Source organism: Lolium perenne, chromosome 4 (genome assembly GCF_019359855.2).
Source record: "Lolium perenne isolate Kyuss_39 chromosome 4, Kyuss_2.0, whole genome shotgun sequence".
Taxonomy (NCBI): domain Eukaryota; kingdom Viridiplantae; phylum Streptophyta; class Magnoliopsida; order Poales; family Poaceae; genus Lolium; species Lolium perenne.
In genome coordinates, this window is record NC_067247.2 from 87681394 (window position 1) to 87753482 (window position 72089).

The window sequence follows — 72089 nt, forward strand, 5'->3', positions numbered from 1 at the left end:
ACTATCTTCTGGTGCCATTGCTCTCATATTGCTATTACTGCTGCTGTGTTAATGTTACTACTGCTCTCATATTATTGCTACTTTCACATCACCCCTGTTGCTAGTGCTTTTCCAGGTGCAGCTGAATTGACAACTCAGTTGTTAAGGCTTATAAGTATTCTTTACCTCCCCTTGTGTCGAATCAATAAATTTGGGTTTTACTTCCCTCGAAGACTATCGCGATCCCCCATACTTGTGGGTCATCAATTACTTCACTAAATGGGTGGAGGCCATCCCTATGAAGAAGGTAAAATCAGAAGATGTTATCAAATTTGTGAAAGAACATGTCATTCATAGGTTCGGGATTCCTCAAACCATCACGACCGATGGAGGGTCGGTCTTCATCTCTAAAGAATTCAGAAAGTTCTGCGATGACATGGGAATTAAGCTGATCCGATCATCTCCATACTATGCTCAAGCCAACGGGCAAGCTGAAGTGTCCAATCAGAGCCTGATCAAGCTGATTAAGAGGAAGATTGATGAGAACCCTAGGGTTTGGCATGAAACATTGTCAGAAGCTTTGTGGGCCTATCGCATGTCATGCCATGGAGCTATAAAAACTTCGCCATACCAGCTCGTCTATGGGCAGGAAGCCGTATTGCCTTGGGAAATTACGGCTGGATCGAGACGTGTCACGTTTCAGAATGATCTAACAGCTGAAGAATATGCAGCCCTGATGAGTGATACTATTGAGGATGCAACGGAACTTAGACTTTGGTCCTTGGAGAAGATTAAAGAGAACAAAGCCAGGGTGGCTCGCGCATACAATAAGAAGGTGAGACCAAAGGAGTTTCAAGTTGGTGATCTAGTATGGGAAGCCGTGTTGCCATTAGGAACCAAGGATAAAGCATATGGCAAATAGTCTCCTAATTGGCACGGTCCGTACAAAGTCGATCAGGTATTGAAGGGCAATGCATACATGCTCGAGCAGCTAGACGGTGTTAAATTCCCAGTAGCCGTCAATGGTCAACACCTCAAGAAATATTTCCCAAGCATGTGGGACGATGGACAGTGAAACATGGGGGCCGATGTATAAAATCGGCCAGTAAAAAAAATTTATATGCAAATCACAGCCGATGCACAGACATCGACTTTAGGAACATGGATACAAGTACAGCCGATGCTCGGACATCGACTTTAGATTAATGAAAAGCCGATGCATGTTCATCAACTCTAGAGGAACAAGCTTAGTTGAGCAGGTTAACAGATCAGTTCAGGCCAGAATCCATGGCATTTGAGATAATTCTCCCATTGGATTTGCTGAGGAGTTGAATCTGCGCGTTTGAGATTGGAGGATGGCGTGGACACGGATTGGATCTGTTTGACCGTGTGAATAGGCAACTGGTTTGGCCCTAAAGCGTGTTTACGGTACAAGCCGATGCTTTGCCATCGGCTCTTTGTGCATTAACTTCGTTCGACAATCGGCAAAATTGACGGGAAAGCAAAATTAATAGAGGGATATTTTCTTCATTAATAAAGGAGATTTCTTACAAAGAAAGAGCCGATTGCTCAAGGGAGGAAGAACAAAAGAAGGGTCTATTGACCAATCTGCTACTACTACTACTAGACCTATACTAGTAGATCCTACTCTACGGGCCGTCGCTGCCCTCGTCGTCGCCATCGGAGCTCTCGTCGGCGCTGCTGCCGGCGGGCTCCTCGTCGCTGCTCCAGTGGCCCTCATTAGGGGCCTCCTCATCTTCATCATCATCGTCGTCGTCGTCTGACCCGGCGCGGAAGCGCTTCGCCGGCGGGTAATCCTCGAGGGAGTCGTCGTTGTCTTCTTCTTCCTCTTCCTCGGAGGAAGTGTAGTCGTCCCAGGAGAACGAGTCGTCCTCGCTCTCCGATTCCAGTTCCTCATCGGCGAGGAACTGGAGGTCTTCATCTCCGCTGGTCAAGGACTTGTCGTCCTCGGACCAGACGGAGGAGGCATGGTCCTCCTGGTCCCACTCCTCTGGGGCACGCTCGTCGTGCGCCGCCATCGGATCCCACTCCGGCGTGGGCTCGCGGGAGGAGGAGGAGGAGGAGGAGAAGGATTTGGAGGAGAGATCCGACGAGGCGGAGGAGGAAGAGGAGGAAGACATTGCTGCTGAGATTGGGGTTTCTTGGTGCGAACTGTTCGACGCGGTTAAATAAAAGGGAGATATAGTGGAGATTCAATACCACAGCAGTTTCCGAGGAAGTGGTGCCCAAAAGAAAAAAACAACGGTCAAATCACGCGGAGAAGTTGAGAAGGCAAGGCATCATGATGAAGGATACTGCGGCGGTTTTGCTCTGCCACGACATGACCCGACGAAGAAAAAGCAGAGTGGTTTTGGAATTATCATTTCCAAAACCAGGGGGGCATGTGTTATCACCAGAATTTGACCAGATCAGAGGTGGGCCGTGATTAAGATGGGCTTGAAGAATATACACGGAAGATATACATGAATCGGCCTTGTACACGAAGTTTGGGCTAGTTTGCCCGTGTATCTGTAAATATAGTAGGATACGTGTCGGTTAGATAGAATTTGGCTCGTGCACGGTTGGGATTATTCCCACGTTAGAAAGTCTACGGACTATAAATATGTATCTAGGGTTATTGAGAAAAACAACAACCACGTTCACAACAAACCAATCTAGGCGCATCGCCAACCCCTTGTTTCGAGGGTTTCTTCCGGGTAAGCATCATGCTGCCTAGATCGCATCTTGCGATCTAGGCAGTATACGTTTATTCGTTGTTCATGCGTTGCTCGTGCTGAAGCCTTGTTGATGGCGAGCAACATAGTTATCGTAGATGTGTTAGGGTTAGCATTGTTTTACCTTTATACATGCTTTGATCCATGCTATCCCTAGACGTCTAGCCGCCTTTACACCTATCTTAGGTGTAAGGGCGGCGCCTTGCTTGATCCGTGTTTAGTAGATCCGATCCGTTATGATTGCTCCTTGTTCTTCAAGGATTAGTTTAATATCTGCATAGTTAGGCCTTGCAAACGGGTTGAAGGATCCAGTAGCACGTAGGGTGTAGTTTGCTAGCCCTAGATAAGATGTTCCGGGAATCAACTCCATGTTGGTTTTTAGGCCTTATCTAGGGCTGGTTTATTATCATCTTGCGTGGCTGCCAGGCTCAATCACGTGTAGGATGTTCCGATTATGTGGTGAAAACCCTAAACCGTCGTAGGTCGTTTTAGCTTTATATTGATCAAGCAGGACCACCATGTGATCGTAGACCTCATACGAATCATGGGTGGATCGGCTCCTTGAGCCGGTTCACAGGACAACCTGAGAGCCGATCGAGGCTCGTATTTAATGTTTACATGTATGCCATGCAGAAAACTAAGCGAAGCAAATCCATCACCTTCCTGACCAGGTATAGGTCAGGTGGCACGCCCTTGCACCAGCATCGGGACGTGCGTGCCGGAGCTTTGCGGGCCGTCGCTCGAGGGACCAGGGCCAGCCGCAGTTCTGGGAGCCTCCCGGCTCTACGTGTTGCCCGTCGCTACTCGCCGGTGGGTTTCGGACGCCAACATAACCTCGAGTATTATACTAGTATTTTTTGTGTGCTCAGTTTTCCCCTTGAGTGCTAATACTGGCTAGTGCAATATGCTCAGTTTTACCCTCAAGTGGCTGGTCAACAGACAGTCAACAAATGGGATTAACTAGTTAAATGAGTCATTTAATGTGCAAAAATTCCGAAAAATAGTGGCACATACTCATGGAGTCTTTACCACAAATTGTCAGTTCTCAAAACATAGATAAGTCATAGATAAATCAAGTTTACCACAAATTGCCACTTCTCAAAGGCCTTCTCAAATCACCTAGTAGCTATGAAGGTGCATGGTTTTCCACAATAAGCCCTTCCCAAAACAGCTTTCCCCAAAACATACTTTGTCTAAATGATGCCACAATTCTCACACTCATGTATATTTGTATTGCAAATAGTTTGAGATAGGCCAAGATGGGTTTCATTGTACAAAACACGCATTTTCCATTTTTAAATCTCATATTTGAATCCCTTAGTCTGTTTATTACATAGGTGACCTTGGTTTCTTGATACTACTCAGTTTTTCCCTCTCCCTCCACAAATTCTCTCACATGTGCAACATTGCCCTGATTGGTCTAGCCCATGTCACGCGGATCGTGCCCACCGACCGTTGATCGTATGATCTAACGGGCAGGATAACCCCTCTCTCTCTGTCGGCGGTTACCTTCCACTCTCTAAGTATGCTAAAGGGCGGTTTTCTGAATTCATTTTCACGCGCTAAAAATTATAAACTCTTTTAGGCATTACTTTTCATGCAAAAAATGATAAACCATCACCGATTTGTTGTAGCCATTAATTTTCACGCAAAAAATGATAAACCATCACCGATTTGTTGTAGCCATTAATTTTCACGAAAAAATGATAAACCATCACCGATTTGTTGTATCTATTACTTTTCACGCCAAAAATGATAAACCATCACCGATTTCTTGTAGCCATTACTATTCACGGTAAAAATGATAAACGAACCAATCTATCTATCTCTGTATTTGAAGTTTGGAAGGGTTCACCATCTACTTATGTTAACTTTCGAGGTTTTGACCTGAAAACAAATGGGTATTATAAAGGAAAATAAAAGTTCAAAAAAAATGTAAAAACGAAACAATCTACCTATCTTTGTATAGAATATCGTCTGTATGATTTTTGAGGTCATTTAGAGAATGTAGAAAAAATCCCTTTTGAGAAGGTCGAAAAAACCTAACTTGTTACAAAAGCTGGTTTTAGTGAGACCTAACCAAATTTGGCATACAGTATGCCATATCTATAACAACACGGAATATCTAAAAAGGAAAGTTTCACAAAATTTGAAATTTAGGGCGAAAATGATGCCATACATGATGCTGTTTTTCGAGATTTTGACCTGAAAATCAATTGGGTATTATAAAGGGAAATAAAAAGTTCGAAAAATGTAAAAACGAAACTATCTATCTATCTATGTATAGAAGATCAGCTGTATGAAATTTGAGGTAATTTAGAGAAGGTAGAATAAATCACCTTGTTAGAAAAACTGGTTTCAGTGAGACAAAACGGCATGCGTTTAAGCAAAGTGATTTTTTTCGAATCCAAATGACCCCAAATTTTCCATACATGATGTCATACGTGTAACAACAAGGAACCCTATCTAAAAAGTGTCAGAAAAGTTTGCCCAACCGTACAGCTCTATCAAAAAGAACCTCACCATGGCGCTAGTATAATTTTGGGCTTAGTTACAAACTTTCGTTACCTAACCTTCAACACGAAACTTGTTTCAAATCACTTTTGGCGTACAAGAAACAAATCCCACCTTGATTCGAGCACCACAGCCTCCAAACGATGCCGATGCCGATATCGGCATGGTCAGAACGGCTATGCTCGCCGCCACTGCTAGGTCACCGTCGGGATGCACCCTCAATCCCGTCCCCTCATTCGATCACTGACACACCAGAGATACCGCTGAGGCCAATGCCGAACGTACATGCTAATACCAATGCCGAACATGCATGCACGCCGCTGTGGGCACGGCCACGCCGCCCCGCTATGCTGGACGCCACAGACCACCGCGAGATCTTTCCCTTCGCCACCACACTCTTCTAGTACCCATCTATACACGCCAGAAAGGAGAGATACTAGTTTTCTCTACATTGCTCGCGTTCGTGTCGGACACGGTCAGTCAAAGTTTTGAGGTAGTCGTCGATGTCGTCGACCATTTCTTCTCTTCTTTGCATGGTTAAACGCGTCTAGTTCATATCTATCTAATGCGTCTGGTCTCGCCTCATGCAGTTCTTTGTGGATGCCGATCTTATCTCGGCACCCCGCAGGCCACCTCCTCCGTGCCATCGCTGTAGAGCTCCGTTTAAAAATCTATTCCTACCCGTGTATTGCCCCTTGTATCAGCGCCATGGCCCACTTGTCATTCGATATACCGAAGCCCCACTCGTGCGCATTTTGGTCAGGGATACAGCGATGCTTACGGTCAAACAAAGATTGATGGTCTGACGTGTCTTTGCGGGCTCTACGTGGCCCCACTAGTCAGAAGATAACGGTCAACCGTCGGGCAACCGGCCGTTACAGCATCTGTGATGGTTTCAGACAAGGTCTTGGGGAAAACTGAGGAAAAACTAAGGAGCTGGGGAAAACTGAGCACAACTAAGAAACCGAGGGCACGAAAATAGAAATCCCTTTCTTCTATCCTTTTGATTTTATGGATGACAATTATGAGATAACAAATATAATCGAACTTGGGCCAAAATTTTGGTCTATGATCCCTGATAGCCATCTCAATTGATGTCCAACCTGCAAATTTTGTATATGGGCCTCTTTTATTGGCATGACTAGCAAAAGTGCCGTACGTTGCACCGGGTAACCAAATATCTAAACGCTCTAGCAAACATACCCATGTGTTGCGACGGGACTAAAAAATACCGTGTCACGGAAGGCATCCAAACAAATCGGCGCAATGCATATCTTATTATTTTTTTGCCTCATTTAATTATCCTTCTCGGAGGTTGCATTTCTAAGAATTTATCTTTTCTATTTATAACCTTCTATCCAATTTCCTCCAAGGATATACAATTTAAAATATTTACAATCACAGATCATTGACTCGTTATTTGATTTACACTGGTGGAAAAAAGGGCTTTGGTCGCGGTTGGCAACTGCCATTAGTCGCGGTGGCGCAACCGCGACCAAAGCTGCGCGACTAAAGGCCCCCCCCTTTAGTCGCGGGTCCTTACGAACCGCGACTAAAGGCCCGTCCACGTGGGCCGCAGGCGAGCGCCACGGCGGGGGACCTTTAGTGGCGGTTGTTATTGCCAGCCGCGACTAAAGGCCTCCAGAGGTTTAGGGTTTTAGCCCCCTCCCCTAAATCTGGTTTCTTTTTAATTTGTATTATTTTATTTCTTTTGGGTTTTAATTCTGAAGGAGTTTCACATATTTAGGCCAACCGCGACTAAAGGCCTCCGCAGGTTTAGGGTTTTAGCCCCCTCCCTAAATCTGGTTTCTTTTTAATTTGTATTATTTTATTTCTTTTGGGTTTTAATTTTGAAGGAGTTTCACATATTCTACGGTACTGTATACATACATGCATATGAATGTACAATTTCAAACAAATTTGAAATTAGAACCAAAAAGAATTCAAGAGGAATATACAATATATATTCAATATCGGATCACCATATACAATATATATTCAATATCGGATGACCATATACAATTTTGAACAAGTTAGTTACAAATTCTGGTGCATATAAAGTTCTACGTCATCGTAATAGTGTTCTCCTCTAGGATCGATGACTTCCCTCGCCAACCATCCAGCTAGTTCCTCTTGAAGTGGTCGGAGCGAGCTTACGGACTAAGCGTCTTCCGGAGGTTATTCCTCGGGATGTTGTTCTCACACGTCTGGTCCCGCTCATTGCGGTATCTCCGGATCCTCTCACAAACATAGTATCCACATAGATTGGTCCCCGGTGGCTGAGTATCCCCAGTCGTCCGCACTGCCATTTTAAAAGATAGCTCTTTTTTGAATTCACCGACCTTGGTATCTACGAACCGTCTCCAAACCCTACGAGGCAAAGAAAATTAAATAAACAAGAGAGTTATTAATTAGTTACTTGATATTAGGAAATGATGAACGAAATAGGCCGATCGATATAGAGCGCAAATGAATGAAAATAATTACTTTTGCAACATTTTTCTCATGTCGCCCCAAAGCGCCGGATCCATATTCAGAGAGTCGTGGACGAGAACCGAGGAGGTCTGAACTTTAATTACCATAAGAATCCGGTGGAACCTGCGGACACGATACATGCACGATCATGCATAACTCATCGATTAGCCACATACCATGCATGGAGTAAACAAAAGAGAATGTGCTCAAGACAGAAACACTCACCCAAAATGGTAAGGAAATAGAATATCACTTTTCTGTTGCTGTTTTCTAATAAACCGCCACAGGTCATCCTCCACGTCGGCGGGGTGGTGTTCTAACACATGTGAATTAACGATGTGTGGGTCAATGAACCCAACATCATGGATGTTCCTTATTCGCATTTCCCGCTTCTTCATTACGCATAATAGCGTACACAACAAGATAGTTAGGACGGTGCGAGGCAATGAACGAGATGGGGTAGAAATTAATAAATCACTTACGTAACGTAGCAACCGATGATAGATTTGTCGAGGTCGCGCAGATTGAACAGCTGGAACAATTCACTCAGAGGAATTTGTACCCGGTAATGTTTGAAGTGATGCTCATATCTAACTTCCGCATAGATATAGTCTTTGGCGTTTTTATGTTTTATGTAACCCTTGTACCAATTTAGCGAGACCTAGCATTTGTCGAGGTAGATCCCCTTCTGCGCGAGGCTCGACGAGAGGGCCATTCTTCACATATGTAAATACTACGTCCTTCATTGGCGCCTCATCAAGGCCTAGCGATTGCACGAAGAGTGATACCTAACTCGGCCGCTTGTTCTACGGCACTCGTTACGGTCAATCCATGTCTGCCGCAGCTGCTACGATATCGGGGGCATCCGGATCGGCGGCTTGCACTATGAGCGGGGCGATCGATTGTTTACTTTGTTCCCCGAGCTGGGCAACTTCTTTCCCCCTTTCTAATTTTGACTCGGCCTCGTCCTTCACGGCTTTCTTCTCCGCCAACTCTTTCCTGTTCTTGAACGCGAGTGCTTGCCTACGAAGTTCACGTAAATAGTCGTCGAGCAGATTCTTCGCGGCTTGGGACGGTGTGTTCAAAAATGACTTAGCCCACTGCTTTTCCTTGTCGAATATGCGGCTTGGGCTCGCCCTCTATTTTCCTCTTGACGCTCGCCTTCCATTTCTCTAAATCAGCAGCCGCGCCGCCTCGACTTCCTCGGCACTACTTTCCCAAGGCCTCGTGGGGAGAGGCTTCGTGATACCTCCGGTACCTTTGTTTTCTTAGGTACGTAAGGGTCCGGGTTAATAACCCAGGACTGTCGCTTCTTCGCCGGAGGTGGATTGGGGCGGTACGGTGTCCGATCACCCGCCGGACGAGGCGGGGGCGGCGGCGTGGGCTGACGTGAATGAGGTGTATTAGGTGAAGCACCACCGCCACCGTCACCGCCACCGCCACCGTCACCGCCACCGCCACCGCCACCGTCACCGCCACCGCCACCACCACCACCGTACGGGGGTGGACTTGTTGGCGCCTCGCCCGGAAACTTGATAAATTTCTTCGCCATAGAATGAATCGGCGCTTGACATCTCCAAGTCTTTTCACCCCTTCGGGTGTAGCAATGTCAATGTCCAGGTTCTCAAACCCTTGGACTATCTCCTCCACCGTCACACGAGCATAGCCATCTTGAATGGGGTTGTTGTGGTGGAGTGCTCCAGTGGTAAAGCAACTGCCGATGGCTACCTTCATGGACATGTTCCCGATAGGATAATACAGATGACATGCTTTCATCTCCTTTATATCGTCCACGGGGTAGCGAGGAGGCTCCGGTGCAGTAATTTCGACCACCGGAGGCTCCGGTGCGGTAATTTCTATCGTCGGTGCACCGGCCGGTGAGGCCTCCGTGGAAGCCACGCTGCTTCTTCTCTCGCTGGCTTCCGAGATCCATTGGATGATCTTGACATGCTGCGCCCGAGCTGCATCTCTTTCGGCGACTAGTACACTCACGGTTTTCTTCATCACATCCATTTCCGTTACCAACTTCGCCACAACATCTGCATCCCGATCCATCTTTCTCTTACGGCTTACCGTAACCGTACGGGTCATCGTTCCGGAGAACCCTATTTTCCACGGAATGGGCCCCATGCCTCGTATACGTCCTCCGTGTTCGGGATTCCCGAGGGCTTTTGTCGGGCGTCGTTCTCTCTGTTGAACCTGATCCTCCCTCTTGAGCCTCCCTCATTGCCTCAATAAGCTTTTGGGTGGGTGTAATTATTTTGCCACGATAAACACACTCCCTGTCTCCGGGTTCAGCGATCCCCCATGCCCGTACCACCAGCTTTTGGCCCTTGGGTCCCATCCCTCCGTACTGGACGGATTCCTCGCGCCCTCAGCTCGTTCTCCATCTTCTCCCACTTAGGCTGCCAAAAGCGATACCCTCCTGGCCCCATTTTATGATTGTACTCCTTCTTGGCCGCATTTTCCTTATTTTTTTCGATAGTTCAAGGAACTGCTCCGATTTCTTTTGCTTCACAAATTCTGGCCAATCATGTTGCGGTTTCTCATATTGTCCTTTGAAATCCGGAGTCTTGCCCTGGTTGACAAAGTCATGGGCTAGATTTTGCTTGTATTTCCGAATGCGTTGGCCATCCTAGAAAGAGCGAACTGTTTGACTAGCTTGCGCCTCTTCTTGTTTTCCGCAATCTTGTTACCCTCCTCATCGTATTTGCGGTATTCCGGAGGTAGAACGAAATGTTCCATAAGCTTGTTGAAGCAATCTTTTTTTCTCTCTTATCGACAAAAGTGAAACCAACACGTGCCTTCTTTGGCTCATTCCACTCTGGCGGGTGATCGAGACGTTGTCTCTAACAACGGCTCCGCATTGGCCGACAAACTTGGTGGCGTTCTTGCTGGGCTCCGGCGGCCTGCCGGTTTCTTCGTCGACAACATCGATGGTGCATGTTTCTCCTGCTTTCATCGTCTTGGTTGCGCCACGCTTTGACGACGTACTCGATTTTTCGACGATCCGTGAGGGCTAAAATAAGAAAGAGAGTCGCGCGCGTTAGTACACACACATTTATTCAAATCAGTTAGTTGTATCACCGGACGCTCAATATGTATATATATATATATACCTCGGCGCCGGAGGTGGTTGCTACTTCCAATTGAAGATCGTCGTTTATCGACGTTTCTTCGGCATCATCTGCTTCTTTGACGGCGCCCTTCATCTTCACACTCAAGGTTCAGATAAGAAGAGATATCATCTTCTTCTTCTCCGGTCGGCACATATGGAATATCGCCTTTTATGATGCCGAACATATGGTCTTCGACGTCCGGATCATAGTTGTCGAGAATCGGGTCAGCTCTATCGTCCGCCATATGTCGATCCTGAAAACATGTAGTCAAAACAAATTAATTAAGTGAAGAAGGGGTGGTGGCGGTGGCAAAAGGGCGGTGGCAAAAGGAGGGGGCCGGCGAGCTGGAAGGGGTTGGGAGAGGGTGTCGCGGAAGAGCGCGAGACGGGGCGGTAGACGACGGCGTCACGGAGAGGGAGGCGTATGCGGAGGGGCGACGAGGGCTCGCTCCCCCTCGGTATACGCGCGGTGGCGGTGGTGAAAGGGCGGTGGCGAAAGGGCGGTGGCGGTGCCGAGGACACATAACCCTCGCGCGGTGGTTAAGTTATGTGTCCTCGGCGCCCTAGTGCGTGTGTGTGGCACGCCGTCCTAATGCGTGTGTGTGGCGCGCGCCCCGGCCGGCCTTCGGGCCTCCGTCTCCCCCTAGATCTAGTACGTTTTATTAAGTCAAGATTTTAAGTCAAAATTATTAAGTCAAAAAAAGTCAAAATTTTAAGTCTCAAATTACAAGTCTTCTTTTAGTTTTTTAAGTCTCAAAATTTTAACTCTCAATTATTTAGTTAATTTTAAGTCTCAAATTTTAAGTCTAAAATTTTAAGTCTCAAATTTTTAAGTCTCAAATTTTATGTCTTCTTGTAGTTTTTTAAGTCTCAAATTATAAGTCTCAATTTTTAGTTAATTTTAATTTCGAAATTAACAAAAACTAAAACTAAAAAAAGAAAAAAAAAATTGGCCGGGCCGGCCGGTATGCGCGCGCGTGCGCCCCCTCTTGTGGCCGGCGCGCGCTCTCTGGCCGGCGGCGCGCCTCTCTGGCGGTGGCGCGCGCGGGGGCCCGCGCCTCTCTCTCGCGGCGCGCGGGGGTACGTGCGCGGCGGCGGCTGCGGCGACAGCGCGGCGCAGCGGCGAGCGGCGGCGGGCGGTTTGGATCCTTACGGGGCTACGGCGAGCTGGTGGCGGCGGTCGATGGCGCGCGGTGGCGGCGGTCGATGGTGCGCGGCGGGTGGCGGCGGTCGATGGCGCGCGCGGCGTCTGCGTCGAGGAGCGTCGGCGGCGGCGTCGTCGAGGCGCGCGGCGAGAGATCGTCTCGATACACGAACGGGCGGAGGAAGAAGAAGCTGAGCGCGGCCGTTCGGCGCGCGATATTTATAGCGGATGACCTTTAGTCGCGGTTGGGGTCACCAACCGCGACTAAAGTTACCCTTTAGTCGCGGTTGGTTACCCCAAACGCGACTAAAGCCTTTTTTAGCCCCATTTTAGGTTGCCGCGGAAAATGACCATTAGTCGCGGTTGGCACGGCCAACCGCGACTAAAGGCTTTTTTCGAAATTATTTCATTTCAGAAATGTTTAGAATACATATAATATATCAAAAAATTCATAAAAATAAAACTAATTCAATTCAAAATTTTAAAAATACAAATAATACATCAATAAATTCAGAAAAATAAAACTAATTCAATTCAAAATATTAAAAATACAAATTATATATCAATAAATTCAGAAAAATAAAACTAATTCATTTCAAAATATTAAAAATACATATAATATATCAAAAAATTCATAAAAATAAAACTAATTCAATTCAAAATTTTAAAAATACATATAATATATCAAAAAATTCATAAAAATAAAACTAATTCAATTCAAAATTTTAAAAATACATATAATATATCAATAAATTCAGAAAAATAAAACTAATTCAATTCAAAATGTTAAAAATACAAATAATATATCAATAAATTCAGAAAAAAAAAACTAATTCAAATAAAACTAATTCATTTCAATATGTTAAAAATACAAATAATATATCAAAAAACTAAGAAAAATAAAACTAATTCAATTCAAAATGTTTAAAATACATATAATATATCAAAAAATTCATAAAAATAAAACTAATTCAATTCAAAATCTTAAAAATACAAATAATATATCAAAAAATTCATAAAAATAAAACTAATTCAATTCAAAATCTTAAAATACAAATAATATATCAAAAAATTCAGAAAAATAAAACTAATTCAATTCAAAATTTTAAAACCCCCTCTTCCCGCCTCTTTCCGCCGACCCCCTCTTCCCTCCTCGTCTTCCCGCCATTTCTTCCCTGTCTTCCCGCCTCTTTCTTCCCGCCAATTGTTTCCCGCCAATTTCTTTCGGCCTCTTTCTTCCCGCCAATTTTTTCCCGCCAATTTCTTCCCGCCACTTTCTCCCCGCCTCTTTCTTCCCGCGTCTGTCTTCCCGCTCCCATTTTTCCCGCCATTTGTCGGTACATATAGGTAGCCCGCCTTGGCCGACATCACATCTCTACAATCTCTCATCACTCTCTCATGGCTTCCACCGCACCCACTCTAACCTACCGGCGGGTGGAGGAGCTTTGCGCCTCGAACTACCCTTGCCCTCGGGGCTACCGCGTCCCCGCCGGCTGGAGCCTAGCGCCGGCGGCGTGCCGGTCCCTCCCGTCCCTCGAGTGCGCGCGGCGGCGGCCATTACGAACCACTACTACCACCTCGACCTCACGCCGGAGCGGCGGATGAATCCCGCCGGCATCCCGATAACCAGCATATTTGGGACGCCTTCTTCATCAATCGGCGTGAGAGGGCGCTCGCCGAGTATGAGGAGGACGGTCCGCCTCACGGAAACTTCCACGAGGCCGGCCGTCGGCTATGGTGGTACGGCCGGACTCTGCGAGCGTCATGGACTACATCACGGCCGGCGATATCCCCCGCTGCGCTACCCTCGATTTGAGCCACGAGCGCCGGCAGCCGACGACGACGGCGACGGCAACGATGCCGGCAACTTAGAAGGCGACGACTACCGGTACAACGGCGGCGGCTATGAAGACTACGAGTATGCATATTATACGCCTAGGCAGGAGTATGACTAAATCACTCCAAATTTCATGTATGCGGGAGTATGACTTAGTCACTCCAAATTTCTGTATGAAGGAGTATGACTTAGTCACTCCAAATTTCATGTATGCATGCGGGAGTATGACTTAGTCACTCCAAATTTCATGTATCATCGGTGCTATCTCGAGTCAATTGAATCATTCGAAAATGGACACCAAACACATCACGGGTAATATAATTCACATGATTCATTCAACAAAGTTTGGTACAATAAATTATTACACATCATTTCTTCCCTTGTGTCCCTGCTTGCTTACGATTGTGCCGTATCCATGGAGCATCCTCATCATTTAACTTAATGCTTGGGTCGGTGTTCACTTTGAAGGGCGGAATTTCAGCAAACATATTATAATCTTCGACATGTCTGTCTTGTCCTCCACTCCCACGATGTTTCTTTTCCCTGAAAGAACAATGTGGCGCTTTGAATCATCGCATGATGTCTTGATCGTTTTCTTATCTTTCCGTTTCCTCGATTTGCTACTCATGTCCTTCACATAGAAAACCTGAGCGACATCTTTCGCTAGGACGAATGGTTCGTCAAGATAACCAAGATTGTTGAAATCCACCATTGTCATTCCGTATTGCTTTGGTCCACCTTTACCCCACCTCCTGTTAGCTTGAACCATTTGCACCGGAACAAAGGGACCCTAAAGGAGGGTCCATAGTCAAGTTCCCATATCTCCTCTATGTAACCATAATATGTGACCTTTTGCCCATTCTCGGTTGCTGCATCAAAGCGGACACCACTGTTTTGGTTGGTGCTCTTTTTATCTTGGGCGATCGTGTAAAATGTATTCCCATTTATCTCGTACCCTTGGAAAGTCGTTATAGTCGAAGATGGTGTCTTGGCCAACATGTACAGCTGATCTACAACCTTATTGTCACTCATTAAATGTTTTCTCAACCAAGCCGAAAGTCTCCATGTGGGCCTTCCTAATCCAGGATTCGGGCTTCCCGGGGTTGTCCGAGCGTAAAATATTCTTGTGTTTCTCAAAGTACGGAGCAACCAAGCTGGAATTGGTCAGAGCTGTGTGGTGTGCTTCAGTCGAGAGAATGGCCGTCCATACATATCATTGATTTCCTTCCGATCGTGCCTTTTCCACTTAGTCTCCCCTCGTGCCGCGATTGAGGAAGACCAATCGGCTTAAGGTCGGGAACAAAGTCAACACAAAACTCAATTACCTCCTCATTTCCATAGCCCTTGGCGATGCTTCCTTCTGGCCTAGCACGGTTACGAACATATTTCTTTAATACTCCCACGAACCTCTCGAAGGGGAACATATTGTGTAGAAATACGGACCGAGAATGGAAATCTCATCGACTAGGTGAACCAGGAGGTGCGTCATAATATTGAAGAAGGATGGCGGGAACACCAACTCGAAAGCGACAAGACATTGGATCACATCGTTACGTAATCGTGGTAGAACTTACGGATTGATTACCTTACGAGAGATTGCATTGAGGAATGCACATAGCTTCACAATGGGCGATCGAACATTTTCAGCAGAGCCCCCTCAAAGCAATCGGAAGCAATTGCGTCATAATCACGTGGCGGTCGTGAGACTTCAGGTTTTGGAACTTTTTCTCCGCCATGTTTATTATTCCCTTTATATTGGACGAGAATCTGACGGGACCTTCATACTGCTCAGGGCATTCAAAAAGATGACCTTCTCTTCTTTGGTCGGAGCGTAGTGGCACGACCTTGAAACCGTTCCGGATGCCGGTCATCGGGGTCTTTCAAACTTTCTTTGGTCTGCCGTGCTTCCTTTGTATCATTTGACTTCCCATACACGCCCAAGAAGCTTAGGATGTTCACGCAAATATTCTTCGTAACGTGCATCACGTCGATTGCAGAGCGGACTTCTAGGACTTTCCAATATTCTAGCTCCCGAATATAGATTTCTTCTTCCACATGGCTACGTGCCCGTCGGCTCCCTTCGGAACCGATTGTCCGCCAGGACCCTTTCCAAAGATGACTTTCAAACCCTTGACCATATCAAATACCTCGGCACCGGTGTGTTCCGCAGCTTCGGCCGGTGATCTGCCTTGCCGTTGTAATGCTTGCCTTTCTTTCTTCTTGGATGACCTTTCGGAAGAAATCGACGATGCCCAAGGTACACGTTCTTCTTACAATTTGGCAAATGTACACTTTCAGTCTCATGTAAGCGGTGCGTGCATGCATTGTATCCCTTATTTGACGGTCCGAAAGGTTACTAAGAGCAGGCCAATCGTTGATGGTTACGAAAAGCAACGCTCGTAGGTCAAATTCCTCTTCTTTGTGCTCATCCCACACACGGACACCAGGTCTGCCCCACAGCTGTAAAAGTTCATCAACTAATGGCCTTAGGTACACATCGATGTCGTTGCCGGGTTGCTTCGGACCTTGGATGAGCACCGGCATCATAATGAACTTCCGCTTCATGCACAACCAAGGAGGAAGGTTGTAGATGCATAGAGTCACGGGCCGGTACTATGGCTGGAGCTCGCTCGCCAAAAGGATTCATGCCATCCGTACTTAGACCAAATCTTATGTTCCTTGCGTCACTGCAAAATCTTTGAACTCTCTGTCGATCTTTCTCCATTGCGTTCCATCTGCGGGGTGTCTCAACTCCCCGTCCGACTTACGGTCCTCTTTGTGCCATCGCAACAACTTGGCATGCTCTTTGTTCTGAGCAGACGTTTCAACCGTGGTATTATAGGAGCATACCACATCACCTTGGCGGGAACCCTCTTCCTGGGTTTCGGCCCTCAACATCGTCACCGGGGTCATCGCCTCGATCTTATAACGCAATGCGATTGCATCTTGGGCATTCATTCAAATTCTCGTATTCACCGCGGTAGAGGATGCGATCGTTGATGCATGCATGTATCTTCGAACCTCTAAACCTAGAGGGCAGACAACCTTCTTTGCTTCGTACGTAGTGGCGGGCAACTCGTTATTCTTTGGAAACATATTCTTCAACATTTTCAGCAAGTTTTCAAATGCCGAGTCAGCTACACCTGCCTGTGCCTTCCATCTCAGCAAATCCAGTGTGCAGCCCAGCTTTTTCAGACCATCATCGCATCCGGGGTACAGCGCCTTCTGTGATCCTCTAACATGCGATCCAAATTCTCCCTCTCTTTTTCAGTTTCGCAGCGTCTCCGTGCATCAGCAATGGTCCGACCAAGATCATCAACGGGATCATCACGTGCCTCTTCTTCACCTTCCCCTTCACCTTCCCCTTCACCTTCAGCATCCTCCATGAAAGTATCACCGAAATGAGCAAGATAGCTTTCATCGATGAAATCATCCCCTTCTTCATCTTCTTCCATTATAACCCCTCTTTCTCCATGCTTGGTCCAACAATTATAGCTTGGCATGAAACCGTGCCGAAGCAGGTGCATGTGAACATCTCTTGAGGAAGAGTAACCCTTCTGATTCTTACATTTAACACATGGACAGATAACAAAACCCTCCTGCTTGTTCGCATTAGCCACTACGAGGAAATCTTTCAAACCCGCACTGAACTCGCCGGAGAGTCGGTTACCGTACATCCATTGTCGATTCATCTGCATTATTATAATATAAAATATATAATTAACCATCATGCATTTGTTAAACTAACTAGCTACAAACAATATAAATTAAACAATGAACTACACACACATGCACATTTTATCAACGACACATCAAAGGTTCAAGTTGCTAACCGCGATCGAGGAGGAAAAAATAAATGAGAAAGCTCAAGTGTGGCTCCAACACTTCATATCATGTTTGTTTCATGCTCTTGGGGCATTTCATCAAACACCTTATGTGCATAAGAGGAACCAAAAGCAAACCTAACACCCACTTGTGAGCTTGTGAAGAGAATGGCACCAAATGGCTAAGTGTTGGCTGCTGGATGGGTATATATAGGGGAGCGGCTTTAGTCCCGGTTGGCCTGGCCAACCGCGACTAAAGGCCTTCGGGCACCTTTAGTCGCGGTTGGCCTGGCCAACCGCGACTAAAGACCCCCCACGTGCACCGGCTGGCCACCGAGCGCCCTGGGCCCAGGCCTTTGGTCGCGGTTCTCCTCCCGAACCGCGACTAAAGGTACCATTTGTCGCGGATCCTGCAGCATCGCGACTTATGGGGCTCACCCGAAGCCTGTTTTTCCACCAGTGTTAGTGGTCGCTACCGGTTGGGTGCCCTACATAATTCCAAATTTATGAGATGTTCTTGGATGTGCTAATATATATATATCTGGATTTGGGTTTCAGTTCCGCAAACAGTTTGTGCAACCAAAATGGTCCTGTTATGCATGTGAAATGGATTGTCAAAATTGCTGCATAGTCCATCATCTCGTGTTTAATCCCCTAAGTTGTAAGCAACACGGTGATGTGTAGTGCATGCCAAAAGTAATAGCACCTCTGAATTAATCCTAATGAGCTTTGTGCACATAAGTACTGATGCATGCATGTATGGCCTGTGCCAAGATCTTGTTATACATCCATCATCTTGCTCCACAACTTTGACGCCCTGGGCATGCAATGCACCATGACCACATTGCAGCAAGTCTGACTAATAGTTTTTTTTTTTTTGAACTGGACTAATAGTTTTCCGGTCTACTGGCTTTGTCATCTGAAGCTCGATCCTCCCGCCCAACACGTAGACGTAGCTGCTACAGGTCATCAGCAACCTCCACCAGGGGATCGCACGCGGCCCTCTTCTGCATGCCAGGACATGCCAGACCTCTCATGCCGCCGTCGTCACCATGGACCTGAAACGTAAGGTGTTCCTCGTCGTCACCATGTTCATCGAGACCGCACTGAGATCACCAAGACCCACGGCTCCTCAGCTTAGCCATCGGCCGTGGAGCCACAATGTGCGGGTCGTGGTGGCTGGCAGCCGATGCTGCCCGAGTGCCCACCGCAGCCTTCGCCACCCGTCCGGCGCCGGCCGGGCTTCTCCTGTCGTCCGTGGGCCTGCTGGTGTTGTATATTGCCATAGAGATCGGTGGATTGCCCATATGGCGTTGTTCGAGAGGGTCGGTGGCAGCATTGAGAACAAGCAAGTGCGTGCACCCTACCGAGCCTCTGGGGCTATCCACGATGGGCACTTGGTGCTGAAGGGCTAGTCGGTGGCGTTCGTTTGTTTCCATCTGCTAGCCCAGGTGTCACGATGTAGTTGGTTTGGCCTTTGTCGTATCATTGAGGTAGAAAATAAGAGACCGCAAAATAAAAATGGAGTCGCTAGGAGAAGCAGCCTAGCGGTAAAGAACCCTACCCCATTCCCATCGCCGCCGCCTCTCACCGTCTCCTCCCCTCGCGCTCCCCCTTCCCTTGATGCACCTCGCCGTCAGTCTCCTCCTCGAGCAGGGCGGCCACCACTCTAGGTGGTGGCTCAAGTTCTTCGCAGAAGCCGGCGGCTCTCGTTGTCGAGCACAACAACAGTGCAGGAGCGGTTGACAAGATGGTGAGGAAGTGGAGGAGGAGGTCCGATCTCCCTGCCGCTCTACCCATCCTTGCCGGGCTAGCCACCCCTCCCAACATCCACCGGCCTTTCTCCTCTCTCGGTTCTGCCTTCATTGAGACGTCATGCGCTCCCTGATCTGCTCTGAGCTCGCTGATCCACGACCCTGGGGCGACCTGATGAACTATGCAGACATGGTGTTCGACGGAATATCTATATGGTCGTCGAGCAGGTAATGTAGATATCCTTATTTCTATTCTTTGCAGATTAGTTTTTCAAGGATGATTATTCTTTCCTTTTTTTGTGTCTCCTTATCAATGTTCTGCTTTATTGTAGCTTGTAGGTGGTGGAGAATACATGAGGTCCAGCTTCTAAATCATGTGAGGTTCCCCTAAGCCTTTCAAGTGTTTTATTCACTTTTGTGCTATGGTCTAACTTATTTTAGTGATGTGAAGTTGTTGCTTCTCCCCTCTACATATTAGCGTTCGTGCCTATTATTCATCTATGGAGCCTTGGTCCATTCGTGTATTATATCTGTGCGATCTTTCTTTATTCGCTGTAGCACTTGTATGCTCCTAATATTTTGGAGAGCTGCTGCCGAAAGAGACGACAAGTCGACAAGGAGCATAGATAGACCAGAAGAAGCCGACAAGGACGTTCAGATCCGTCGCCTGCGCCCCCAACGATGCTATCGTCCGTGTCCCTGGTGCATCCACGGTCCATGTCCCTGGTACTTTCACCGTCATCCTCGTGTCGGGGCAGCACGAATGCTCGATTGATAATCTCGGGTTCCTATCACTCGTTGCAGGTTCAGGTACACACTACCAAGGTTCCCACTGGTTTCTTGATGGGGCTGGAACATGAGGACGTTGGAGACAATCGAGGAAAAAGGCTGGTGCGAGGGCGGCTCAAACTGGCCGTGGCAATGGTGTGATACGTCTCCAACGTATCTATAATTTCTGATGTTCCATGCTTGTTTTATGACAATACCTACATGTTTTGCTCACACTTTATAATGTTTTTATGCGTTTTCCGGAACTAACCTATTAACAGGAAGTCGAAGTCGCCAGAAACCCTCCAGAACACCGCCACATCACGAAACTCTGTCTCGGGACCAGAAACTCCGTTCTGGCACTCCGCCGGGATGGGGAATTGGAGGAGATCATCGCCATCATCATCACCGACGCCTCTCCATCGACCAGCAATGTTTCCCCCATCCATGTGTGAGTAATTCCCCCGCTGTAGGCTGAAGGGGATGGTAGGGATTGGATGAGATTGGTCATGTAATAGCATAAGATTGTTAGGGCATAGTGTCTAGTGTCCGTAATTGGTACTTTGATGATATTGTTGCAACTTGTTATGCTTAATGCTTGTCACTAGGGCCCGAGTGCCATGATCTCAGATCTGAACATGTTATTGTTTCATGATGATATGCATTGTTTTATGATCTTACATGCAAGTTGTATACACATGTCGCTGTCCGGAACCCGAGGCCCCAAAGTGACAGAAATTGGGACAACCGGAGGGGAATGCAGTGATGTGAGGATCACATGTGTTCACGGAGTGTTAATGCTTTGCTCCGGTACTCTATTAAAAGTAGTACCTTAATATCCAGTAGATTCCCTAGAGGCCCGGCTGCCACCGGCTGGTATAACAAAAGATGTTGTGCAAATTTCTCATTGCGAGCACGTACGACTATATATGGAATACATGCCTATGGATTGCTTAGTACTTGGACACCGTTTTATTATTATCTGCAAATGCTCTGCTTTGATTGTTACATGAGTTTCTCTCATCCATGCAACGCCCGTCATCCATCCCTGTGCCTACAGTATTTTAATCCTGCTGTTTACTATAATCACTACTGCTGTCTTTGTTACACTGCTGCTGTTATTTCACTACTGCTACTGCTATAAACTGTTACTACTGATAAACTCTTGCGAGCAAGTCTGTTTCCAGGTGCAGCTGAATTGACAACTCCACCGTTAAGGCTTTCAAGTATTCTTTATCTCCCCTTGTGTCGAATCAATAAATTGGGTTTTACTTCCCGCGAAGACTGTTACGATCCCCTATACTTGTGGGTCATCATGGTGCAGCTCTCTTCGCACTCACAAGCTAATTTCTAGAGCAGATATATTTTGTTTTGGTTGTGCATATGACTTTGCCCACAGTGTTTTTGTTCAGGTGTAGTCTGAAGCAAGAAGATGACGTTCTACAAAAGATTAGGCACAAACCTTGCTATTCAAGCATGTAATGGTTGGACGTTTTTAGGATTTGAAGCATAGTGTAAGTTTGGGATTTGTATTGTGTTCATAGAAAATTGCTCTTGCAACTATATCCTCCCATACTTTCTTTTCATGCATTGCAGATTCACTATGTATTAGAAAAAAACATTTGTGATGCAAATTTTAGCATCTGATCAATCTGCTTGAAGGTCTTGAAATAGATTTCATCTATCTCATCTGCAAGGTAATGGTTTAAATGTCAAATGTCTATGCTTGCTTTTTTCAGTGTTTGTGTTTTCTTGCATAGTATTGAGTTTCAGATCTAGAGAGATTGCAATTCTATCGTCAGCTCCTTTGCAGCATGTTTATTATTTTTATGGCATCTTAGTTTAGATATGTGGTGCTCTGAAAAATACAATTGTCAAGAAATATTAATTATCAAATTATGACTTTATGTTGCTTATATTGAAAAAGAGAATTCAAAGTTAAAGGTGATCCTTTTCTTTTGATTTTACGTCATTTGGCTTTTTTACAATTTAACCCAAAGTTACGGCATTTAAAGAAGTTACGGGCAAATATGCTCTAAGCCTATACAAATACTCAATGACGGTAAAAATACATTAGCTCTTCTCTTCAATGGATGTCACTTTTGAAAGCTCTGGCTTCCAAAATAAAATTTCTTCAATGTTTCTCTAGCTGTTCTGCGAAAATAAGTTGCCTTATATGGAAATAAGCTATCTGTAATAACTTTTTGATGTAACTATATATTTCATTAGACAGTCTGTTTACAGAGATTACACATATGGTCACTACATAAGACAAACATTTGTGTCAAGCAACTTTGCACAAAGAAACCCACAAGAAGTAAAACTACAAGTTCACCCTTGGAGAAACCTGTGCCTCGCCGAAACATCGTCCATCTTCCTCCACTGCCACTATGGTAGCACCGGAAAAAGAGTCGAATAACCGCCACACCTAGATCTGGGAGAGCACCATCGCATTCAAAGATGCTTCTTGAGCCGATGAACCGGGCTATCGCAAGCGGTGAACCCGAGACTTTGTGGCACGTCAGCCGGGGATCTTCCCCGTGGTCACCAAATCCCAACGACGTCATCTTCACTTGACATAGTCGAAGAAGAGAAACGCCGCCGCATGCCGTCATCCACGCGCACAAGTGCAAGACTCCACACACAATTGAAAGTGTAGAAGGACGATAGAGAGAAGATTGGTGGAATCGTTGTTGTATTGCTTGGGCCTGATAGCATGTAACTCACACGTTCGTTGGGAACCCCAAGAGGAAGGTATGATGCGCACAGCAGCAAGTTTTCCCTCAGAAAGAAACCAAGGTTTATCGAACCAGGAGGAGCCAAGAAGCACGTTGAAGGTTGATGGCGGCGGGATGTAGTGCGGCGCAACACCAGGGATTCCGGCGCCAACGTGGAACCTGCACAACACAACCAAAGTACTTTGCCCCAACGAAACAGTGAGGTTGTCAATCTCACCGGCTTGCTGTAACAAAGGATTAACCGTATTGTGTGGAAGATGATTGTTTGCAGAAAACAGTAAAACAGTATTGCAGTAGATTGTATTTCAGTAAAGAGAATTGGACCGGGGTCCACAGTTCACTAGAGGTGTCTCTCCCATAAAACAAACAGCATGTTGGGTGAACAAATTACAGTTGGGCAATTGACAAATAAAGAGAGCATGACCATGCACATACATATCATGATGAGTATAGTGAGATTTAATTGGGCATTATGACAAAGTACATAGACCGCCATCCAACTGCATCTATGCCTAAAAAGTCCACCTTCAGGTTATCATCCGAACCCCCTCCAGTATTAAGTTGCAAAGCAACAGACAATTGCATTAAGTATGGTGCGTAATGTAATCAACAACTACATCCTTAGACATAGCATCAATGTTTTATCCCTAGTGGCAACAAGCACAACACAACCTTAGAACTTTCTCATCGTCCCGGTGTCAATGCAGGCATGAACCCACTATCGAGCATAAATACTCCCTCTTGGAGTTACAAGCATCTACTTGGCCAGAGCATCTACTAGTAACGGAGAGCATGCAAGATCATAAACAACACATAGATATAACTTTGATAATCAACATAACAAGTATTCTCTATTCATCGGATCCCAACAAACGCAACATATAGAATTACAGATAGATGATCTTGATCATGTTAGGCAGCTCACAAGATCCGACAATGATAGCACAATGAGGAGAAGACAACCATCTAGCTACTGCTATGGACCCATAGTCCAGGGGTAGACTACTCACACATCACACCGGAGGCGACCATGGCGGCGTAGAGTCCTCCGGAGATGATTCCCCTCTCCCGGCAGGGTGCCGGAGGCGATCTCCTGGATCCCCCGAGATGGGATCGGCGTTGGCGGCGTCTCTGGAAGGTTTTCCGTATCGTGGCTCTCGGTACTGGGGGTTTCGTCACGGAGGCTTTAAGTAGGCGGAAGGGTAGGTCAAGAGGCGGCGCGAGGGGCCCAGACCATAGGGCCGCGCGGCCAGGGCAGGGGCCGCGCCGCCCTATGCTCTGGCTGCCTCGTGGCCCCTCTTCGTTTCGTCTTCGGACTTCTGGAAGCTTCGTGGAAAAATAGGCCCCTGGGCGTTGATTTCGTCCAATTCCGAGAATATTTCCTTACTAGGATTTCTGAAACCAAAAACAGCAGAAAACAAAGAATCGGCACTTCGGCATCTTGTTAATAGGTTAGTTCCGAGAAAATGCACGAATATGACATAAAGTGTGCATAAAACATGTAGATAACATCAATAATGTGGCATGGAACATAAGAAATTATCGATACGTCGGAGACGTATCAGCATCCCCAAGCTTAGTTCTGCTCGTCCCGAGCAGGTAAAACGATAACACAGATAATTTCTGGAGTGACATGCCATCATAATCTTGATCATACTATTTGTAAAGCATATGTAGTGAATGCAGCGATCAAAACAATGTATATGACATGAGTAAACAAGTGAATCATAAAGCAAAGACTTTTCATGAATAGCACTTCAAGACAAGCATCAATTAAGTCTTGCATAAGAGTTAACTCATAAAGCAATAATTCAAAGTAAAGGCATTGAAGCAACACAAAAGAAGATTAAGTTTCAGCGGTTGCTTTCAACTTATAACATGTATATCTCATGGATATTGTCAACATAGAGTAATATAATAAGTGCAATAAGCAAGTATGTAGGAATCAATGCACAGTTCACACAAGTGTTTGCTTCTTGAGGTGGAGAGAAATAGGTGAACTGACTCAACATTGAAAGTAAAAGAATTGTCCTCCATAGAGGAAAAGCATCGATTGCTATATTTGTGCTAGAGCTTTGATTTTGAAAACATGAAACAATTTTGTCAACGGTAGTAATAAAGCATATGTATCATGTAAATTATATCTTATAAGTTGCAAGCCTCATGCATAGTGTACTAATAGTGCCCGCACCTTGTCCTAATTAGCTTGGACTACCGGATCATCACAATGCACATGTTTTGACCAAGTGTCACAAAGGGGTACCTCTATGCCGCTTTGTACAAAGGTCTAAGGAGAAAGCTCGCATTGGATTTCTCGCTATTGATTATTCTTCAACTTAGACATCCATACCGGGACAACATAGACAACAGATAATGGACTCCTCTTTTATGCATAAGCATGTAACAACAATTAATAATTTTCTCATTTGAGATTGAGGATATATGTCCAAAACGGAAACTTCCACCATGGATCATGGCTTTAGTTAGCGGCCCAATGTACTTCTCTAACAATATGCATGCTTAACCATAGGGTGGTAGATCGCTCTTACTTCAGACAAGACGGACATGCATAGCAACTCACATGAAATTCAACAATGAATAGTTGATGGCGTCCCCAGTGAACATGGTTATCGCACAACAAGCAACTTAATAAGAGATAAAGTGCATAATTACATATTCAATACCACAATAGTTTTTAAGCTATTTGTCCCATGAGCTATATATTGTAAGGCGAATGATGGAATTTTAAAGGTAGCACTCAAGCAATTTACTTTGGAATGGCGGAAAATACCATGTAGTAGGTAGGTATGGTGGACACAAATGGTATAGTGGTTGGCTCAAGTATTTTGGATGCATGAGAAGTATTCCCTCTCGATACAAGGTTTAGGCTAGCAAGGCTTATTTGAAACAAACACAAGGATGAACCGGTGCAGCAAAACTCACATAAAAGACATATTGAAAACATTATAAGACTCTACACCGTCTTCCTTGTTGTTCAAACTCAATACTAGAAATTATCTAGACCTTAGAGAAACCAAATATGCAAACCAAATTTTAGCATGCTCTATGTATTTCTTCATTAATGGGTGCAAAGCATATGATGCAAGAGCTTAATCATGAGCTCAACAATTGCCAAGTATCACATTACCCAAGACATTTATAGCAATTACTACATGTATCATTTTCCAATTCCAACCATATAACAATTTAACGAAGAAGAAACTTCGCCATGAATACTATGAGTAGAAACCAAGGACGTACTTGTCCATATGCTACAGCGGAGCGTGTCTCTCTCCCATAAAGTGAATGCTAGGATCCATTTTATTCAAACAAAACAAAAAACAAAAACAAACCGACGCTCCAAGAAAAGCACATAAGATGTGATGGAATAAAAATATAGTTTCAGGGGAGGAACCTGATAATGTTGTCGATGAAGAAGGGGATGCCTTGGGCATCCCCAAGCTTAGACGCTTGAGTCTTCTTAATATATGCAGGGGTGAACCACCGGGGCATCCCCAAGCTTAGAGCTTTCACTCTCCTTGATCATGTTGCATCATACTCCTCTCTTGATCCTTGAAAACTTCCTCCACACCAAACTCGAAACAACTCATTAGAGGGTTAGTGCACAATAAAAATTAACATATTCAGAGGTGACACAATCATTCTTAACACTTCTGGACATTGCATAATGCTACTGGACATTAATGGATCAAAGAAATTCATCCAACATAGCAAAAGAGGCAATGCGAAATAAAAGGCAGAATCTGTCAAAACAGAACAGTTCGTATTGACGAATTTTAAAATGGCACCAGACTTGCTCAAATGAAAATGCTCAAATTGAATGAAAGTTGCGTACATATCTGAGGATCATGCACGTAAATTGGCTTAATTTGCTGAGCTACCTACAGGGAGGTGGACCCAGATTCATGACAGCAACGAAATCTGGAACTGCGCAGTAATCCAAATCTAGTACTTACTTTTCTATCAACGGCTTTACTTGGCACAACAAAACACAAAACTAAGATAAGGAGAGATTGCTACAGTAGTAAACAACTTCCAAGACACAAAATAAAAACAAAGTACTGTAGTAAAATAACACATGGGTTATCTCCCAAGAAGTTCTTTCTTTATAGCCATTAAGATGGGCTCAGCAGTTTTGATGATGCACTCGCAAGAAATAGTATTTGAAGCAAAAGAGAGCTTCAAGAGGGAAATTCAAAACAAATTTAAGTCTAACATGCTTCCTATGAAGAGGAATCTTGTAAATAAACAAGTTCAAGAAGCATAATGCAACAAGCGTAGAAAGATAAAACAAGTGTAGCTTAAAAAATTTCAGCACATAGAGAGGTGTTTTAGTAACATGAAAATTTCTACAACCATATTTTCCTCTCTCATAATAACTTTCAGTAGCATCATGAGCAAACTCAACAATATAACTATCACATAAAGCATTCTTATCATCAGTCTCATGCATAAAATTATTACTCTCCACATAAGCATAATCAATTTTATTAGTTGTAGTGGGAGCAAATTCAACAAAGTGGCTATCATCATATATAGGAGGCATATTGTAATCATAAAAGAAAATTTTCTTCTCAATGCTTGGGGGACTAAAAAGATCATGCTCATCAGAGCCAGCTTCCCCAAGCTTAGAATTTTCCATAGCATTAGCAACAATGGTGTTCAAAGCATCCATAGTAATAACATTCCCATTAGCATGCATATAAAGTTCCATGGGTTTTTTAATTCTCTCTTCAAACACATCATGTCCTAATTCAAGATAAATTTCATAAAGATCTCTCATATTTTTGTTGTTTTCCATTATGCTTAACTAGTGAAATAAAAACATGCATGATATTAAGTAAAGTAAAACAAGTAACTAATTTTTTGTGTGTTTTTGATATAGCAAACAAGATAGCAAATAAAGTAAAACTAGCAACTAATTTTTTTGTATTTTGATTTAATGCAGCAAATAATGTAGTAAATAAAACTAAGCAAGACAAAAACAAAGTAAAGAGATTGAGAAGTGGAGACTCCCCTTGCAGCGTGTCTTGATCTCCCCGGCAACGGCGCCAGAAAAAGAGCTGGCGTGTAGTTGGCGTGGGAGTTAGAAATCTTTGTGGTGTAGCTTTTCTTCAGTTCCCCGGCAACGGCGCCAGAAAAAGAGCTTGATGGCGTGTAACTCACACGTTCGTTGGGAACCCCAAGAGGAAGGTATGATGCGCACAGCAGCAAGTTTTCCCTCAGAAAGAAACCAAGGTTTATCGAACCAGGAGGAGCCAAGAAGCACGTTGAAGGTTGATGGCGACGGGATGTAGTGCGGCGCAACACCAGGGATTCCGGCGCCAACGTGGAACCTGCACAACACAACCAAAGTACTTTGCCCCAACGAAACAGTGAGGTTGTCAATCTCACCGGCTTGCTGTAACAAAGGATTAACCGTATTGTGTGGAAGATGATTGTTTGCAGAAAACAGTAAAACAGTATTGCAGTAGATTGTATTTCAGTAAAGAGAATTGGACCGGGGTCCACAGTTCACTAGAGGTGTCTCTCCCATAAAACAAACAACATGTTGGGTGAACAAATTACAGTTGGGCAATTGACAAATAAAGAGAGCATGACCATGCACATACATATCATGATGAGTATAGTGAGATTTAATTGGGCATTACGACAAAGTACATAGACCGCCATCCAACTGCATCTATGCCTAAAAAGTCCACCTTCAGGTTATCATCCGAACCCCCTCCAGTATTAAGTTGCAAAGCAACAGACAATTGCATTAAGTATGGTGCGTAATGTAATCAACAACTACATCCTTAGACATAGCATCAATGTTTTATCCCTAGTGGCAACAGCACAACACAACCTTAGAACTTTCATCCTTGTCCCGGTGTCAATGCAGGCATGAACCCACTATCGAGCATAAATACTCCCTCTTGGAGTTACAAGCATCTACTTGGCCAGAGCATCTACTAGTAACGGAGAGCATGCAAGATCATAAACAACACATAGATATAACTTTGATAATCAACATAACAAGTATTCTCTATTCATCGGATCCCAACAAACGCAACATATAGAATTACAGATAGATGATCTTGATCATGTTAGGCAGCTCACAAGATCCGACAATGATAGCACAATGGGGAGAAGACAACCATCTAGCTACTGCTATGGACCCATAGTCCAGGGGTAGACTACTCACACATCACACCGGAGGCGACCATGGCGGCGTAGAGTCCTCCGGGAGATGATTCCCTTCTCCGGCAGGGTGCCGGAGGCGATCTCCTGGATCCCCCGAGATGGGATCGGCGTTGGCGGCGTCTCTGGAAGGTTTTCCGTATCGTGGCTCTCGGTACTGGGGGTTTCGTCACGGAGGCTTTAAGTAGGCGGAAGGGTAGGTCAAGAGGCGGCGCGAGGGGCCCAGACCATAGGGCCGCGCGGCCAGGGCAGGGGCCGCGCCGCCCTATGCTCTGGCTGCCTCGTGGCCCCTCTTCGTTTCGTCTTCGGACTTCTGGAAGCTTCGTGGAAAAATAGGCCCCTGGGCGTTGATTTCGTCCAATTCCGAGAATATTTCCTTACTAGGATTTCTGAAACCAAAAACAGCAGAAACAAAGAATCGGCACTTCGGCATCTTGTTAATAGGTTAGTTCCAGAAAATGCACGAATATGACATAAAGTGTGCATAAAACATGTAGATAACATCAATAATGTGGCATGGAACATAAGAAATTATCGATACGTCGGAGACGTATCAGGGCCTCATGGGCAATATATATGAGTACAATGATCTACTTGGAGTACAAGGCAAGGTAGAATAGAATCCTACACTATCTATTGTTTCCTAAATAATCACGATACTCAACATCCCCCCGCAGTCACAACGTAGCGACGTAGATGATGAGACTGGAGAAGAATCCGAAGGCGGAGCCAATGGACATCCCCACCACAGTCATAACGGTCAACACATCGCGGATGTTGTGGCTGGAGTGGAAGCCGGCGAGGTTGCTCAAGCAAGGTGGTAGCCCTTTGTGCCGAGGTCGAGGTAGCCGAGAGCGTAGGGTGGTGTAGCCGTGGTCGAGGTAGCCGTGCGAGAGATGCCGAGGTCGATGTCGAGTCGGGGTGGCCGGTGTCGAGTTGGTCGCCATGGAGCCGCGGGCGCAAGGATGCACCAAGTTAGACGTAGGCGCAGTGGTGTTGAGGTAGTGGTGCGCCGGGAAGAAGACGGTGTTGACGGGGCGTCGCGCCGGGTTTGCCGGACCCGGGGACACGCCGTGGACGAAGGCACGCATCGGTGTTGCCAGCACTGGGCATGCGTAGACGGACAAAGTCGATGTTGACGAGGCGTCGCGCCAGGTTTGCCGGGCCCGGGGACACGTCGTGGACGAAGGCACGCGTCGGTGTTGCCAGCACCGGGCATGCGTAGAGAAGGACTCGACGACGATTGCGGCGCCATCCAACATGGGGTAGAAGGTGCCGAGGCCAACATCCGCGGTGGTCGGGGTAGATAAAGAGGTGGACGGCGATGGAGCGGCGGCGCACGAGGAGGAGGGCGCGGCGGCTGGGGTGTGGGCACGGCTGCGGGGTAGGGCAGCGGCGCAGGTAGCGGCGGCGTGGGCAGCGGCTGCGGCGGCGGCTTGGAGGCGGCTACGGCAGGGACGACGACCCGTGGCGGCGGCTAGGGTTAGGGCGCGGTGGCGATGCTCGAAGTAGGCGAAGAACCCGACAGCTTGACGAAGACCATGCGCGGACGGTGGGTTCCTGCGCCTAGGGAGGCGGCGCAGCGCATACCACGAAGACGTCAACGCGCGGGGGCGGCATAGTGGACCGCGTGCCGCGGCGCTACGGCTCGAAGGAGCGACGCAGCGGCGACGCGCATGTCGGGGCGACGGCGGGGAAGACCTCGGGGCGGCGGCGTGGACAGCGCGCCGCGGCGCTACGGCCCGTAGGGGCGACGCAGCGGCAACACGCATGTCGGGGCAGCCGCGGGAACGGCCTCGGGCGGCGGCGTGGACAGCACGCCGCGGCGCGACGACCCGTAGGGCGACGCAGCGGCGTGCGCGGGTCGATGCAGCCGCGGTGAGAACCACGGGGCAGCGGCACTGCGGCCCGACGGGCGACGCAGCGGCAGCCCGATGCTCGATCGGTAGAGGGGCGCGCTGAACTATGACCCTCTTCATGGGACCTGCGAAGGCGCGCGCGGTCGACGGCCAGGTCGGTCGTGCGGCATAGATGAGGCGGATCGCGGCGGCGAGCGGGTGATCAAGCCGATCGCGCGCGAGATCGAGGACGCCGCTCGGTGGATGCGGGGTGGCGACGGAGTCCGAGATGAGGCCGACGACGACGGACGGCAGAGCGGCCGTACATGCGCGGCGTAGATCGACGGGCGGGCCGACTTGACGGGGCGTCGCGCCGGGTTGGGGCGTTGCAGGTGTCCCGTTCGGAGCAGGGCGGTGACGGCCGGCGTAGGGCGATGGGCGAGGCGATGTGCAGACGGCGATTGGCCCTAACGGGCCGCCATGGTGCGCGTGGCCACCGTGTCAGAGTAGAGGCCGGCCGGGCGCGCCGAGGTCGAAGAAGAGGCGCGCGAGGGTCGATGGCGGCGATGGGCGACGCAACCCGATCTGTAGATCGGAAAACCAAAAAGTAAACGCCGATCAAAGCGACCGGGCGGAGAGAGAAAAACCCAGATCAAGTGATCGGGAAAAAGACTGTCTAGGGCAGCCGATCAACTGGACCGGCGGACGAACCCTAGGTACGGGCGGCGCGGCCCCCGGTGGCGATCATGGAGATCGGCCGTCCCGGGGGCGGCGCGGTGCGGAAGCGGTCGGCGGCTAGGGTTTTGATCGAGTTTAGGCTGATACCATGTAGAAGGACGATAGAGAGAAGATTGGTGGAATCGTTGTTGTATTGCTTGGGCCTCATGGGCAATATATATGAGTACAATGATCTACTTGGAGTACAAGGCAAGGTAGAATAGAATCCTACACTATCTATTGTTTCCTAAATAATCACGATACTCAACAGAAAGTATCGAACACCGATCACCGACAACAAATCTCACCAGATCCGGAGACCAGCGAGACGACCAGGCCATTTGCCCCCTGACGCCACCGGTTGGAGCGACGTCGAGATGGAGGAAGAGCAGAGGCAAATTATTTCGACGCGGCGCAGTCTCCTCCATAGAAGCAGCGCCTCAAGAAAACACTAGGCAACCCGGGCTAGAGGCCGGAGCAGTCACTCCGGGGTCCCCACCCCCTCCCGTCACCGGAGCGGCCGATGGAGGAGGCAGGGACCGGCGACTTGGCCGGACGGGAACAGATGAGCGCCGCCCGCTTTTCCCTCAGGAAAAAGAACCGCTCCAGAGGCTATCTGTAATAACTGAGATGGCATCCTTATTTTGAAGGGGAGTGCTGGGCGTCCCCCGGGGGATTAGAAATCTAATCCCCCAGGTCCCCAACCGTCCGATCAACAGATCTGAAACGTTTCCGGCCGTCAGATCAAACCAACCAGTCTCCTCTCCCACTTTTGCTACCATAATGCACCAAAGTAGCAAAAAACGGTTCAATTGTAGCAAACTCTGTTTTCACCTAAAAACACAGACCTCGCCGGAGACTTGCCGGAGTCTCGCCGGAGACTCGCCGGAGATGTCGCCGGAGACCTCGCCGGAGACCCACCGAAAACCTCACCGGAGACTTAGTAGCAAAAAAAAATGCTATAGTAGCCAAAACACACAAAGATTGTAGCAACTTGGTTTTGCTATTGTAGCAAAACCGACCTCGTCGGAGACTCGCCGGAGACCTCGCCGGAGAATTTGTAGCAGAAAAATATACTATTGTAGCAAACACCTATAACAAATGTAGCAAACACTAATTTCAATGGATTCTCGCCGGAGATGTTGTAGCAAAAAAAATAGAATATTGTAGCGAAAAAGGTCTGCTAAATGTAGCAAAAGCGACCTCATCGGAGACCTCGCCGGAGATGTCACTGGAGACCTCATCGGAGACATGGTAGCAAAAATAATATGCTATAGTAGCAAAAGAACACAAAAATTGTAGCAACACCACAAAATAAGTCTTCGGTGCCCCCTGCCCCTTCAACGTGTTCTCCCACCGGTGGGCAGCTCCAGCGCCACGACGATCTGCTCCATGCCGACACAAAGGCGCGGCGGCGTGAGATCCAGGGGCGCGGCGGCGGGTCCAGTGGAACGCGGCGGAGCGAATCAATTGCCCGCGAGCTGCAAGGCCCGCGGCGGCCTGCGAGCTGCAGCGGCCGCGGCTGCTTGGAGTGCCTCAATGGCGCGGAGGCCGGCCAGGAGCCCGGGGAGAAGGCGGCGGCGCGGATGTCGTCCAGCAGCCCAGGGAGAAGGAGACGGCGCGGAGGCCGGTCGAAGGACGGCGGTTGGGGCGAGGCCGGCCAACGGGCGGCGGCGGCGCGGTTGCTTTCCTCATGCGTGTGCGGGCGGAGGCGTAGTTGGTTGGCTCGCCTGTGTGTGGCTGAGAAAAGAAAGGGAAGAAGAAAGATGGGATGGGGCCCGCCATGTGCTGCCGAGCGATGCGTCACGCGCGGAGGGACGATTAGATTTCTAATCCCCCGGCTGATCGTCAGAGTGCTGGGCGTCCCCCGGGGGATTAGAAATCTAATCCCCCAGGTCCCCAACCGTCCGATCAACAGATCTGAAACGTTTCCGGCCGTCAGATCAAACCAACCAGTCTCCTCTCCCACTTTTGCTACCATAATGCACCAAAGTAGCAAAAAACGGTTCAATTGTAGCAAACTCTGTTTTCACCTAAAAACACAGACCTCGCCGGAGACTTGCCGGAGTCTCGCCGGAGACTCGCCGGAGATGTCGCCGGAGACCTCGCCGGAGACCCACCGAAAACCTCACCGGAGACTTAGTAGCAAAAAAAAATGCTATAGTAGCCAAAACACACAAAGATTGTAGCAACTTGGTTTTGCTATTGTAGCAAAACCGACCTCGTCGGAGACTCGCCGGAGACCTCGCCGGAGAATTTGTAGCAGAAAAATATACTATTGTAGCAAACACCTATAACAAATGTAGCAAACACTAATTTCAATGGATTCTCGCCGGAGATGTTGTAGCAAAAAAAATAGAATATTGTAGCGAAAAAGGTCTGCTAAATGTAGCAAAAGCGACCTCATCGGAGACCTCGCCGGAGATGTCACTGGAGACCTCATCGGAGACATGGTAGCAAAAATAATATGCTATAGTAGCAAAAGAACACAAAAATTGTAGCAACACCACAAAATAAGTCTTCGGTGCCCCCTGCCCCTTCAACGTGTTCTCCCACCGGTGGGCAGCTCCAGCGCCACGACGATCTGCTCCATGCCGACACAAAGGCGCGGCGGCGTGAGATCCAGGGGCGCGGCGGCGGGTCCAGTGGAACGCGGCGGAGCGAATCAATTGCCCGCGATATATTTTATCATTAACATGCTTGTACAGCTCAATGACACCACCGGTGGACAGCCACATATACCACCAAAATTCAGCTCTGTCCCAGTGTTCGTCACCGATTGGAAAGTCATCGTCACCACACAGGAGAAAATCGAAGCATTCCTGTTTAGCTACTAAAAAACATAAATGAATACATATAAGTTTAAAATTGGATGGAAGTACGTGTATTTAGAAAGGAGAATGTATAAAATTGTGGTTACTTTATTACTGAAACAGGTCAAACTCACCAGATTAAAGAAACTTCCAAATAACTTGGCATATAGGTAGATGGATACCAATAAACATTAGATTGCAGTAAGTATCGTCTATATCTATATGATTAACAAAACTGCCCTCAACACAAGATTGCTTGTTTCATGGTTGTGTCATCTCAACTCTTAGAATTTCCTATTTTTTTAACGCGCCAATGCACCTCTGATTGTTCAGAGTTCAGATGCATATCGTTTAACTTGCAATTTCATACGCAGCAAACCAATGCTAAATTCAATGTAAAATGTACTAATCCAGAGAGATCAGACTGACAAGTACTGAATGATATGTCATATTTGGATAAGTGCCCCGTCGCCCACGGTGGACTGACTTACCACACTCCAGGTGATCACTCCCAACAAAATAGAAACTGAGTACGCTTTGAATCACCTAAGCTCTTGCTAGCAACAAAAATCACCACCAAACATATATAAAACGCTGATCTAGTGAACCTGAAGGCGTAATTGAACTCCAGTCCTGAACGAAACTTCAGTTACTCCAGCTTAGTCACCAAGTAATCATCAACAGTATAGAAACTTGGGATGTTGAATGTTAAGCTGCCGGTGCCAGGCCTAGAAGTAGTACTGGATGCCCACAAATGTAGATCACAGCTTGGTGAGGAACGACTTCAGTAGCTTCTCCCAAAAATTTCTGGAGATCGATTGTTTCTGCCCACTTATGTATTACGATGCAAAAGCTTCCTTGAGTTGTCCTATACAGTTAGAGGACGACCCATCGCTCTGTTACCATCGAGAATCTCGTTTTCGAGCGCCACCGCTCCAAACTCGATTGGCTCCGATCGGTATTCTGATGTACGGTGCAAGAGTGGCTACCGTTCCGATCTGAACTCAATTGGCGGAGGACACTTCAGAACGATCTTAGGCGCGGCAGTTCACAGGTCTCGTCTGTATGGTGCAGGACATAGCCGGCATCGGCGTCCCTGACATCCACCACACCTATGCCACTGTGGCGCCAAGCAGGCCATGTAATGAAGGTCGCGTCATGTGCGTGCAGTAGATCGACCTGCCGGCTGCCGCACGCGCGGTCTCTCCTCTTACATCCGCGAAGGGCGGTTGCGGCGGCAGTGCATTATCCCGGTCGTTTTGCTTCTGCGTTTGGCCAATCCTCACTCGATCTAGCTGTTTCTCCTGTTGCGCTCCGTCACAAATTTCCAGGGCAATCGATTTTGACTTTGGTCGGAGCTTCTGTGATTGCATTATAAAGCAAAATCATCCGTTTTGGAAATTGATCCGGACATGGAATCCTTGTAGAACGGGCTTGAACGGGACACAGTCGGTCCTTGACAAGGGGCGACTTAGGAAGGCTTTCGAACGGACGGTTGAAGGCGTATATGCGTTGGACCAAAGCGTAAACATGACGGACCAAACCACGGAAACGCTTCTCGGCGTGCGGTCCAGTGGAACGTTGGTTCAGTTCAGTTACAAGGCCGTACAGAAAATGGTTTTCTGGAGAAAGATATATATGAAAAACTTAGTGTCAATTTATCCTGCAGCTTGTGAGTTCAATGGCCATTGTTTTAAGCAACATTAAACATCATTGATTGCAGTACTAAAAGATGTCATATCTACTCTGAATAGTACCTTTATGAAATAGCAGGTGGATAGCATTCTCTAATGCCTATATATGTATTCAAAAATGTGTTTCCTATTAGTTTCTAGGTCAAATAGACTTTGGCGGTGCAAATTTTACGGACACAGTTCAAGGCCATCCAACATGGCTCCTGTGTGCAGGAGGGGTCTCGCTCACATTTTCCCCCTCTCGCCAGGCTTCTCTCTCTCCGATCTAACCCCACTCTCTATCTCTTTGCAGGAGCACGGGATGGTGACCGAGGACTAAGTTGGCGACCAAGAAGGTTGTGAAATGGCGAGTAGAGGAGTGGCAGGGGATAGGGTAGACTCTTTGGCATTTTTCTAAGGAACTAATTTTTTCTGATAAATACTAGCCACTCTTCTTATTTCCTTACCTTATCTTATTGAAAATAGATTTTTTTCACCTTCATGTCTTCAGTTAAAATTTATTTGTTGTCTCCTAATAATTTCTAAGGAATGAGATTTATCTCTCTATCCTTTTCAGTGTAGGGGTACAAATGGTGGAGTGAGTACCACACATACCTTCATAGCTATGATACCGAAAGAGAGTATGTCAATTACTCTGAGGAACTATCCAAGCAACTCAATGTATGCACCACATGTCATGTTATGAAAATATTTTTATTTTGTACAATGCTTTGAATTTCCTTTGGACTAGCTACTTCATTTCTCTAGCAAAAGTGGATGGAGCCTTATATAGATACTCATTGGTCATCTGCCAAGGTACGTATGTGCCATTTGAAAAGGGAAACGCTGACGATCAGCCGGGGGATTAGAAATCTAATCGTCCCTCCGCGCGTGACGCATCGCTCGGCAGCACATGGCGGGCCCCATCCCATCTTTCTTCTTCCCTTTCTTTTCTCAGCCACACACAGGCGAGCCAACCAACTACGCCTCCGCCCGCACACGCATGAGGAAAGCAACCGCGCCGCCGCCGCCCGTTGGCCGGCCTCGCCCCAACCGCCGTCCTTCGACCGGCCTCCGCGCCGTCTCCTTCTCCCTGGGCTGCTGGACGACATCCGCGCCGCCGCCTTCTCCCCGGGCTCCTGGCCGGCCTCCGCGCCATTGAGGCACTCCAAGCAGCCGCGGCCGCTGCAGCTCGCAGGCCGCCGCGGGCCTTGCAGCTCGCGGGCAATTGATTCGCTCCGCCGCGTTCCACTGGACCCGCCGCCGCGCCCCTGGATCTCACGCCGCCGCGCCTTTGTGTCGGCATGGAGCAGATCGTCGTGGCGCTGGAGCTGCCCACCGGTGGGAGAACACGTTGAAGGGGCAGGGGGCACCGAAGACTTATTTTGTGGTGTTGCTACAATTTTTGTGTTCTTTTGCTACTATAGCATATTATTTTTGCTACCATGTCTCCGATGAGGTCTCCAGTGACATCTCCGGCGAGGTCTCCGATGAGGTCGCTTTTGCTACATTTAGCAGACCTTTTTCGCTACAATATTCTATTTTTTTTGCTACAACATCTCCGGCGAGAATCCATTGAAATTAGTGTTTGCTACATTTGTTATAGGTGTTTGCTACAATAGTATATTTTTCTGCTACAAATTCTCCGGCGAGGTCTCCGGCGAGTCTCCGACGAGGTCGGTTTTGCTACAATAGCAAAACCAAGTTGCTACAATCTTTGTGTGTTTTGGCTACTATAGCATTTTTTTTTGCTACTAAGTCTCCGGTGAGGTTTTCGGTGGGTCTCCGGCGAGGTCTCCGGCGACATCTCCGGCGAGTCTCCGGCGAGACTCCGGCAAGTCTCCGGCGAGGTCTGTGTTTTTAGGTGAAAACAGAGTTTGCTACAATTGAACCGTTTTTTGCTACTTTGGTGCATTATGGTAGCAAAAGTGGGAGAGGAGACTGGTTGGTTTGATCTGACGGCCGGAAACGTTTCAGATATGTTGATCGGACGGTTGGGGACCTGGGGGATTAGATTTCTAATCCCCCGGGGGACGCCCAGCACTCCCCATTTGAAAATCTTGGATGATACATTTAATGTTCTATGTTGTTTCTCACAGCTGCAAGGAATATCTGTGTGCCTGAATATTATCATACTTCAAAGTAACAGTGAACTCATTTTCTTCATTCCGGTACTCGATTATGCCATGAAAATAACTTATGTATTTTTTTTACTTGTGTGAACAGGCTAGATTTGTGATGCTGTAGAAGTGGCTGGGAAGGACGTGCTGTTAACATCATTGACCGTGGAGACCGGTCTTTGTGTCTCACAAGTACTTGTTATTCTACCGCACATCCTTGTTTCTGCTCCTCCTTGGACAACAGCTCTGGGAAACTTCCCTTACACTGTGCTTCTTCTCCTTCAGGTACTAAGCGAAAGATGCTGCTGCCACGAATGAAGGGCTCGATGATGCCGGCTCTGTGATGGGGTTGGCATGGGCTGTGTTCCAAGATCTGGCACGCCATCTACCTGAAGAGCATCCTGAAGTCCACAGGGCTCCCCATGTCCACCATCAAGGCGGCGGCCGCTGACTCCTCATCGTAGAGCAACAAGAGCAATTAGAGTTTCAAGCTGCCTTATTCTCAACCACTGGCAAATAGAAGCCTGCATTCTCAGTCCCTGCTTGTAGATATCTGTGATGAAAACAAAGAGCAACCTTAGTGTCATGTCCTATTCCAGTATTCCTCTGCTGTTGAAAACGTTTTTGTGCTGGAAACCATACATCATTGTTTGGTTTGGTTATGTGTTTATACAATGCAGTAGACTTGTTTTACCCCTGTTATGGTGTTGACCTAGGAAATTCTTATGCCTCCTTGATTGGACACCCCATGGGGCGCCCCAACCACTAGTCTACAGCAAAGCGGCGGGCAGCAGCGTCGATCACCTCGTCGTCCTTAAGCTGATCCTCGGTCTGCACCTCACGATACTTGGTATTTGATCTTCCACCGTCCTTGGAGAAGCCCGAGCTCAATATTACCCCTCTCGACGGTGACCAGGAACTCCTCTCCACCTTAGCTCCCACGTTGAGTCGAGGATCTTGCCGGACGTACATCCGCGCCATAAACTGGATCGATCAAGGATTTTTTTAGGGGATACTGGAGCAGCGCTGCCGTGGTTGTCGTTGGTCGCCACCGTGGCTGTTGCTCGATTTCTCGTTAGGTTGTGGGGCAGTCGATCGCTCCATATTTGAAGGCAAGAAGAGGACAACTCGTGTCCGGTTGCGGTACTCCAGATTGGATCAAGTATCGATCACGTTAGTAGGACGGACGAACAACGACTGCGCACCAAGGAAAACATAACGTACCATACCATGGAAACACTTCTCTCTTTATTATTAGAATATAGATATAGACTAGGATAAAATCCGTGGGTTGCTACGGTTTCTCCATCCGTATTTACGCATACCTCGAGATCTTCCTGCAGAAATCTGTTTTTCTTAGTAAAATTAGCTCAAATACATCAATCTTAGTAATAAAAAATGAAGTTATTTCCAACTTGAAACATGAACAGAGTAATCTGACCTCAAATAAATACACATGAAAACAAAGGTGGAAACATAAGTAAATACTCCCTCCATTTTTGTATACTGGGCGCATCTCCAATCCCTCCATTTTTCAGAATTAAGGCGTGTCTCATTAATGATAGATTTAATTGGAGCTTTTGGTGCATGGGATGCTCTCTTTCCTTTCTCCTTCCAATTCTGCATGCATCTCTCCTTAATTACCGCTGCATGCGATAACTGCTTATTGATTGGGCGTGGGGGTTACTAGGCATTTTTCTTGCTGTTCGTTAGGCATCTCTCCTTAATTACCGAGCAGATTTTCCTCTCCCACGCGATCGCAAATCAGCCAATAGGCATATACCTTGGTCCCAGAGTTTTTCAAGCCGCGCCCAGTATACAAAAATGGAGGGAGTAATAAATATTACACATACAATAACCTCACTATTAAGAAAGGTTGCTTTCTTGTGCTATTTCCCAAACCATATTGCTAGAAAGTAAAAGTTTATCCAGTCAATAATGCACTTTCACAGTTAAATGCATGGTCTCCTAGTGTGTTTCATATTGATCATGTTAGTCATTGCTGAACGAGCATGTAAAGAAGAAATCAACCAAAATTATTTGCTTTGAGATTATGTCATTGTGAAGGTCGAGATCGGACATAGATTTCTGAACATAAAATTCAGTTAGCCAACAAACAGCAGAATATATTTGATTACATGGCCAGGATACCCAGAAACCTCAACCGGCAATTTCTACATAGCATGCTTTACATCCATATTGTAGTAGTTAAAATACGACATCCAATTGTAATTAGTTCAGTAAAATAAAAAATTTGAACACCAAGATTTGGAGAATGAAGACCATGATTATTCGGAGAAACAAACATAAAATTCATTGTGCTTCTTAAAAATGCTAAAATAAGGCGTTGATTGTATGGCCTATGTTATTCCGGATTCCAAGCAACTTTATCTTTTAGATTCCTCAAACATCCTATGATTAAACTGCAATAAACAGTTAGTCCTAAATCCAACAAACTTCAGACCGATCTGATGCATGAAACAATGTATGCTTGAGAGTGCTAACCTGGAGCATCAAAGCCTGCAATGCTACCGCCCGTGAAGCACGCAAATATCGAGCGCTTCAGGCTCTTGCATAATTGACCACATCTGAAATCTGCCCCCCTTGCCAGCAGTCGCCTTTTGAACAACACCATCGAACCGATGTTTCCTCTTCTTCAGGTGCTGACAACCTTGAATGTTTTTTTCCAGAGAACATCACCCTCTTGTTCAGCTTCTCACCATTACAAACGGCAGCTACAAATTTGACCGTATAGGTGCTCCGCTCCTGCGTGCTGCATCAGGGCGTTGGCGGCCACGGCATTAGTACTCGCCACTGACCGCTGACGCGGGTTCGGCAGCGCGGTAAAGAAAGGATCAACGGCGGGCTGGTGCTCTGCTCTCCCGGCCTATGTGACACGGATTGGGATGATGCCGATGCGGCTCGGGTGGCGGCGGCGGACTCCCGCAGCAATCTCCGTGGACTCTCGGGCGGTGGTGCGGCGGATTATCGGGTGGTCGCCCAGTGGAGGAAGCCGATTCCCCGCGCTAGGTGGCGGGCGGCTTGAAACCAGTAGCGCGCGTTCCGGGAGCCGGTGCGCCGCCGTGTCGCTGATGGATTTTGAGCACGCCAAATCGATCAAAGAAACGCTAGGAGGGCTGGACCTTTAAGCATGGGATGTACTTCCTTTCTTAAGTCTCGATCGGATCGAGCCATCTCTTCCTCGACTGGGACGGATGAACATGGTCTGACCCGGTGGTACATGAACTCTATTGACTAGCCACTATCATAAGTACTATCAATGCATGCCATGTTGGCAAAAATCTGATGTGGCGCACCAATTAATGAGGTGAGAGATGGGCGTGGTATCATAATACGGTACCGTATCATAGCACGTAAAACTAGAATACTTTATGGCAAACACATCATGTACACAAATTTGCGTTGAGATTCTACAAAACATTAAATATGATGATACTACGATACTATCCTATGATACTATGCATTGTGGGGGTAGTGTCATAAACTAGTATCATGTGCATGATACTAGTGTATGATACATACGAACTTGAAAAAAAATGTTTAATATATAAAAATGTATCTACATGAAAAGTTGCATCCAAATTGATCGGGGTTTACCCGGTTAGCCAATTTTCATATTCTAAATTTGCCAAAGGGAAATGTGAAAATATTCATGTGTTAGGTTTTGTAAAAACATTTTTTTATTTATTTATTCAAGATTATTATTACATAATTACTGTTGTTTATTAAAATAATTCTTAGGAATTTAAACAATAAAGAAGTATGACATCATGACCAACAGGTTAATAGGATTGATATGATACTAATATCAGTAACATGCGTGCAAAACACTTGGAAGCGGACCGGAAGAAACTCAGAAGTTAAGCAAGTGTTGGAGAAGTTTGAGAATGTGTGATCGAGCGGGAAGTTTGACCACGAGTAAGTGATTTGACTAGAGATTAAGTGCAGAGGCTAAATTTGTCAAATAACTTGAATACTAGAAATTCTGAAAAAAATAGAAAAAAGAGGAAGTGAAAAAAATTAGAATAGAAAATTAGATGAAAAAAAGAGCATAATGGCCTTTAGTACCGTTTGGTGTTACAAATCAGGACTAAAGGTACTTCGCCCGGCGCGCGCTTACCAATGGGAACAATTGGCCCATTTTCTACTAGTGTAGAGGAATCTCAGAAGAATATCATACCACAGCTCCAGCGATAGTAGTAGAAAATAAAGAGGGAAATAAATGATCCGGCTAAACATTTTATTACAGAAATAAGTAAATTAAATAATCATATCTCATGATTCCTGCTACTTCTCTTGTGCTTCCACAATCCACATGCCTCTCCCCAAACGAACCAAATAAAAGTTTAGATGAACATGCTATGTTGTTGATCTTAAATATGACAGTATGGAATATGAATGGCACAATTGAGATGAAAGATAGCTTTTGGTAGCAGCGGGTAAGTATAATCACCTAATTAACAGAAGGAATGGCTGAAAGTTCGAGTCCAAGCAGCTTGCCCTCGGCATTACTGGAGACAGCAAGATGACTGGGCATGCTGCTGCGCTGCGAACGAGAGAGGCCTGTGTAGTGAAATGTCTTACTGTGCAATTCTACACGGACCATACAGCATACATCACTTGGAAACAAGAGATCCTTGTCCCGGTTGCATAAACCCAGTGCAAAGTAGATAACATGGTCTTCATGTGTGCTAAGAAAGGGGTACATTGGTGCCATGAAATCTGGCATGAAGTTCCCTTTGAACTCCACCCCATCCCACAGGCTCGCCAGCTTGAGCTCGTATTCTACAGCCCAATTATTATCTTCCATCAGTCTCCAGATCCTCACCTTGCAGTCCTTAAGATCCACATACTCAAGGTAACCGTCGATGGAGACAAACTTGATCGAGTCCCCAACAGGGGACATGGCTCGAAAGGCTCTGGCCTCTGCTATGTTTTCTCTGCAGCCTAAGTGCTTCTTGCACCCCACAGGCAGGTCCAAGGAGTGAAAGTTCACCATATCAATGACATCAGAGATTACATCGCTGCAGTCACAGTACATGATGCCGAACAAGAGATCCACCCAGTAACCACGACCACGGGACGAGAACACTTGTTCGGCGATGAACAGTCCTTTATCAGAGCGCAAATCGTTGGGGAAGTTAGCCTTCTTAGTCTTTTGCCACGGCGAGGCGGATGAGGAATGCGCCACAAAAACAACGTCCTCTTTTACACTTCCTTCGTCAAACTTCTTCTGCCCCGGGAAGACCAGCGCGTATAACCTGTCGTCGTCATGGAGGCGCGCGACGAGAACATGAGTCGTACAGATGGGAAGGGAAGTACGGGGCATGGAGGGGATCATGTGGAGGGACCTATCGTTGGCGTTGTAGATGAGAAAGACCTCGCGGGGGTAAACTTCAGTAAAGGCCGTTGAGATCAAAACCAGATCCTTGTCGACGATATGGATACCAGTGTACAGATTGGCGCCTCGGAGTATAAGAAAGGACGGATCTGACTCACGGGCGAGCACTGCTTCTAGCTCCAGGTCCCGCACCACCGAATTGGCTTCGTCGTGCGCGCGGAACCCGAACGCCAGCTTGTCTCCGGAGGTGAGTACATGCCCCTGGATGTCTCTGTCGTAGCCGGGCGGATAGGCATGCACCAGGCGGTGCAACAGGAAGAGGGAAGGCGAGGAAGGAGCCATCGCTGATGTTTTGTCGGCGGATCTCTAGTTTGAAGATTACTGTATATGGTGGGGGGATTATATATAGATTAGAAGATTGAGACGACGGTGGTGGGGGAGGCAAAGGCGAAAACGGAGGCGGTTTTTAAATCGAATACGGAGTCATAAGTTGCGCTAGGAATCGGAACCCGATGGGCAGCTTTCCATCGGACCAGGCCGTGTCCACACGATCGAATAGATGATGGCTGTATGATGTTGAAGCCAGTCCCGCGCGTGACTACCTTCGTAATTCGTGGGCCAGATTGCAGGCTTCTATGGAACAGATTTGCGGAGCTCAACGTAATTGTGAATTATATTTTGTTTTCTATTAAAATTCCATTATACCCTTCTCTTATATTATCTTTTTTACATGAGCTTTGGTAGGGACTACCAGATGGCCAGTATGGAATAAATCTAACATATATAGAAGTAATAAATTCAAACTCTAGCGAGTTTCCTAGGAATTTAGAATAAGACACAAGGCCCTATATTAGGCTAAAGTAAACTAGATGCACAGAGCAAAAATACACTTTTTTATTATAATTTTAATTACTCCCTCCGTTTTCATATGTAAGGTCACTATCAGAAACACATTTTGTTAATATGTAAGGCCATTAACAGTAATCGAGGTAAAATCGATTAGATTTCTACCAGATAGATGATGTTCAGTAATGTGAAAGTTGCATGCAACGATACATAAAGATACATTCCCATGCAATATGCTTAATGGCCCGGAACCTGAGACCACTCCCACATAATTAATCGTGCCATTTAAGGTACATTGAATGTGAGTTTGTGGCCTTATATATGTAAACGGAGGGAGTACAAATTTCCCTCGTGCTTTTGGAAAATATCCGTTAGGCACCTATCTTCATGTCATAATAGATCAAAATGTTGCCTCAGATTGACTTCACTACATAATTGCTCTAGGGAACAACTAAAAAGTAGTTCACTACTTGCTGAAAAAAATATGACTACTTGCTTCATTTACATCGGTTATAGCCATATATCGATATATCGATTTATCATATAGATATTGTTGTCCCACCGAGTCGGTTTCATAAAACTCATCACGAGGTGAACACCATCAGACAAAGAAACCGCCAGACTCTAGCAAAAACTAGAAATTTGGATATGAAGGAAATGACCCATGGAAATATGAACATAATTGCTCTAGCGAACAACTAAAAAGTAGTTCACTACTTGCTGAAAAAATTATGACTAAGTTGCTTCATTTACGGTGGTTATAGCCATATATTGATGTATCATATAGATGTTGTTGTCCCACCGAACTGGTTTCATAAAACTCATCACGAGGTGAACACCATCAGACAAAGAAACCGCTAGACTATAGCAAAAACCAGAATTTTGGATATGAAGGAAATGACCCATAGAAATATGAAAATATTAATCGAGGATTATTAGTCGTGGAGGTCAAAGTTCCCAACCACTCTTTTAGTGATAGATTCAATGATCCTATTTGGTCAAATACCTAACGAAAAAAACACGTTTTTTTTCTTCCATTAAGGTATGAGGGCTTCTTATCCAGGAGAACCAAAGCACATTTTCATTCTTTCATATACTAAGAATTTTTATTTGGAAAAGCCAACGTTCCATACTAAAACGATGAGAACCCAAGAGAAGAAGGTAGGTCAAATTGGCAACTGATTATGAGCATGTCAATTTCTTGCCCCCTATGGTTGGAAGTTGCAACCAACCACAATTTTTTTATGCTTTGTACAATGAAATGATGCTTCGAGGGGTTGGAAGCGTAGGCAACTAAGTATACGCACTGGTAAAACTTCTGGCATTTCTACCTTGTGCTACAACATGCACGACAAAAACAAAATAGATGATGTCAGCATGATTCAAAGGCCATTCAAAAAATCTAAAAAGCTATTGCTCATAAACCGACAATCTAATTTAAAATCTTATTTCACCACAATGTTCCTCATCACGATGCCTTCATAACAATATACACATGGACACATTTCGACGAATAATTTTGAAAAGCAACTAACAATGACGAAAAGCAAGTTTGTAATAAAAAAAAATTCTGCGACAAACAATTAGGTTGACTGGCTATTAAAATAATTTTGTGAAAACCCAATGGCACGTGATTTTTTCACAGTTGTTAAAAATGCTTATATAAAACTTTTAAAAGTACAAAGGACGCATGTGTAGGTCGAAGACAACAAGAAGGGCAACTTTGAAGAAGTGAGCATCATCAACAAGCGAGACCGAAGAACGAGACAAACACTGTAGATTATCTACTTAGTTACATCAAAACTTCATGGTTTAATACTCTAGAAAATTTTGCCGATTTTTTTACGAGATTTATTCAGTGAGAACTCGAAACACTCTGTCAAGTAATGCAATATTTTAGGATACTTTCATAGAAAGGGTACATATAACACCTAATGACATAATATTGGTTTAAATGTATTTTAGTTCCATTATAATAAGATCTTTATTTAAGAGTCACAAACTAAACTAAAATGTAACAAAATATATATTTGATCCAGCATTAGTATTTATGGTATAAACACTAGAATAGTATGACAAATACGTACCATAATATACATAAGTGCGTTTATATTATTATTTTATGCATCAAAACTAGTATTCAAGGTGGTATATCAATGTATATATATATATATCAGTAAAAACATTACTATTTTAATGGGGTAAAACAAAGTAAGAAAGTTCAGTATAAATTAATTTAAACATTTAAACTCGTCAATGGTATAGAGACTTGACCTTAAAAGAAAATCCTTGTGTATACCAATTAGATAGATATTTCAAACATATGTGCGATGCGTCTTTCAATTTACACACAAGCCCTATCTCCAAGAAAAAACTGAAAATAGTATAGAGAGAAATTAACATACAAAAGGGGGACATATGGAGGTTTACCATATGAGCAATTTTTTTTTATGGTTATCTTTCTAGCCATCCCAAGAGTTGCTACTAATGGATATATGACTATATGAGGGTCTTTGAGTGATGAAGTTTAGCTGGAAGTTCATGGCCATCGATCAAATAAAACCCGTGACTCCCACTCTTATTAGTTTATTTGGTCTATGAAAAGACTGATGGTTTTTCATCCCTTCTAGTTAACATCCACACTTCAAAATAACATTAAAGAATATCTTGTCTAGAATTCCATGGGTGATTTTCCGGCAATGGAGATATATTAATGCATCAAGCCGGTATAATTCTTGTCAACAGCAGAGACATCAAGAATACACATAATCACATTATTACAAAAAACATGATGACCCAATTTCATTTTGGTAAAATACAGACCAATATTCTGTAGTTTAAACACCATCTACTGGTAACAACTTGACTACGAGAAATGCCTCGATAGCAAAACCTCCAAGAATGGGGCGATGCATGCCTGCCGCTGTTGCAGGATCCAATGATTAATAAGGTTCGCGCAAATTCTTGGCAACACCTTCGTCAAGGAAGTGACACCGTTTCCACAATTGCAACGACAACTCATCGAAGGCCAAACTAACCTAGTTAGGGTTTCACCTCGAAGATCACAAACTAGTATCCGAGGAGCACCACCATCACAGAGACCTAGCTTTAGAGCTTGTATCGGCATACTACCCAATCTTTAAAAAAATGCATCCACAGACAAATTAGGAATCCCACATGACTTACAAGATGTGCAACAAACGACAATCAAGTAGAGAGAAAGTCAACATGCAACTGGATTACGTCTCTATGGTCAATCTAAAAAAGTGGTCCTAAGGACATAGGTCTATGAATCTGCGAGATAATGCCAAGATAACTTTAGTCTCAAGGCCGTGTGCTAGCGTGACGCTAGCGCATAAGTTAACTCACCAAAATAGGTGTGCACCATATACATCTTAGTTATGTCTGTACTAATCAAGACAAATGTATGTTCCTTGATAGTGTGATTTTTTTTTCTCATATACGGATGCAAATGTGTTCATTTTGTACAAGAAGGACATAACAAATTTCAAATACACGAGTAAAACTAAGAAAACATCCATGATCTGCGAGACAATGCCAAGGTAAATTTGTCTCAAGGCCATGTGCCAGTGTGACACATTTTTTTGAACGACAATTGAACGAGTGCCTAGGAGGAACTAAACACTTCTTTAATTAAGGAGCAGAGGATCGAACCCAAACTCGTGCGCTTTCGGCAATACAAGGAAAAAAGAAATCCTATAAGACATGGTCTTTCCTCCCATCAATGTAGTTATGTAGACCAAGTGGGTGTATGTGAAATGCACTGAAAACACAAAAAGCATAATCCAGTGAGAGGTTAAAACAAGTGCAAAGGGAAGTTTGGGTCATTACTATGCAACTTATAACCTTTGCCTTGTTATTTGTCATATGAATGTAAAAGGTGATTTGAGTGGATTATTATTCCTTTATTTTCCTTTCAAACCTAGATCAAAGGGATTTTCCCACTTTTTGTATGCTCCATCCATTCTTTTGAATCAAATGGAATGAATAGTGTCACCAAGGGAAAACATCATATTCCTTTGAATCATAGAGGTTCTTTTTTAAATCCTGGCCCGCTGTGTTCCAAGCTGCCTGGATCGACAAAATGTTTCTCCCCTGGATCGACAAATGAAAATGAAACTAACTGTAGGCCCGAAGTCCTTGTACGGCCCAAACTCCACTAGGTCGGTTCCTCTTAGTCGAAGCCGGCTGATCTGTTGAGGAAAATCCCCCACCTGTCCACAAACCCTCCCACTGCACGCATCGGCACGGCTCCTCGCTCCGCCGCCGCCGCCATGAAGCGTTCGCTGGACGCCATGGAGGCGAAGCCCGTGTTCCTCACCAAGGAGGAGCGCCAGCGCCTCGCCCTCGAGCGCCGCCAGGCCGCCGTCGCCGACCAGCGCCGCTCCGCGCTCGACATCCTCCAGTCGCTCCCCCGGGGCGGCGCTCAGCAAACTCCCCCGTCGGGGGCCCCTCGGGACTCCTCCGCCTCGTCCCACCGCGACTCCTCCGACCGTGACAAGGACCGGGACCGCGACCGCGACCGGGACCGCCGCCGCGACGACGACTCCCGCCGAGACCGAGATCGGGATCGTGACCGTGACCGTGACCGCGACGAGCCGTCCCGCCGGGACCGCGACCGCGACCGGGACCGCGAGCGCGAGCGCGACAGGGAGCACCGGGACAGGGAGCGCGGGGAGCGGGACAAGGACAGGGAGAAGGACCGGCTGGAGAAGATGGCCGAGCGGGAGCGGGAGAAGGAGCTGGAGGCCATCAAGGAGCAGTACCTGGGGTCCAAGAAGCCCAAGAAGCGGGTCATCAAGCCCTCGGAGAAGTTCCGCTTCTCCTTCGACTGGGAGAACACCGAGGACACCAGCCGCGACATGAACGCGCTCTACCAGACCCCGCACGAGGCCCGCCTGCTCTACGGCCGCGGCTTCCTCGCCGGGATCGACCGCCGCGAGCAGAAGAAGGCGGCCGCCGTGTTCGAGAAGGAGACCCGCGCCGAGCAGCGCCGCAAGTTCGGGGTGGAGGACCGCCCGGAGGACGATGTCGCCGATAAGAAGAAGGCTGCTGCCGCCGAGATGTACGATGCCTTTGACATGCGGGTGGACAGGCACTGGTCCGAGAAGGGCATCGAGGAGATGACCGAGCGGGACTGGCGTATCTTCCGCGAGGACTTCAACATCTCCTACAAGGGATCCCGCATACCCCGCCCGATGCGCAACTGGCCCGAGAGCAAGCTTGGGAGCGAGCTGCTCCGTGCGATTGAGAAGGTTGGGTACAAGAAACCCTCACCCATCCAGATGGCTGCCATTCCGCTTGGTCTCCAGCAGCGTGATGTCATTGGTATTGCCGAGACGGGTTCGGGAAAGACTGCAGCCTTTGTGCTCCCTATGCTGTCATACATTACTCGCTTGCCGCCCATCAGCGAGGAGAATGAGGCCGAGGGTCCTTATGCTGTTGTCATGGCACCTACTCGTGAGCTTGCCCAGCAGATTGAGGAAGAGACTGTCAAATTCGCAACCTACCTTGGCATTAAGGTTGTCTCCATTGTTGGTGGTCAGTCGATTGAGGAGCAAGGCTTCAAGATAAGGCAGGGCTGTGAAGTTGTAATCGCAACGCCTGGTCGGCTTCTTGATTGTCTGGAGAGGAGGTATGCTGTGCTCAACCAGTGCAATTATGTTGTGCTTGATGAGGCTGATAGAATGATTGATATGGGCTTCGAGCCACAGGTTGTTGGTGTACTTGATGCCATGCCATCAAGTAATTTGAAACCTGAGAATGAGGAAGAGGAACTGGATGAGAAGAGGATTTACAGGACAACTTATATGTTCAGCGCCACCATGCCACCTGCTGTTGAACGCCTTGCTAGAAAGTACCTCCGGAACCCTGTCGTCGTCACAATTGGCACAGCTGGCAAGGCCACTGATCTGATTACCCAGAACGTTATCATGGTGAAGGAGTCAGAGAAGATGTCACGACTCCAGAAGATACTCACAGATCTTGGGGACAAGACAGCAATAGTATTCTGCAATACAAAGAAGTCAGCAGATAATCGTTCTAAAGATCTGGACAAGGCAGGCTTCCGTGTCACAGCTCTGCATGGAGGGAAGTCACAAGATCAGAGGGAAATCAGTCTTGATGGATTTAGGAACCGCCGGTTCAATGTTCTTGTGGCAACTGATGTTGCGGGGCGTGGTATTGATATTCCTGATGTTGCTCATGTGATCAATTATGAGATGCCTAGTTCGGTTGATACGTACACACATCGTATCGGAAGAACAGGGCGTGCAGGAAAGAAGGGACTTGCGACTTCATTCTTAACTCTGGAAAACACTGATATTTTCTATGATCTGAAACAGATGCTTATTCAGAGCAATAGTCCTGTGCCACCAGAACTTGCAAGGCACGAGGCCTCCAAGTTTAAGCCAGGATCAGTTCCTGATAGACCTCCAAGGCGAAATGACACAGTCTTTGCATCTCACTGAAGCAATCTGCCGAAAAAGAGCTGACGATCCTTCTTTAATATTGTGAGGGGAACTTCCATTAGAATGTGAGGGGTCTAGATTAGTTCTTATGAGGTACAAACATTTTATAACAATTTAAATCATCATTATCTTTTCCTGTTTGCAAACCAGCTTTTATATTGCTGTAACTTAAGTTTATTTATGATGATCTAGAACTGTACCTGTGTATCTTATTGTATTTTTGGTGCTGTGCTGCAAACTGTGCCATGCCCAAATATTATCTGCTTTGTTGTGTTGGTTTCAGGTTGAACAATCTCAGTGCATTTTATTACAACCATCTCATTGCTTCGGATTCATTTTCTATCAATTTGCAAATGTTGAATCTGATGATCTGATCTTCATTGTGGAGATTTATGTGGTTCTTTCAGCATTTTAAATCCAAAGAGGTGCCCGTTACTTTCCTTGTTTTTTGTTGTTTACTTCAGTATTCAATTCTATAGTTATCTATTGCTTTCTATGCCTTAAAAGGAAGGACTTGAAATGACCCAGTTACTGCTTTCAGATAATATCCCAAGGTGAAAATGAAATGCGTGATTTAGATTCGATTTCTGGTATATGCTTATTTCATAATAGATGGGAAGTCCTTTTGTTTAGCTCATCTTCTGAGTTATAAACAACGGCCATAAAGGGTAGATACTGAAGTCTGTTGAGTAATTATAGCATTAGATCAGTTTGGTCTATGATAGAAGTGTACCTATGCAATTCTATGTTGGTTCTGTGAATTGAATCATTAAGACGGATTACTCTTAATGGTTTATCCATCTAGAGTTGGGTGTTTACATGTATGATACCCGATTAATGGTCTGTTTTATATTTTGTGTTTGTTATTGCTGAGTTGATAATGTATGTGTCACAGTGCGCAGTGTATATATCTGGTAAAAAAGATAGTGATCTTTCAGAGAAAAAATTTAAGACCCATCTTATAGAGTTGTGGCTTTATGAATAGTTGACCCAAGTTGGCCATTTACAAGCCTTTTTACAATCACTGTTGTACTACTGAAACCAATAAGTTTTAGCTGGGTATCTTTACTTGTTTTATGTAGATGATGTAAAATTGCGAATATTTGTTAAGATCATAGGTTTTTATGTGGTTGGATCAGTTGTTCCTGGATGTGGCCATCTGCTTCTGGTCTATGATAAGGTAGCTATATTCATAAAAGTTAGTTAGCATGTTTGCATCGAGCATCAACAAAGAAAGGATGGCATAACTAATAGACGTATTTAATCTATTTGTTAGATTGTACTTGTTCATTTTTGTATCTACTAATGTACTCGGGTTTATCCACCTCTTTGTTACCAAAATGCACCTTACCAATTTTGTCTGACCAAAAAATTATTCTTTGTGTCGGTAGTTGCCAATTTTTTGGCATGCTCCTTTACCAACTCTAGTTCATTTTTCTAGTCAATGTTGGCCAACTCATTAGCAACCAAAGCCTCAACCAAAATTTTGGTCACAATCATAACACCCCCTAGAAACCCTGAAGCACCACCCCATTTCTGCTTCATATTCTCCACTATACTGGTTAGCACCTTGCCAGTCCATCCGGGCCACAAGATTTGGTGGCCATTTTGAGGAACAGTGATCGTCTGTCATTTTAGAAAGCAATGGGCTCATGTCATGGTATGGAAATAGTTAAATAGGAATTGAATCTTTGCACTGGCATATGTAGAACTTGCGTAGGCATTTGTTAATCAACGTGTTCCAAGTTTCCTTTTTGTTAATCGTAGCTTGAAATATCCTAAAACCATGCTTTGTGATGTTGACTTTTGTCAATTATCACTGGTGGGCCACATATCGCACATCTTGTGTGTCAGTGGGACCCTGCTTGTTTAAGGTGCTGAAAATGTTAAGTGTGTAGATCCATATTAATTTATCTGCCATCGCAGCTTCTCTAAATATATTTTTTCATGCCTGTAGGTTCAGTCTGTGATTCTGTCGAATGTCTAGTTTTTTGTTGCAGTTCATCTTGGACGTCGTTTCTAAGTGGTCACCTTTTGACTATGGAATTGCTGTTGTTTTGTACCCTTTGTATGATGAATGAATTTGCAAGTGGCATTCTTGTCTGGCGTGTTAGAAATGGGGGGTTGACTGTTGATTTTTTTTTGTCGAATGTCTAGTTTTTTGTTTCAGTTCATATTGGACGTCCTTTCTAAGTGGTCACCTTTTGACTATGGAATTGCTGTTGTTTTGTACCCTTTGTATGATGAATGAATTTGCAAGTGGCATTCTTGTCTGGCGTGTTAGAAATGGGGGGTTGACTGTTGATTTTTTTTTGTCGAATGTCTAGTTTTTTGTTGCAGTTCATCTTGGACGTCGTTTCTAAGTGGTCACCTTTTGACTATGGAATTGCTGTTGTTTTGTACCCTTTGTATGATGAATGAATTTGCAAGTGGCATTCTTGTCTGGCGTGTTAGAAATGGGGGGTTGACTGTTGATTTTTTTTTACCAAATATGGCGTCATGACATTGTGATATATGTTCTCCTTCCTGTGTATGTTGTTGTGGCATTGCGATTTCGTTTCCTATCTATCTATGGTATTGCGACATCGATCGTGTCTTTCTTTCTGTCTTTTGCTGGAAGGCTGATAAGAGATATTCTTGCTATCGCCCCAGCTGTACATAGCCGTGCAACTCTGATGATGGCAACTATACTGAATCCAACATGAGGTAAACAGGACGTAAATCTGAACATTTTGGTTACACCATTGAATAGCAACAGATAATTAAAAAATTGGTGACATTGACACACGGTGCTCAATGCACTTTCTATCCAGGCAAGGTGAGGTTTTATCACTTAACACCACAAGTTGGGGAATTTATATCATAGAACCACAACCATAGATTTTTTTTTCACGAAACACCAATCGCCTACAGATGGAAGAGAAGCTAAAATAGTACTCCCTCCGTCTAAAGTTAGGTGTCTCAATTTTATCTAAATATGGATGAATCTTAACCGTACTTTCGAGTGGATGCTACATACCCAGATTTGCGAAAAAAAGGTAATAGCAATACAAAACACATGGCTAAATCTGCACATTAGATGCATGTTCCATCATTATAGACTCCTATACCTACCGTCAATTGGCAGCTATTGAATTATATAAAGATGGATGGTTTCTTTTCCTTTTCTAGAAGTTATAATAATATGCATTTCTTTGATAAGGCTCATGTTACCTCTGTTTCAAAATATAAGCCTTTAGGTAATAATGATTAGATGATCGCAAACATAAATGCTTAGTATGATACTTATATAATCTTATGTCAGTAGTGCTGAAGCGTCAGAAGGCAGTGTCTATTTAAATGGTAGAAGTAGTAGTTATTGGAAGAATGAACTTGTGTAGCATCAAAATTACAATGGCAATCCAGGGAACAGCCATGAACATAACGAGGCACAAAAGATCATTCCAGTATTCGAGGTATGCTAATGCTAACCAAAGAAAGCAACGACTGATTTGCAAGCGCTAACACCACATGCATATGCATGATCCTCACCTATTGTCGTCCAAGGAAGGTGAAGCATGACCCGCATCCTTGGCTTCGCCATTATCTGGATTGACAGAAGACACAACGCTGCCAAATGAGCTCGAAGACCAAATGCTCACGTGAATGAACTCCGAAGGAAGAGTAAATCTAACATGAGAGAGTAGACTTAACTGGAGATGAATTCACAATTACAAGCATGAAAATTACTACAAAGCATTGGCCGGCCATTAAAAGTTATCTTAAAGGGGGTGAGAGATCTCTACAAAATCCATTCTCACTATTATACTACAAAAACGGACGTGCAGGAAATGCGACCACTTGCAAAATTAATTATGATTATACATTCGTAAGAAAAAAAACTATGCTCAAAGGCATACATTTTCATTCTCTATATATGCTGGTAAATTGGTAAGTACTAACTCAAATATGGCAACCATGACAGAATAATATTCACTTTGGTGTAGTGTGTTACCTGCTCCATCTTTATTCTCCTCGATCCAAAAGAGGCAAGCATATCATAAGATAGAAATGTCGGCATCCACGCTGCTCAAATAACCTGCACTGTGTAGAATTAAGGACATTGACTACAGGGAAAAACTTAACTAAGTACACTTGCGTACAAATTAGTAAAGACTAGAGGAAAAAAACTTAACTAAGCACACTTATGCACCGATAGCGGGCTCACATTAGGAACCGAACTAGCTACCACTTTGTGTTATATAATTGTTATTTGCATAGTTCTCGAGTTGCAACAAAATCTACAATTTCTAGTTAGCGGAGCAGGAAAAACCTCATACCGATTAACTATGCACATCAAAAAACACAGAAGAATACCTCTTCGTCCACGGCCCTCGGGAAACACAGGCTAGGTGAATAGGGATTCATGCCTCCCGTCGGCGGCACCGCCCATCCGCCTCGCCTCCCGTGGCCCTAAGGCCATGGAGGCACGGTGAATCTCGGTTCCCGTTGGCGGGAGGGCTCCATTTTCTTGATGTTTTTTTTCCAGTTATGTTAGGGTTTGTGTCCTAATTAGGAAGGTGTGGCGGCGGCTCCCTGAAGATGGAATAAAGTCCTTCCCATCTAGACCCCACCCCTATTTGTAATTTTTACCACTGTTAGGATTTCTTCTAATGTTGAGGATTATGAATAGATCAGTGGATATCTGTTATACAAGTTAACCGATATCTATATTAGAAAGCCTATGATACAAGTTAACCGATATCTGTATTAGAAAAACTATGATACAAGTTAATAGATCAGTGGATACTTGCTGAAAAAAACTATGTACATCAAAAGCAAAGGTACACACACTATGATACAAGTTAACCGATATCTGTATTAAACTTAAGCCTTACAATACATCATCAATATCTGTATTAAACTTAAGCCTTACAATACATCATCTGTAATAAATATCGCATCAATATAAATTTAGAGTGTGGAATAACACACGCGCTCACACAAGAGGCGTATCGCAGAGGGCATGTAGGCTGGCTCCCGGCGACCCAGCGCCTCGCACTCCTGTCACTAGTGCATGTATTCTAGCTTGGCCACCTCCTCGGCATGCTCGTACGCCTCTAGGCAGACCGTGCACTCCTCCGCCTCATTTCCCGGAGCCCAGTGGCGGAGCTAGGGGACTAGTAGGGGCCACCCCCCATGCCGTGATACATCAGGGATTTTTTTTACCTAAAAGACCTAATCTAGGCAGGATGTTAGTGAAAATTAGTCTTGTTTCCCTCTAATCGAGAATTACCATGGTTGCCCCCCTCTAAACCTGTATCAGTAGAAACAAGGATGTTCATGCCCAAATGCGTTCATGGTAAAATCGTTACTGTAAAATATCGAAACATTGTGATAGGCCTATGACTGCTCTAGGATCCAAAGTGAATTTCACAACCGATACATACAAATTAACCAATAAACGATACCTGTATTAAACTTCAAAACTCACAATACATCATCTATAAATATAGCGTATACACACACACACACACCATAAATCTCACGTCAATAGATATAAATTTAGTGTATGGAATAATACACAAGCATCGCATAGAGGGCACGTAGGCCGTCTCCCGGCGACCCAGCGCCTCGCACACCTATCACGAAAGTAGTGCCCATAGTACAGCTTGGCCACCTCCTCGGCATGCTCGTACTCCTCTACCTCATTCCCCAGAGCAAGTGGCGGAGCTAGGGGGCCATCCCCTATCGCAAAAGTAGTGCCCGTAGTCTAGCTTGGCTACCTCCTCAGCATACTCATACTCCTCTACCTCATTCCCTAGAGCAAGTGGTGGAGCTAGGGGGCCATCCCCCCCCCCCCCCCCCCCCCCCATGCCGTGGTGCACCATGTTTTTTTTTGTAGTCCCTGCGTTCATAAATAGAGACTCAATTTGTCTAGATACAGGTGCTTCTTGATACGAATAGTTGTTCCAGAGATGTATGTATGTACCCAACTGGTTTTTAGTATGGAGTGGATGTCTCTTGAAATTATTTAGCTTGTAAGATCTACGCGGTAATCTGTAATCTCTTCATAGGTACCTACCGTTGGAAGTAATAAATGTTCTGTCTAGTTATAATACTAAGCTTTCTCCCTTTATTTTTAGGAGCAAATTGGCTGCGATCGAAACTTCCTCGGGTGAGAACAATGTTCACAATTACTTCGTACCCTTTACACCTTCGAGTGAGATACATGTACATGTTTTGTCTGCATTCTCTCGAACATGTCAATCACTTTGAAGTAACTTCATCTCTTCAACTTACACAGTCTTAAGTATATGATTATTTGCTCTTGCAGATCCTTTACTTCGTGGGATTTGCAATATTTTGCTTGAAGACCCTGCTAAATAATTTCCGCGTAGACATCCTCACTGGAGAGCATGTCATCTCGTGCTCAGAAGAAGGTCGACAAAATGCTGTGTTTGCGTTGTGGGGAGCATGGTCACTTTGCCGAGACCTGTACGGCTGTGCTATGTTTATATTGTGAGAAGACTACGCATGAGTCAACAAACTGTCCGCTGTTGTCTATGCCAAACCTGTTGCTATTACTTATGGTGTTTCTCGAAATGAGCTTATGTTCCATGAGGTTCCAGCTTCATCTGATGTTACTTTTAAACATGATATCGGAAAGGTTGGTAAAATTTCAGTCACCGATGGAGTTTTATCTTCACAAGAAATAGCTAAAGAGTTGGAGTGGATCATACCGGGCAACCATCAGTGGGATCTAAAGCCTACAGATGATGGAGCTTTCAAAGTTATCTTTCCCTCTAAAGCAGATCTAGCGAGGATGACAAAGATAATCAATGTACCGGTCCCTGGCACAAGTATGTATTTGCATTTTGAGGAATGGTCAGCAGCCGATCTTGACCAGTTTTATCTCTCACCAGTTTGGGTTCGAGTTTATGGTGCTGTTATAAAGAGAGATGTGACTATTTGTCGCTTTTTGGTGTTGGGTCATTGATTGGTAAGGCTAAAGAGATCGATATGGAGCAAACAGAGCTTGTCTCTGGTGGTTAGGTCCCTTGTGGTGGAACCAGTCCACCCAGGTTCAAGTCCTAGACTTGACATGGGTGTTTGCATTTACCTGGATTTATTCCAGGATTTAACCGGCGCTATGCTTTTAGTGGTAGGTGACGTACCCGTCAACATCGAGGCGCCAGTGGTGACTTCGTCAACCTCAAGATATGCCGGCTCAGTCCCTCGGAGGTGCTCATAGGGGTAGGGTGTGCGTGCGTGCGTTCATAGGGGTGTCTGTACGTGCGTGTTTGTGAGCGTCTGCGTTGTACTGTGTTCTCAAAAAAAAAAAAAGAGATCGATATGGAATTTACTAGAGATCATTCTGCTGTTCGGATGCTAGTTGAGGTCACTCGACCAGAGTATATTCCTGCAACAACTATCGATCACACGTACGAGGGTAAAGGCTATGGTCTAATATTTAAACTTTAGGTGGAGAAAAGTAAAGATAAAATTGATGTGGATATGCAAGAGGCTAGTACAGAGGATGATCCAAAGGATTCTGATAGCAAAGATAAAGAGTTGCCGAAGAGAGACGAGCCACCTTCTATGGATATGTCAACTAAAACCTCTTCTGGGGTTAATAAGATACCACCCAAAACGAGCAATGTTACACCTAAGCAAGCGCTTGCTCTTTCTATGCCAGTTCTGAGAGTTGGGTCAATTGATTGTAAGCAGCTGTCCCATTCTGAAGTTCTTTTTTGGTCTGAAAGAAAAGTTCTGAATATTGTTCCTCGCAAACTTTGGGGTGATTCTGATGTTGATGAAGAGGACAGTCTACCATCACCATTGCCTCGCCTATCATCGCCTATGGAGGAGAATCTGCCTCTTACTGGTCATATGGAGGTGCTGCCGAGGTGCTCTGATGCTGCAGCAAATTGTACCATCCTCGCTGCCGAGGCAGGATCGGTGCCGAAATCTACTGCCGAGGTAGGATCGGCGCAGCAATCGGCAGCCGCGGCAGGTTTGTCGCAGAATCTTTCTGCCCAGGAAGTAATTCCTGTAGTGAACTCTGGTTCTGCCTGTGCCCGTTCTGGCTCCATTCCAGTATATTCGTCGGGTGAACTAAATGATCAGACTATGGCCTGCGCTAAGGAGTATCCTTTCCCGTCTTTGTCTGTTGAGAATGAGTTATCTAAAAAAGGTATGCAGACTGTACAAAACAAGGAGCAAGAGTATCCTTTTCTTTTGAACTCTTTTTTAACATCCTCTAGTGCTCAAACTGATAAAAAAATTGTGTATTTGGTTTCATGTGGTACATCTATTAAAGCTGCTACGTCTATATCAGTAGACTCTCAATGTGTAGTAGGAACTGGGGCTTCTCGTGGTGATTGTCTAAATGTAATGGAAAAGGAGGATTATGGTGAAGGTTCTGAGTTTTTTGCTCGGTCTGAAGCACAACAGTTCGCAGCTACTCCAGCTGTTCTTTCTGAAGCTCCTCCTTTGATGAATTTTGCTACTCAGTACGACTCAAGTGGCTCGCCTAGGGGGCATGGTAATGAGTTCGTCTATGCGTCTCCGAGTGTTGAGACTAATGTTTTGGAGGAAATTGCACGTACCTGCAATTTTTGGGGAGATTGTTGCAAGAACCAGTGACTCAAAATATTCGTTGCAAGGACCAGCAACTTTAGGTGTGATTGCTTGGAAAGAACTTTAATCATCAGACAACACGATTAAACAACTAGCCACGTTATCTAGGACATGTTTGGTAGCATGCATGGATTTCCTGCACCACTGCGCCAACGAGACTGCCCGTCGCGAACGGGCCATTGATCATGAAACGCGGGTCGTTTGGTAGCCTGGGAGGCCTTTTCTGAGCCCAGCCGGTCCGGTGCATTGTGACGGGAATAACCGTACGTGGCAGGAGGTTAGACATGTCAGAGAACGTGTGTCCATATCGGCTCTGCCGTGTCACGTGATGTGATCATCTGTCATCTTGTGTGACATCATCCGACAATGTCTGCTTCCGACAAAGTTCCTGTAGAGTACACGTGGCGCATCCTAATTGGCAGAGTTTGCTCCACAGTTTGGACAAGTGCTGAACTTGTAGATAAACAGAAATCTTCAGTCAACCAATTGTGACTGGACACGTGGCACGACATGTGGACCCAGCCGCCCACGTGGCGCTCGCACGGCTAGTGAGAATAGCATTTCTGGGCCAACTACTAGCTGACACCTATCGATGCACGGATAGCCCATTATGATGTACGGATTACAACCCAAGAAATGTAGCCCACAACGTACAGAGTCAATTATGATCAGGCGGAGACGGTCCAACCATGACTGGGCCACCTTATGGTGCGGTCCATAAAAAACTTTTCCGGTCCATTGACTGGTAAATATTGGGCTGGTTATACGCAAGCCCAACAGTGATAGCTCAGAAAATAAAGGAGACCTACTGAGCCCATCTGACCAATAATGGTGAAGCCAAACAGCCGCGCCTTCCCCTACCACTTCTCCTTCGTGCCCTTTCCCTTGCCTCCCGCGTTCGTTTTCCGCCTCATCTCTGACCCTAAATACGCCTCCGCCTTTCTCATCACCGCACTAGCCTACGCCATCGAAGAAGCCTGGCACGAGCTCTGGCTGAGTATTAAATAAAGCTGCCCGACACGTGGTTTAATGGCGATTGAAACTTTGCAATTCTTCGAAGGCGGGGACGGCAGCGGCCTGGACCATAGTGCAAGCGACCAATACCAGCTTCATTAGATGACGATTTTAAATTTCTGTCTGCAAGTTTCATTCAAATGTGTGTAAATATCCAAAATTTGAATGAAATTTTATTTTAATTTCTTTGTATCAAATTATTTTATTTCCGTCGTATTTCTATGGAAAGTCAAATGTTAATGGCGGGAAAATCTCTCTCAACCGACCATTCAATCGACCAGTGGAATGTTCACTACACGCCTTGGTATACGTGTTTTCGGGTGGTTTGGTGACTCCTCGGCCATGAAGATCAAGCCTACCTATACCAAATGGGTGGCTCCTCGCGGAGAGATAGGTAGCTCCAACTATGATGACAAGTTCAGAAGAGAAGATGGGCAAGACCCTCCGCCATAGAAATTTGTAGTCTTTGGAAGATGAACTATACCATTGATAGGGTTTAGCCATATTGTGCATGTTATTTTGTTTTCCGTGTAGCTGCCACAGCGAGTCGGCGTGGTGTGGCACACAGCCAAAATCCATGCTTGTTGCTAGCTGCAAGGTAACGTGGCTATCATGTGTTGTTTAATTTTGTAGTCTGGTAATTAGAGCTCCTTGCAAGGAATCACACGTAGAGTCGCTGGTCCTTGCAACGAAAATTTTGAGTCGCTGGTCCTTGCAAAACTCTCCCCAAGTGTTGCTGGTATGTGCAATTTCCTCAATGTTTTGGGCAAAGGTATGATTTCTGAAAATAACAAGGAGAAAAAGTCTCTTTTCTTTTCAAGTTCTCTGTCAATTCAGAATGCTTCTCAAGATGATTTGAGTATTGACACTTCGGCAGTGGGTTATGTTTGTCCGGCAGCGGCCAATACTCCGCTTGATACAAGCAGTGTCATGAGGCAGGGCCCAAGTCCGATGTGTACTGGTACTGGAGCTTTTCTTGGAGGTCGTTATTCCATGGAGGATGTTGTGGCTTTCGGTGGTATTCAACCTAAAGATGCGGGAGTTCGCTCGAGTGAACGGATTAGACTTCAGCCGAATGCTGATGCTTCGCAGATGGAGGGTGCACAGATCCTGGCACAAGCAAAGAATGCTGGTTCGTTTTCAGGTACTTCAACGCATTCCAAATTCTCTTTAGTGTCTTTGTCAAATGATACATTTATATCTCGTGCTGCTAAGTTGGGTGTCTCACTTGGGGATTCACCTAGTAAGGTTTCAAAAACGATTCGGTCTATTAAAGATAATGATTGTAAGAGAACAATCATTTTGTTGACTAAGAATTTAGAAGGAAAATCTTTAGGTGCAGATCAACAACAAGCATCAATCATTGATCAAGCTACTGATATGTCCCTAGATCTTATAGAAGAAGGATTTCAGGTCTCAGAGGAGACTAATGATATTTCTGGTTCATCTAAATTAAAAAAGGTTTACAAACGAAAACACAAAGTTGTACCAAAAGTGGTGCGCAGAAGTGTTAGGCTTAGTAACAAAAAGTCCTAGATCTTATCAATGAGAGGTATTTTTTGGAATAGTGGTGGTTTTAGAGATTCAGCGAAACACATTTTTGTTAACGAAACAATTCGGGAACATAAGTTAGATTTTTTTGCTATCCTGGAATCTGGTAGAGATAACTTTTCGACGCCTTTTCTTAATCATATCTCTGGAGGACTAGACTTTCAGTGGTATTGTGTCCCTCCAGTGGGGAGATCTGGAGGTATTCTCATTGGTATTAACGCTGACACTCTTTCGGTTCAAAATATAGTTACTGGGGATATATGTGTCAAATTCTATGTTACTTCTAAGAATGACAATTTTAAATGGGTTTTAGTTGCGGTATATGGGGCTGCTCAAGACGAGCAGAAGCCGGAGTTTTTAGCTGAATTGGTAAGGATATGTGAGGATGAGCTTCTGCCTATGATTGTTGGAGGAGATTTCAACATTATTAGGCGAAAAGAGGAGAAAAACAATGAAAATTTAAATGCACGTTGGCCTTTTATTTTTAATGCGATCATTGGAAGTTTAGATCTTAGAGAGTTAACACTCTCGGGACGCCAATATACCTGGGCTAGTCGAAGAGATTCACCCACTTATGAAAAATTAGACAGAATCCTTGCGAGTGTCGAATGGGAGCAAAAATTCCCGTTGGTGTCAGTTAGAGCGTTAACAAGATCCGGCTCTGATCATACAACACTGCTTCTAGACTCAGGAGACCAAGCTTTTATTGGTAATAATGCAAATTTTTCTTTTGAACTAGCTTGGTTGAAAATAGATGGGTTTTTTGAAATGGTAGCACGCGAGTGAGCTTCTATTTCAGTTGGGGATAATGCCATGGAAATTTGGCAAAATAAGATTTGTCACCTCAGACAATATCTTCGTGGTTGGGCACGTAATTTAAGTGGACAATATAAAATTGAAAAAGATAGGCTCTTAAATATTGTTGAGATTCTTGATTGCAAAGCGGAAACAGTCCCGTTAGATGCTCAAGAGAGACATACCATGCGTAAGGAAAATGATGATTTAGCTAAGCTACGTCGTGACGAGGAGTCTAAGTGGGCTCAGCGTGCAAAAGTAAAACATGTCAGCAAGGTGGTGATAATACTAAATACTTTCACTTAATTGCAAATGGTAAACATCGTCGGACGAGAATTTTTCAATTAGAACAAGAGGAAGGAACAATTTTGGGTCAGGAAAATTTGAAACATTATATCTCTGAATATTACAAAAATCTTTTTGGACCGCCATCACCTAGTTCTTGTGTTATGGTCGAATCGATGAATCATGATATAAAGAAAATTTCTGCCGAGGAAAATGCGATTTTGATTGCTGATTTTACTATGGAAGAGGTTAAGAAGGCCGTAATGCAAATGGAAAAGAATAGGGCGCCGGGACCGGATGGGTTCCCGACTGAATTTTATCAAAAGTTTTGGGATATCTTGAAATCCGACTTGATGGCGATGTTCGAATGTTTTCAGAGAGGAGAGTTACCTCTTTTTCATTTGAACTTTGGGACGATCATCCTTCTCCCCAAAAAAGAAAATACCATCCAAATACAACAATATCGTCCTATTTGCTTGTTAAATGTAAGCTTCAAAGTTTTCACCAAGATAGGGACTAATCGTGTTTCAAATATTGCTGAAAGTGTGGTCCAGCCGACCCAAACTGCTTTCATGCCTGGTAGACACATTCTTGAGGGTGTTGTTATCCTTCACGAAACCATACACGAACTTCATAGGAAGAAATTAGATGGTGTTTTGTTTAAGATAGATTTTGAAAAGGCTTATGACAAGGTAAATTGGGATTTTTTGCAACAAGCGTTGCGTATGAAAGGTTTTGATCCTAAGTGGTGTTCATGGATTCAAAATTATATTGAGAAAGGTAGTGTGGGTATTAGAGTAAACAATGACACATGTCATTATTTTCAAACCAAAAAATGTCTTAGACAAGGCGACCCTCTATCTCCCATTCTATTTAATATTGTTGCGGATATGTTGGCTATTCTGATCGCTAGGGCCAAAGAAGATGGTCAGGTTGCTGGTCTTATTCCTCATCTTGTAGATGGGGGGGGGGGGGGGGGGGTCGATTCTTCAGTATGCAGATGACACCATTTTATTTATGGAACACGACATAGATAAAGCTCTAAATATGAAATTAGTTCTATGTATTTTTGAACAGTTGTCTGGTCTTAAAATAAACTTTCATAAGAGTGAGCTTTTTTGTTTTGGGGCGGCAAAATAGGCGTAGAATGATTACAAAACTCTATTTGGATGTGACATTGGTTCATTACCTTTTAGATATCTTGGTATTCCAATACATTTCCGCAAGTTGAGAAATGGTGAATGGAAACCGGTGGAGGATCAGTTTGAATCAAAGTTAAGTAGTTGGATTGGCAAATTGCTTTCGTATGGTGATCGGCGATTAATTCAGTTTTAACTATCCTCCCAATGTTCATGTTATCTTTCCTCGAAATTCCGATAGGAGTTCGGAAGAGGTTAGATTTTTTCAGATCGCGCTTCTTTTGGCAAAGTGATGGGCATAAGAAAAAATATAGGTTAACTAAATGGAACATAATATGTCGACCCAAAGATCAAGGGGGGTTAGGAGTGGAGGTTTTAGAACTAAAAAACAAGAGTTTACTTAGCAAGTGGCTTTTTAAACTCTTGAATGAGGAGGGTATGTGGCAAGAGTTGTTACGTAAAAAATATTTACGTTCTAAAACTTTATCTCAAGTTTTAGCTTCACCTACTGACTCACCTTTTTGGAAAGGCTTAATGAATGTAAAGGAGGAATTTTTTCCCCGGGGCTCTTTTGTTGTCGGTAATGGGTGTAATACAAGATTTTGGGAGGATATTTGGTTAGGTGATAAGTCTCTTGCCGATGAGTATCCATCTCTTTATAATATTGCTAATCACAAGAATGTCACTGTTGAAAATGTGTTGGCCTCAAATCCTCTAAATATAGGTTTTAGGAGGACTTTGAATGGCAACAAATGGGATAGATGGACGCACCTTTTGCACATACTCATATTGGTTCAGTTAACCGATAGTGAGGATTCATTCAAGTGGAAGTTAAATACATTTGGAGTTTTTTCGGTTAAATCTATGTATATGGACTTGCTTAATGGCCATACTGTTTTCCTAAAGAAGTATATCTGGAAGATGAAAGTTCCTCTAAAGATAAAGATCTTCATGTGGTTTCTTCATAAAAAAGTGATTCTTACAAAAGATAACTTGGTTAAACGTAATTGGCAGGGATGTGTTAAATGTTGTTTTTGTGATCAAGATGAGACAATACAACACCTTTTTATTTCATGCCCTTTTACTAAGATGATTTGGAGGATTATTTATATGGCTTTCAATATACCCTCACCCTCGAATATTACAAATATGTTTGGCAATTGGTTAAATGGGGTTGCAAAAAAAGACAAAGTCCACATTAGAGTTGGTGTGTGCGCTTTGCTTTGGGCAATTTGGAATGTACGTAATGATTATATCTTTAATAGAAAAAGCTTTCCATCATTTTTGCAGGTTATCCCTTTGGCTACATATTGGATCCATATGTGGTCCTATCTTCAGCCGGCGGAGGAGCGCCAGGCTATGGATATTGGGTGCAACCGACTGGCAACGGTAGCACGGGATTTCTACAACCGGTGTGGCTGGTGTGCTGATCGTCGTTTGACATGATGATGCAAAGGCGCTTCATGTTACTGCTTTTTAGATGGCTTATCTTTGTTCAGACTCTTTGTGATCCTTGAACTGTAATAAGATCGTGTAGCTGCGAATTGTATTGCTAAACTATTTCTTTTAATAAAAGAAGGCTGGGGCTACCCTATTTCGAAAAAAAGCTCCTCAGGTTAGAAATAATGCTCAATTAGCATCCTCTGACCTTTGTCAGTTGCTTTAACATGTCCTATGTATTTTGTTAGTATTCTCACATATTGGCCGTATCTTAAGGCACAAAATGCAGGAGATGTTATCATATATTTAACTTTTTTATGGATTATATGTATTCAAATTATCAACTAAATGTAATTGAGCATAGCTATATCTTTCAAATTAATCAGCAGCTTTTCTAGTTTCAGATCAAGTAAACTTCACCTAAGATACAATTATACTTTTAGTTGTGTCTCTGCTTGGTTGAGAAATAATTGCTGATTGTTGGTAGTTTTACCTATTATATCTTTATATTAAATGTTTCCACGCATTTTTAATAAGGGAAATAATTTTGTACTTACACGCATGGGTGTGAGTGTTTCTATCACCGTTCATTTTGCTTTAAGATTCCGATAGAAGAAGGAGAGAGAAAGGAATATTTCCACCTACCAAGGCGAGCGGAAATCTCGAGGAATAAATCGACGATCCAGAACTATTTAATAATTGTTGATAGTTTTTCCTATAAACTAGGTCAAAATTTACACAGTTTGACTTTTGACCATATTTATAAGCCTTCTTCTTAGGGAACAGAGGTGGTATCATAGTAAGAACAAATTGCTGCTAAGCTAGCTTTAATAATGCCCCTGGGTTGGCACAGGACTTGTAGTATTACAACTTATTCTCTTTTAAATTTAGGTGGGACATTTCTTGGTGCCTAGCTAGCAACGGCGATCTGATGGTGCTTGAGATCGGCATGTGCATCATAGGAGCGGTGAAGGCTGTGCTCCTAGGTTTTATCCTATACAAGGCCTACGTTAGATGGGCCGCGAGGAGAAGGAAGGCGGTCGCTCATCACAGCTCCGTGAAGAAATCAAGAGGATATCGCTTGTATAATTACGCCGTATGATTGAGGTTTAGAGGGGGCAAGCATGATAATTCTCAATTAAGGGGGCAAATGTTGGAGTTAACCTTGTTGTATAGGTTTTAGTCTCATGTTTATTTCTAATTGTGTGATGTTTTAGTTGCCGATTAAATTCTAGCTAGTTGTGTGCACATAGCCATGGCAGAGTGGTAGACTGGCAAGAGAGCACAACACCAGCGATAAAGAGAGTGCAGTATAGAGGCTAGTCGAGTACTTGCAAGCACCTCTTGCTCGGATTAGTCAAGAGTTTGTTGGTTTTTTTTTTCTTTTGAACAAGGGTAGGCGTCAGGGGCGCCAACATTATTCTTCAGCTCAAAAACAGTGTACAACAAGTAGTACCATTCCCTGGAGATCAAAGTTTTGAAGAGAGAGAGCAATGGAACAACTGCTACAAATTTGTGAGTTGAATTTAAACAATTGAAGATAGGCAGTGACTGTGATTGTCTAATTGCCTGGGCTACTTCGTTTAGATTTCTTTTGACATGGTAAATCTTCGGATGTAGTTCTAAGGCTCTTTTGTATTCTGCAGTCTGCTGCCTTAGCTCCCAGGGCACTTGAGCATCTGTTATTGTTGTAGTTGATGACGCTCTTGCAAGGGTGAGATTGTCAGCGAGGAATGTTGCTCCATGGGCTTGGGCCTGAGCACCAACTTGAGTTGCAAAGAGCAGTGCTGCAGAAGTGATGAAGAGGTCTGTGAAGTTGAGGCTTGTATCATGACATTCTATTCCTGATTTTGCCTATGAAGATGGCAGTAAAGTCCTGTTTTCACTCTTCCTTGAGCATCTGGTGCTTTTCCTGTCTTCCATGCTGCATCCGAAAAGATTTTGTTTCCTTGAATGTGAAGATCTATCTTGATTGTGTGTCCTTGCCTAGTAGCTTCCTCCTGTACATCCGACCTTCTTTGTGACTTTTTTGTTGAAACCTACTTAGCATCCAACAGCTCCAGATTTTGTTTAATAGCATTAGCCATATGGTGAACCGGCAAACGACTAGTTTTCTTTTTGTTAAATAGGCAGTCATTTCTAGATTTCCAAATGCACCACATAAAGATAAGAATATTTTCAATAGATCCATTAGGATGGTTCATGCTAAGAAGCTCGTTAAGAATTTGAGAGATGGAATCAGAGGGGGAATCAATTTGATCAATTCTTAGGCACCAAGGATGCATGAACCAGGCTGCTCTAGCAAAAGCACAAAGAAAAAGGAGATGGTGATGGTGATCCGATTCTTTAAAATTGCACCTGCAACACAGTTTGCTAATATGTTTACAATACTTACCAGCTCTAGATCTAGTAGGAACTGCTTTTCTTAAAATTCTCCACCCGAAAGTTTTTAGCCTAGGAATGATATTGTTGTTTTTCCAAATAGTTTGTAGGAGCTGTTTAGTAGAGGTACTAAGCTGTCTTGGTCTTGGCTCTTCTTGTTCATAGAGCCTTTCTAAACAAACTTTGTAGGCACTTTTGGAGTTGCATTTATCTGTTGGTGTGAGTTTCTAGCATAGGCAATCTTCATCCTGAGCACTAATGACTAGAGTATTTTTTACCGCTTCCACCATATGTTCCTGAAACAAATTGTCAATAAGCAGCATATTCCAGATTTTTTGTCCAGGGAGCCATAAGTCTTTGACCTGGCTCGGATAAGTGTAGTTGCCAGATTGAATTATAAGAGAGTCGTAGATCTGAGCCCAGCCCTCACACCAGGTGTGCTCCATATAGAGATTTGGCCCATAGTGATTTGGTAAAAAGAGTGGGCCTTGAGAATTGGTAGGACTTAAGAATGGAGGCCTAGAAAGAAGATTTTGGGTATTTGAATTTGGGCACCAAATTGAAGAGTCAGGGAAGTATTTCGATTTCAAGACGAGATGAAGGAAGTTGTCTGGTTGATCACAAGTCTCCAGGCTGCCATTAAGATAAGACCTTGATTCATAGACTGTAGATTCCTAATGCATAACCCTCATTTTTTTGGGTGAACAAATATCTTTCCAAGACGTAAGACACATAGACTTCTGGAGTTAATTTGATTCTTCTCTGATACATGTTCACCCGAAATTTCTAATAATAGAAGTGAGCTTTGCAATAAATAAAATCGTGAAAATAATGTTTGACATGTATTAGACAGGGATAGAGGAGAAAACCGACTTTATTAACTCTAGTCAAGCTGCATGAGAAAGTTGATCCGCTTTATAAGTTGACAGTTTTAATTTAAATTTATCAATGACAAAGTTGTAAGCAGAATTTCTGTCCTTCCTAGAAATGATAAGAGGGTGATCAAGGTGCACAAAATTTGCATCTATGTTTGGCACAGGAAAGATATTTCGAATAATTTGAGTAGTGGTGTTGTCAACATACTCACTGAAAAGTATTCCAGATTTTGTCCAATTCAGAGTTTGTCCTGATCTGTTGCAAAAATCCTGGAGGATCTTTTTCATTCTTGTCGCTTCTTCTTTTGTAGCCTGCCGCATATCGGAATGCCGTTAGCGAACAATAGAGAGTGAATAGGAGAACAGTTTGGTCCCAACTTGATACCTGCAATAGTAGACATAGTTTCCTGTAGTGCAATCGATAGTTCATTTATAGCAAGGACAAACAAGCAGGGCGATAAAGGGTATCCTTGTCGTCTACCTCTATCACCTTTAAATTTTGCGAAAGGCTAGCCATTAATGACAACAGAAAAGGTGGGGGACGAGACACAAGCGTGAATGAGATTTATGAAATGACCATGCATCCCTTTACGTGCAATGGCATCAACTATGAAGTTCCATTCAATTCTATCAAAAGCTTTGGCAAGATCACTAGCTAACGACCATACTGACTTGGACATCCTTTCCATGTACTTTTATTAACTCATTACTATTGATTGGCTAAAAGGATCATCTATCTTTAGTTCTTTATAGAGATGGTTAGTTGAGTTAACCTAAAACTATGACGGTCGTACCTACTCACTGTCGCGTGGCCTACCATGCATGGACAGGGTTACTCGCAGTCGCTCGGCCTACTACTCGTTGCCGGCGTGACCTGAGGGGCTGGCGCCGCCGCCGGAGCGCATCCGGGCGGCGACCGCCTTGTGCCGCCCGCATCGCTGGGAGGCTTCCTCGTCCCACCGGCGGCGTTCGATGGCCTCGGCCAGAACGGTGTCACATTGGATTCTCTGCGCCGCCGCCATCGCCTCCTGCACCGCCGCCTTTACGCGCGCCAACTCCTCCTCCACTGTCACGCGCGCCTGCTCCTCCACCGCCTCCACGCGCGACACCTCCTCCGCTGCAATCGGTGCCAGGCCGGCGTAGTAGTGGGCCCTATCCCTCTTCGATGCCGCCACCGCCTCCTCCCTAGCCACGATGGCCTCCTCCAGCTCGCGGTTCACCCGGTCGATCCGCGCATGGTATCGTCCAATCCACATGACCACCGCCTGGTCGGAGCGCACGTACGTACCCTCACCTCATGTCAAGCACATCGGCACGCGCTTGCGCCTCCGCCGCTAGAGCCTGATGGTGATCGGCATCCTCAGGGAGGCTCTTGAACGACACGAGCAGCGCCCGCTGCTCAGTGCTCACTCCCTCGCCTACCTCGTCGTCGGGGAGGAAGCCAATGTCATCGTTGTTGTCGTCCTCATCGTCGACGATGCGGATGACGGCGGTGGCAGCCTAGGCCGTCGCCATCACCACCCTCGCCGCCGCGAGTTCTGCATTGGCCTCCGTGAGCTTCGCCTGGAGGTTGGACATGGTCGCCGCCTCCGCGTCCGCTGCCACCTCAGCCCTGGCCTGCGCAACCTCCGGGCCGCCGCGTATGCTTCCGCCGCCGCGTCCGCCTCCAGCTGCTCGGCTTGGCGGCTGTACGTGGCCGTCTGCTCCTCCACGAACGCCTCCGTCGCGTGTATCACGGCGAGGTCCGGATCATCCGAGTAGACGCGCCGGGCCATCTCAACAAGGCGAACCCAGGTGCGGTCGTTCTCGGCCATGAATGATTTCTATGGTTATTGGGTTGAGGTGTGCCCTTATCCCCCACCGACGTTAGCCATATATATGCATGGCGGGGCGGAAAACGCAGAGCGCGCGTAAAACGGCGGCGAAAACGCGCTAATCTACTCGATGTGCGTGAGAACCACCGTCCCCGCGCGGTAAGCGGTAATCGCCAGCGGAAGGCCTTGACAGGACGTTAAACTGTCATTACCGACCTTGTCGCTGTAAGGGGAAATTTTTTCCGTGAGCCCGCCAACCAATTTGGTGTCCGTGGACCAATACAAATGGACACATAGTCACCTTTGCCATCTGTTTCCTCAGATCTTAAGGTGTGGTGCAGATGAGCCGACCAAATAAGCGTAAGAGCCTCTTGCATGAGACTGAACTGCATGCATATTTGTCCTATCCACAGTACAAACTAAACGCTTATAAACACGCGCATACACTCTATGAACGCACACACTTCAAAAAACTAAACCAACAAATTTAATATTAAAATTGACAAAGTCACCACTACAGACATATTCAGTTCATGATGTGAACCCGAGTTCCATTTTAGCTTCGGTTTTCCCTGCGTCTAGTCGGATTAACGTCTCTCTGGAACCTTGCCGTGGTTGCAGCGGTATTGGAGCTGACGCCTAGTTGGATCAACATCTCTCTGGAACTTCTGCGCACACTAAAACACGTGCCGCTGCCAGGAACAAACAACTGGTGCCGCTTCACTCATCTCTGCGCTGCTTCCACCGCTTCGCGCTGCTACAAAAGCAACAGCATGCTTCCGCTTCCGAGGAAGTACAGCTACCGCGTGCCACCTGCCACAACAATCCACCGTCCGCCGCTCCGACCTCCGAGCGTCCACCATGGCGGACAACATGGTGAACCCGCACGACAAGATGCGGAGCCGGGACGTGAACAAGGTGGCCCGAGGGGAGCAGGCGCCGAGGCCGCCGCACGAGCTCGGCAGCGTGGCGGACTCGCCGCCGCCCCCGCCGAATGGCGGCACCATCGAGCTGCGCACCGCGCCGTGCGACTTCCGGTTCCCGACCACGAACCAGACGCGCCACTGCTACGTGCGCTACCTCGAGTACCACAGGTAAACCACACGACTCCTCTCTACTCTAGATACGGAGTTCAGCATCAAGCTCGCGATATGTCTCGCGTGTTACACAAGTCGTGCGAGTGTCAGGTGTATGAAGGCCAAGGAAGGTGACAAGTCGGAGT

At 45.3% G+C, this 72089-nt stretch overlaps 2 protein-coding genes and 2 long non-coding RNA genes across 8 annotated transcripts in view; all 4 read left to right on the forward strand.

Annotated features, from left to right (window-relative positions):
• Positions 1–19125: 19125 nt before the first annotated feature.
• LOC127293224 (uncharacterized) lies at positions 19126–21754 on the forward strand. Of its 2 annotated transcripts, none has more exons than XR_007845660.2 (5): positions 19126–19608; positions 19713–19756; positions 19939–20106; positions 20191–20304; positions 21548–21754. It is a non-coding gene; the product is annotated as an uncharacterized lncRNA (long non-coding RNA). The 2 variants fall into 2 exon arrangements; XR_007845659.2 differs by having other exon boundaries at positions 19129–19608; positions 20185–20304; positions 21548–21753.
• A 16-nt stretch (positions 21755–21770) lies between these two features.
• Positions 21771–38944, forward strand: LOC127293225 (uncharacterized). 2 transcript variants are annotated; one of them, XR_007845661.2, is made up of 5 exons: positions 21771–21845; positions 36445–36525; positions 36709–36947; positions 38358–38443; positions 38537–38944. It is a non-coding gene; the product is annotated as an uncharacterized lncRNA (long non-coding RNA). The 2 variants fall into 2 exon arrangements; XR_011742622.1 differs by lacking the exon at positions 38358–38443.
• A 9724-nt stretch (positions 38945–48668) lies between these two features.
• LOC127293222 (DEAD-box ATP-dependent RNA helicase 21) lies at positions 48669–53393 on the forward strand. 3 transcript variants are annotated; one of them, XM_051322803.2, is made up of 3 exons: positions 48669–51043; positions 51234–51375; positions 52908–53393. In XM_051322803.2, the coding sequence occupies exon 1, from the start codon at positions 48755–48757 to the stop codon at positions 50948–50950; it is 2196 nt and encodes a 731-aa protein (XP_051178763.1). In that variant the 5' UTR covers positions 48669–48754; the 3' UTR covers positions 50951–51043; positions 51234–51375; positions 52908–53393. The 3 variants fall into 3 exon arrangements, with proteins under 3 accessions (XP_051178763.1, XP_051178761.1, XP_051178760.1); XM_051322801.2 differs by lacking the exon at positions 52908–53393 and adding an exon at positions 51492–51842; XM_051322800.2 differs by lacking the exon at positions 52908–53393 and having other exon boundaries at positions 51234–51390.
• Positions 53394–71679: 18286 nt separating this feature from the next.
• LOC127293223 (cytochrome c oxidase subunit 6b-3-like) overlaps positions 71680–72089 on the forward strand; it is a 596-nt gene continuing 186 nt past the window's right edge. Inside the window, exons 1-2 of the mRNA XM_051322804.2 lie at positions 71680–71961; positions 72055–72089. The exon at positions 72055–72089 is cut by the window's right edge and continues 47 nt beyond it. Coding sequence (XP_051178764.1) covers positions 71729–71961; positions 72055–72089 — 268 coding nt within the window. The 5' untranslated portion in view covers positions 71680–71728. The remainder of the gene's footprint in view (positions 71962–72054) is intronic.

Excerpts from the sequence above, each read along its gene's own strand:
- LOC127293222 (XM_051322803.2), top strand. The coding sequence starts at position 48,755 with ATGAAGCGTTCGCTGGACGCCATGGAGGCGAAGCCCGTGTTCCTCACC.